Here is a 72089-nt window from a genome sequence, read left to right as displayed (position 1 = left end):
GGTGGGCAGATGAGATTAAAAATGTTGCGGGTATATATTGGCAGCAGCAAGCACAGGACCGAGTTGACTAGCGGAACACGGAAGAAGCCTTTCTCCTGCAGTTGAAGTAGTCAGGCTGGTGGTGGTGGTGGTGATGATGATGATGATGATGATGATGATGATGATGATGATGATAGAAAGAATGCCGACGTAGAACGTGGCATGATCCGTCGATGTACACAGGAGAACAGTCTTCGTAGTTAGCATAAAATCTGTTTAACTTCACTGTAATAATAGGCACATCACTCTTACTAGTTGTGATGAGCGATAGCAGACGATGCTCAATGCGTGCCTCGCTCCTTAGCGCGAGGAAAGCGAAGTAAATCGGCGCCGAGCTCGCGGGCGCTTGAGAAACGTGGAATAAGAAACAGGTCTGGCGGTCCCTTCCTGATCTTGAAAGGGTGTGGACGTCCTTTTTAGGCCGCCTCGGAACCCAGTATATCTGACGGCCACAACGGCACGTCACAATTGGCACCCAACGGCTAGAGATGAGCTAAGAAGACGTTTACATCCTCTATGCGCGGACGTCGCTCCCTACGCGCTCCTTTGGCTCATCCACTGATATTTGGACAGCGTCGGCTCCCGTGATCCCAAGATGGCGACGGCCCCATGTTCTGTCGACGTGTTCCAGAAGCTGCATGACGCCGCCCGGGTGGGAGCCTACCGGCCAGCCCGAAGCCGATATCTTAAGGACTGAGGTGGGCCAGCTCCGGAGCAATTTGGAGGAACTTAAACTGTTGATTCTCAAGGACCACGACGCCGCCCAAAATGGCGACGCACCAAAACCGCCTCTTGACTCGCAGATGAAGGCAAGTCACGGCCTCGTGTGTAACCCACTTGCTCCAATAAAAGAGCGCATCGAGCGTCTGGAGATAAAAACCCATGAAAGCCTTGACGCCGAATCAAGCATGAGTGCAAAAGAAAACGCTGCGTCGATGAATCTCAAACGCGGCTCGAGAAAGCAACAAAGACAAGCCAGAAGCGATATTCCCGTGTGCATATCAAAGTGTAGACGCTCGCGACTGATTTTAGAGTTTCGAGGCGATCTCCTTACCGCATCTCGGGAAATATCTAAACGTCTGGTTTCACCAAGTTGACTTTTGGTTTAGAACTTTCCGCGTTCTCAATGAGGTCGCCATACCATTCATTATTTCAAGGCTCGCAGCTAAAGACTTTACATGGATGCGTTACCACACGAAGATGGCTAGTATCAGTACACGGGCTGACATGAAGGCCGCGTTCCGCTGACGTTAGAGCATGGACTGCGATGTAACATCTAAGCAGCGAATGTTCAGCGCAACGCAACGCGCAGGCGAGTCATGTACAGATTTCGCATACCGAAAGCTCGACCTGATGGAGCAGTGCAACTATCCTGTACAACAACAGAAACAGTGCCAAGTTATTATGAATGCTCTGTTACCCAAGGCAAAAGAGCACTTTTAGGGGCGAAGCTCCTTGTTTAGAAAAAGTTTATTTACAGCATGTACAGAACACAAAGGCTTCATACAACTCCAGTAACAGGGCACATACACTTCTGCGCATCTATATTTCACGACTAACATCACTACGTTACAGTGAAGACATTTGCTCTAATACATGATTATGTTGGCATACATGTACACAAAAATTCAATGTGATATCACGATACAAGGGTATAAGGATACAATAGATCCAAATGAAACACAATTTGTAACAAATGAAATCATATATAACAACTCAACGGGCGCTGCTTAGAACCAAGTCGGTCGAAAAATGAGTTGTATCCTTTCGTGTTCCACCTTGACGAAAGGACACGACCAATGCCGCAGGAACTCTTGCTCCCCGAGGCAGAAAAGCTCTTCGGAGAGGAACGCGAGGATCTCTCGTCTCATTCTCCCCAGTATCGGCCACAAGGCACGCCGGCGGCATTTGGCAGCTACGGCCTCACATCGGTTTCTCCAAATGCTGAACAGCCCCGCAACTATTAAGAGAGCGGAGACGCGGCTACGCGGAAATTGGCCGTTGGACACGAAAGTTCGCACACCCTGTCCCCGAAAACCAGCATTAACCGTACGCCAAAAAAGGCGGGAAACCACACATTCAAACGTCGCATGTCGATTGGTCTCTACCATGACGCAGTTGGGGCAAGTGGAAGTGCGAACTACCTGCCATCGCTGCAACCGATCTCGCGTGGGGAGCAAGCCCCAGCCCAACCTCCAGACAAAGTCTCTGAGATGTCCTGGCAACACTGCGGCAGTTATTGGTTTCCAAGCGCGGTTCAATACAAATTGACGATGCTGGGGCACCAAGGGCCGTAGAAGGGCGGCCATTGTATCCACCACTTTAGAATCGGCCACTTCTATCTCTGGGCACGTAGCTTCCAAACGTCGGTGAAATGCCAGAAGGGCTCAATACAAAGATGGTAATTCAGTTGATTGGGGACCTTTGTTTATTTGGCTATCCGGCAAGAAGACACGTAGTGATGGCTCCAGATGGTAGCGAGCCAGTGTCTGAGCGCGCATGTGATCATTGCTTAGTATTCGCAATAGAGTGTGGAGGCACAATGTAGAAGCCGTGACGGAAACGTCGGGGAATGCAAAACCGCCTTGATCTCGCGGTTGAGCTAACGCTGGACGCGATAACAATTCTGTGCCACCAGACCAAAAAAATGAACTGATGCAGCTTTGCACTTTCCTGCAGACGTGGAGGGGTGGTTTAATAGAATGGCAAAGGTACCAAAATTTTCCTAGGTACACCGTTTGAGTTAAGTATCGGCGTTCCAAGAGGGGGAATTCGAAGTACCTGGATGCTTTGATATCATTTAGAAGAGTTTGTACAACGGATGACCAGATGCTATCCTGTATCCCAAATACAGTGAAAGTAACTCCGAGTATTGAAATCTCAGGAGACAACTGTAAAGGCGACGTGATGTTGATACGACCGCTGGGGTTGCCAATGAAAAAATACTGGCTTTTAGAAAAGTTTAACCTTGCACGGGAGATAATACCGAAATCATGGAATGTATCAAGAGCATGCTGCAGCGACTGTTCATTATGTACATATAGAGTGATATCATCTGCATATGCAGCGACCTTTACTTGAGTGTTACCGAGTAGAGGTAAGCCACGAATCTGCGGGTGATATTCAACGGCCCTTAAGAAGGGCTCTAATGCAAGGATAACTAACACTGGGGAGAGGGGACACCCTTGACGGACCCCACGCGTGACTCTAAATGCGTGACTCTCACGGGAATCTAAGTAAAGGGTACTTTCTAAATTAGTGTACATCACGTTGATAAGGTCAATGAACTTATCCGGTAATCCGTATGCATGTAAAACATTTAGTATATAGCCATGTTCTATGAAATCAAAAGCTATCTCTTGATCTAATGAAACCAACAGTCCTTGCGCACATCGGCCATTAGTGTATCGAGTGATGTCACGCGTTAACCACGTATGGGTGTGTATTTCTCAGCCCGGAGCAGAACAGACCCGGTGGGGAGCGATAAATGTTCTTGCACGAACAGCAAATAACAGTGCACTGAACGTGCAAAAGCCAATACCTCAGCCTGTTTTTGTGGATTTTGGAAACCTTGAACGTTAAAAGTAATAACTTTTAGAGTAAGAGCCATGGGGAAAATTAAAACATAGTACAGGATCACGCAAATGCAGGGGTACCTTCATCAGGTGCGGGAGCCAATGCTCCGCAAGTGGCTGAGTCATTTTTTCCGGCCAGGAGATCCACCGGAGGCTCGGGGCTTCCGGGATCGCGTCGAAGTCCGCAGGAGACTTCTGTCTCTGGTGGGGGCTTCTAAGTCACGAGTAGTTATCCGGTGGCGTTTGGTGTTCGGGTTTTTGAGCGAGGATGGTACAAAGACATCTCCACTGTCCTGGCCTATGTCACTGGGGCTGGTGTCTTCGTCAATTTGTTGGGGCGCCTCACTCGCGGTGCTGTTGGAGTCCTCGTAGATGCAGGCGTCGTCGTCTTGAGATGTAGGCTCCTCGATGACACCTAAACTTGTTGTCGACAGAGCAGCAACGCGAGGAGCCTCAGATGCAATATTCCCATCGGAGACGCCGTCCTCACGAGGCGCTTCGTCTGACGAGGGCTTGGCCTGCGATTCCTCAGAAATGGCCACGGGACGCGGGGAACTTAAGTTTTCAGTACCTGGAGGGATTACCAGGCCCGGAATCGTTGGAAACGCAGTGGACGTCTGGTGCAGCGTTGCGATTGGCCCACCTTGGTCGTGGTCGGTTACCACGGCTCGCGTTGACGAATCGTCGCACTTGTTCTTAGATGGCGTTCCTGGTTGAAGTGGGGGGAAATCCTTGGATGCCGCCTCGGAATAAGATTGCCTGATGGTGCAGGCCACGGTGGCATGCGGGTCCCCACAACGGCGACACGGCGGCGAGCAGCCTTTCCCGTCGTGGCCATAAACGCCGCACCTTCCACAAAACGGAGCTGTGCAGTTCATGCGGAAGTGCCCACTGTCTCCACATCGACGACACACTGTCTGGATGCCTTTATAGTCACAGGTCACTCGATGGCCCGCGACCTTGAGGTAGTTGGGCACCGGTGACGAAGCCTTCATTTCCATGCGGACGTATCGCGTCCCAGTGGTCACGGTTGGGCGCGATCCCTTGAGTCCTCTGGTGATGTGCAGCACCTTCCCGTAGGGAGAGAGTGCTTGTGCGAGGACTTCGCTGGGTACGCGGCACGGCAGGAACAGGACGGTCACTTGGGTCACTTGGGGTCCCAGGGGTACGATGGCGACGCGCTCTCCTCGGATGATGAGGTGCGACGCGTCTACGATTTGGGCCAGCGCGGCATCACTGTTGACGGTAACTTGGTAGTTCCGGCCTCCAAAGTGCTGAACGCAGTATACTTCTTCGATTCCTACTATTGAAGACGTCGCGTCAACGACGTCTTCGGGACTAGTCTCCTCGTGGACGACTACGTCGAAGGCTAGCGCCTTCTTCGGGGGCTGGCTTGCCATGGCGGGCGTCCGCCAGCCCAGAGACACCATGAGACGCTAACGACGACGTGAGACGCTAATACGCTCCTTGTTTAGAAAAAGTTTATTTACAGCATGTACAGAACACAAAGGCTTCATACCATTCCAGCAACAGGGCACATACACTTCTGCACATCTATATTTCACGACTAACATCACTACGTCACAGTAAAGACATTTGCTCTAATATACAAGATTATGTTGGCATACATGTACACAAAAATTCAATGTGATATCACGATACATGGGTATAACGATACAATAGATCCAAATAAACACAATTTGTAACAAATGAAATCATATATAACAACTCAACGGGCGCTACTTAGCACCAAGTCGGTCGAAAAATGAGTTGTATCCTTTCGTGTTCCACCTTGACGAAAGGGCACGACCAATGCCGCAGAAACTCTTGCTCCCCGAGGAAGAAAAGCTCTTCGGAGAGGAACGCGAGGATCTCTCGTCTCATTCTCCCCAGTATCGGCCACAAAGCACGCCGGCGGCAATTGGCAGCTACGGCCTCACATCGGTTTCTCCAAAGGCTGAAAAGCCCCGCAACTATTAAGAGAGCGGAGAAGCGGCTACGCGGAAATCGGCCGTTGGACACGAAAGTTCGCACACCCTGTCCCCGAAAACCAGCATTAACCGCACGCCAAAAAAGGCGGGAAACCACACATTCAAACGTCGCATGTCGATTGGTCTCTACCATGACGCAGTTGGGGCAAATGGAAATGCGAACCACCTGCCAACGCTGCAACCGATCTCGCGTGGGGAGCAAGCCCCAGCCCAGCCTCCAGACAAAGTCTCTGAGATGCCCTGGCAACACTGCGGCAGTTATTGGTTTCCAAGCGCGGTTCAATACAGATTGACGATGCTGGGGCACCAGGGGCCGTAGAAGGGCGGCCATTGTGTCCACCACTTTAGAATCGGCCACCTCTATCTCTGGGCACGTAGCTTCCAAACGTCGGTGAAATGCCAGAAGGGCTCGATACAAGGGTGGTAATTCAGTTGATTGGGGACCTTTGTTTGTTTGGCTATCCGGCAAGAAGACACGTAGTGATGGCCCCAGATGGTAGCGAGCCAGTGTCTGAGCGGGTATGTCATCATTGCTTAGTATTCGCAATAGAGTGCGGAGGCACAATGTAGAAGCCGCGACGGAAACGTCGGGGAATGCAAAACCACCTTGATCTCGCGGTTGAGCTAACGCTGGACGCGATAACAATTCTGTGCCACCAGACCAAAAAAATGAACTGATGCAGCTTTGCACTTTCCTGCAGACGTGGAGCGGTGGTTTAACAGAATGGCAAAGGTACCAAAATTTTCCTAGGTACACCGTTTGAGTTAAGTATCGGCGTTCCAAGAGGGGGAATTCGAAGTGCCTGGCTGCTTTGATATCATTTATAAGAGTTTGTACAACGGATGACCAGATGCTATCCTGTATACCAAATACAGTGAAAGTAACTCCGAGTATTGAAATCTCAGGAGACCACTGTAAAGGCGACGTGATGTTGATGCGACCGCTGGGGTTGCCAATGAAAAAATACTGGCTTTTAGAAAAGTTTAACCTTGCACCAGAGATAATACCGAAATCATGGAATGTATCAAGAGCATGCTGCAGCGACTGTTCATTATGTACATATAGGGTGATATCATCTGCATATGCAGCGACTTTTACTTGAGTGTTACCGGGTAGAGGTAAGCCACGAATCTGCGGGTGATGTTCAACGGCCCTTAAGAAGGGCTCTAATGCAAGGATAAATAACACTGGGGAGAGGGGACACCCTTGACGGACCCCACGCGTGACTCTAAATGCGTGACTCTCACGGGAATCTAAGTAAAGGGTACTTTCTAAATTAGTGTACATCGCGTTGATAAGGTCAATGAACTTATCCGGGAATCCGTATGCATGTAAAACATTTAGTATGTAGCCATGTTCTATGAAATCAAAAGCTTTCTCTTGATCTAATGAAACCAACAGTCCTTGCGCACATCGGCTAATGGTGTATTGAATGATGTCACGCGTTAACCACGTATGGGCGTGTATTTCTCGGCCCGGAACAGAACAGACCTGGTGGGGAGCGATTAATGTTGCAAGAAATGGACTGATTCGGCGCACCAAAATGTTAGCCAAGAGCTTGTAATCTACATTGAGCAGGGTAATAGGGCGCCAATCTTCTGGTCGCGTAGACATTGGGTCTTTCTTGGGAACTAGTGTTATACGGCCTTTGTGGAAAGAAGTTGGAAGTGTAATATCTTGGAAACACTTGCGAATGACGCGTGACATAGTTGGACCAATGATAGGCCAGAACTGTACATAAAACTCTGCAGGTAGTCCGTCAGGCCCTGGGGCCGATCCCTTTTTCATTGCGTCTAATGCACCTTTGATTTCGTCATCGGATGGCGGTGATAGGAGGACGTCATTTGACATGTTGGAATCATGAGGTAAATCTGTCAGCAGAGGATGCGAAGAAACGAATCCTGGGTAACAGACATTAGCACCAGATTTAGCCATTGACTCAAAGTGTTGAGTGAATTCCTGAAAGTCGCGCGTACCCGCAGCAGCTGGGGTGATAGAGTTCAGCGAGTGGGCAGGCGAGCCTGGTGGACGAAGCAGAGCTCTGCGTGCATACCTTAGCACCTCAGGGTGCGCACAGGATGCACGTCTACAGCGCCAAGCTGCAGCCGAGAGTGAAGAAGCGCGCATAATACGCTGGTACCGTTCAACGAGCTCCTCTTGCCATGCCCGCATTACAGTGGAAGGACTGGGATCTCGATTGGCAATGCGTATCTTCTGGATTAACAGTGACGCATCTTTCGACATACGGGTGCAAAGTCCTCTGCCCGACGCACTGCAATGATGCCGCCACTGTTCTTTGAGGCGATCCCAATCAGCTACATCGGCCCCTATAAGCGATGCGCGTAACGCTCGGGATAATTTCTCCGTAGCCTGAGAGTCCTGGAGGACGCGGCAATCGAGACGCCATGGTCTGTGAACCGTCGGCGTCCCCGCTGGCAGGCGGAGAGATAACATGACCGGCCGATGGTCGCTAATGTACACCGGTGTCGGTGGCAATGACATTACCCCGGTGTCGTGAACGTAGGTAATGAGATTGGGGGATGCATACACGCGATCAATTCGGCTGCTCGACGCTGCTCGACGCCAAGTATAGGCATAATTACTGCCATGCACAATTTGATGAATGTCACTCAATGCCAATTGCTGCACTAGACGTTCGAGTTCTCTGGCATTCCAGTTTGACCGGCCGCGACCCGGACCTCGAACGTCTGCGCGTGAGTCTAAGACACAATTGAAATCCCCTAAAAGTACCACATGTCGGGAATTTAAAAGAAACGCATCAAGAGATTGGAAGAACGCGTTTGAGTTCTCGCGTGCCGCTGGGGCATACACGGCAACGAATCTTATTCTTAACGAAAAAAAGGTGCAGTCGAACGCCAGCACGCGTCCGAAGGCATCGAAGGAAACATGATGGTCACGTAAAAGACCTCGGTTAAAAATAACGACTCCGACGCCAGTCGAATGCGTGCTGGCGTACGAAAAGAAACAATCAAAATTGAACGCGCGCTTGAAAGCGAGTACATCAGAAAGCTTGAAAAAATTTGTTTCTTGCAGGAACAGCAAATCACAGTGCACTGAACGTGCAAAAGCCAATACCTCAGCCTGTTTTTGTGGATTTCGGAAACCTTGAACGTTAAAAGTAATAATTTTTAGAGTAAGAGCCATGGGGAAAATGAAAACATAGTATAGAATCACGCAAACGCAGGGGTACCTTTATCAGGTGCGGGAGCCAATGCCCCGCAAGTAACTGAGTCATTTTTTCCGGCCAGGCGATCCACCGGAAGCTCGGGGCCTCCGGGATCGCGTCGAAGTCCGCAGGGGACTTCTGTCTCTGGTGGGGGCTTCCAAGTCACGAGTAGTTATCCGGTGGCGTTTCGTGTCCGGGTTTTTGAGCGAGGATGGTACAAAGACGTCTCCACTGTCCTGGCTTAAGTCACTGGGGCTGGTGTCTTCGTCAATTTGTAGGGGCGCCTCACTCGCCGTGCTGCTGGAGTCCTCGTTAATGCAGGCGTCGTCGTCTTGAGATGTAGACTCCTCGATGACACCTGAACTTGTTGTCGACAGAGCAGCAACGCGAGGAGCCTCAGATGCAATATTCCCATCCGAGACGCCGTCCTCACGAGGCGCTTCGTCAGACGAGGGCTTGGCCTGCGATTCCTCAGAAATGGCCACGGGACGCGGGGAACTTAAGTTTTCAGTACCTGGAGGGAGTACCAGGCCCGGAATCTTTGGGGACGCAGTGGGCGTCTGGTGCAGCGTTGCGATTGGCATACCTTGGTCGTGGTCGGTTACCGTGGCTCGCGTTGCCGAATCGTCGCACTTGTTCTTAGATGGCGTTCCTGGTTGAAGTGGAGGGAAATCCTTGGATGCCGCCTCGGAATACGATGGCCTGATGGTGCAGGCCACGGTGGCATGCGGGTCCCCACAACGGCGACAGGGCAGCGAGCAGCCTTTCCCGTCGTGGCCATAAACGCCGCACCTTCCACAAAACGGAGCTGTGCAGTTCATGCGGAAGTGCCCACTGTCTCCACATCGACGACACACTCGCTGGATGCCTTTATAGTCACAGGTTACTCGATGGCCCGCGACCTTGAGGTAGTTGGGCACCGGTGACGAAGCCTTCATTTCCATGCGGACGTATCGCGTCCCAGTGGTCACGGTTGGGCGCGATCCCATGAGTCCTCTGGTGATGTGCAACACCTTCCCGTAGGGAGAGAGTGCTTGTGCGAGGACTTCGCTGGGTACGCGGCACGGCAGGAACAGGACGGTCACTTGGGTCACTTGGGGTCCCAGGGGTACGATGGCGACGCGCTCTCCTCGGATGATAAGGTGCGACGCGTCTACGATTTGGGCCAGTGCGGCCTCACTGTTGACGGTAACTTGGTAGTTCCGGCCTCCGAAGTGCTGAACGCAGTATACTTCTTCGATTCCTACTATTGAAGACGTCGCGTCAACGACGTCTTCAGGACTAGTCCCCTCGGGGACGACTACGTCGAAGGCTAACGCCTTCTTCGGGGGCTGGCTCGCCATGACGGGCGTCCGCCAGCCCAGAGACGCCGTGAGACGCTAACACCGACGTGAGACGCTAAGACGCTCCTTATGGCGTGGCTTGTGCGTCCCTCGTGGTACGTAACCACCAGTGGCACATACCAGAAATAGGTATAACATTTGACCTCCAAGGTGGTGCTGGTGAGAGATTTGTTTTGTGCGTTGTTTAACAATAAAAAATAGTGCTCAATGTACATGCCACTGGCTCCTAACGGGGAACGAGAGACAGGAGAATTCAGCTTTTAGTCAACGCGCACGCTGCGATTCCCATTAGCAGCCATGGGCATGTACATTGAGCACTATCGGACAAGAATGGGTTGCTACATTATACTCGCTGGGTGTAACCTCCCTAGTTTTAGAAAGGTTTAGCGAGCGTTGAGCCGCAGGGCCCTGAATACAATGAACTAGTATATACCATGAATGAATTTGAGGTGGTTAATTAGGGGAAGCACATACGAAGCGCAAGCCGTAAGAAATTAAAAGCTGAATCCTCCTGTCTCTCATTTCACATTAGCAGCCACTGGCATGTACATTGAGCACTATCTGGCAGGAAAAGGTTGCTACGTTATACTCGCTGTGCGTAAGCTCCTTGGTTTTACAAAGGTTTAGCGAGCATTGGGCCGCAGTGCCATGAATACAGTGAACTAGTATATACCATGAACTCAAGGTGGTTGAAGGTGGGAAGTAGACCCGAAGCGCAAGCCGTAAGAAAGTGTGCGTGTGCCACCTCTTGTTAAGTCCTCGGAATGTCCAATGAATGGTGGTGCTTCTATATGGGGAATATATGATAAAAAATGTGAGATGGTGGGACTTGGAGTGTTGAATAGATGGACGAACGGACACACAGACAGATGCATGGATGGACGCATGAACGGACGCAGGGGCGAATGCATGAACGAACGCAGGGACGGGCGCACGAACAGACCCATGGACGGTCACACAGACGGACGCATGGACGGACGAATGCTTCGCCCCACTCTCCATCATTCACTCCGTGGATATGCTGCTATTTTTTATAAAACATTTCAGTGGCTGGAAGATATGATACGCTCTTTTCTGCGCTTGGAGCAGATCAGGTGTTCGGAGGAAACCATTTGAATTTTTTCTGCGAAAGAACGCAGAGCGCCATCCACAGCACCACCGCCGAATGCCGTGTTATGGCAAAGCGTTCACCTCGGAAGTCTATGCGCCATCGTGAATGCGCGTGCAGCATAGTCTAGCGGTTCCTCAGATTATGTAGTAGCTGAGAGAAAGGTGAAAGGGGATACGAAAGCGAAGGCATCATCGTCGCGGCAATCGACTCATTCCGCAACGCGTGTTTTTGAAAGGTCGCGAGGAAATGCTTTGGGAGTTCGTAAACTGTGCATGAACTGCTCCCGAAGTGGCCATTTTGTCACGCAGTGTCGTCTACCGCTGAGTGCAGAATTTTCGAAGAGGCAGAAAGATTTTGATTCTTCCAGCTCACAACAGCGGGGAAACGAACAGCTGGTGACGCCGATGCCCACGGGCAGTCGCCAGTAATTAATTGAGCAGGTGTCTTGAGTCTCTGAAGTGTGTAGTTTTTCTGTTCCTATCGCAATCAACGGGCAAACAATTAAAAGCATCTTGCATTCTTGAGCTGTCAAAAGCTTCATTACGGTACCAAAGTTGACAAACTCGAACTAAGCATAAGACCTTCATTCCTACGTTTCGTAGGAGCAAGCGGCCATCAGATACATAATTAAGATCAAGTCAGTGCTGTGGTGACAGAGGACGACCAAACACTTCAGCATGACTTAGTTGTTGTTCCCCAGTTACCTCCCGAAAGATGCGGGCTTCAACAGGCGTCATCGCCTGTGGCTCGGAGACCTTCGCGGTATCTGTCCCCCAAAGGCTACGCAAGGTCTGCCTGGTTAGGGAGCAACCACTGCCAGCTTTATCGCGGAAGTTAGTTTTTGTGGCCTGGCATCGCGTGTCGGAAGATGAAAATCATTTATTGGTCATCACCGGGACAAAGCTCTTGTACGACCGCTATTCAGTCATATTGGAGCCCATGGTAACAGCTGCATCGGAAAATACAATGAAGGTATTGATCACGAACTGCTCTTCTGAAGCCGTCTTGCTTCCTTATCAGATGACAATTGCCCTCATTGAAGAAGCAAGTAGAATCAACGATATTGAACTTTCTGGAAAGGACTGCCAAAAGATCCTCCGAATTCCATGCCTTCCTTCTCCTGTGGACCTTGATGCACAACCAGCTCATACAGTCGTCGATCCGCAGCACCGTTCAATTGCAATAGGAGGCGTCAGCTATAGCATTAAAATACCGTTATCTTCCAATGAGCTGCAGGTCGGGAAAGATTAGTTGGTGCAACATTAGGTTTGCTTTGCAAAGTCAAGTACAAATGTAGGCTCCAGCACAGTTGAGCGACAATGCATTCCAACAGGAAACGCAAAGCCAATACCGCAACGTCCTCCCATATTGTCACCAGCACAGCATGATCTCTTCAAAAGTATGATCAGGGACCTCATTGATGCCAATATAGTGCGACCTTCTCGGGGTCCTTGGGCATCACCCCTTGTCCTTGTAGCAAAGCAAGACGGGACAACGCGCATGTGCGTTGATTATCGACGTCTCAACGCCGTCATTGAGGACATTGTGTACCCTTTCCCAAGAATTGAAGATGCGTTGCAGGCACTCAGCGGAAGCAAGTACTTTTCTGTTATGGACTTGGTGTCTGGATTTTATCAGATCGCCATGCATCCAGATGACATACAGAAGACTGCCTTCGTCATGCCGTGGAGTATTTACAAATTCCTTCGGATGCCATTTGGCCTTAAAGGTGCCCCATTCAAATTTCAGCGAGACGTGGATGCGATGATTGACGGTAATAAATACGACAATGCCCTGGTGTATAAGGATGACTGCATTGTCTTCAGTCGGACATTTGAAGAACACGTTTCGCACCTTCAGAACACAATGTAATGGCCACTAAACACACAAAATTGAAATACACTGAAACCCGGCTTTGATCTGGCAGCCATTGCCACCAGCCTCACTGATGATGATGATGATGATGATGATTATGATGATGATGATTATGATTCCACAGCCATCGCTCGTACCCACTCAGGGGGATCGGCCAAGAATCGATGACTTAATTCAGTCAGATTTTTTTTTCAATATCGAAACCACCCACCAGAAAGAAGAAAGAAAAAAGAAGACACCCTAGGCAGAATGAAAGGAGTGTGATAGTTGTTTGTCACTCGTTCAGATAAGACAATTGTTCATTACCTTCAATAGGAATCAGCATGGTTAAACAATGCTCTTGTGTATGTTGGAATGTTTTTGTACGAATAATAATCACGCAATTAAAAGCTTAATTCTTCTACTTTCATTAAGGTACTTGCAAACTGCATATAAAACGTTCTCGTGGCTGAAGCCCAGATCGTAAGCACCGAAGGAAAGTATGTTTTCTATAGAAAAATTCAGCCCCAGACTAGCGAATAGGAGGATTAAGAGTGTTTTCCTGAGCAATTTGTATCGGCGACATGATAAAAAATAGTGCTCTATTGTTTCCGATTCTGAACAAAAGTACCATTGTGGTGATATCGCCAGACCAGCCCTATGTGAATAGAAATTTAACGGGGGGACACGACATCGAAATCTGGTTATTATGGTTTTCAACTGTCTTGTAGGACACCAATGAATTTTCCATGGAAATCTTAAGTGAGTGAATTCTGGTGTTGACAATATTGCTTCCATAGCGTCCGCACTAAGCGCAAGTTTTCTGTATCTTGTCGCAGTTATAGTGGCCACTTCGAGCAGGGCTGATAGTACTGGCCCTTCCAATGCTGCTGATGCTAGAGAGTCGGCGATTTCATTTACTTCTAAGCCGCAATGACCGGGTCACCATACTAATTTCAGTAGCTGCAGCGTAGGAGGAACTAGCATAAGGGGCGTCTTTAAGGCCATCGATTTTGTTGACGCTGTAATCAACGTACCTACTGACAGGGAATCCGTGATTATGATCGCGATAGCGGCATTAAAAGGTAGCTTTCGCAGCACTAGAACTATTGCCAACAGTTCAGCTTCAGAAACTTGGGTGAAATCCGGTAATCTTAATGAAAAAATACTAGTCAAGTGAATGGGAGTATATACCTACACCTGTATTTTCATCCATTACTGAAGCATCTGTGGCTATAATATTATTCGTTTCTGCGTGTGCAAGATAATCCTGCAGTCGGCTATTTAGGACCCTATAGAATTGTAATTTGGGCTTAGAGGGAAAAATGTCATCAAATTCTATTTAGGAATTTGATTTGTAACCTGCGCCGCAATCACATCTCGAATTTTTACATTTAACCTATCTAGTTGTTTTTGGACAAAAGCAATTAGAGGTGTTTAAAGCCGTGGCCAACGGGCAAGAAAAAAGCTGTCTGGGTCATTTATAAAATCATATTCAGATCGTCTTAGCGCATAGCTATAAAATTTCAGAAACGTCTGAACCGTTCGGATACGAAAACGGCAAGGCAACGTAGGTAATCGTGCTTCCTGATACAAAACATTGTTTGTTACAAACCTAGGAAGTCCTAGACATAAACTCAAGGCTTCTCGTTCCAGCATAATCAGAGGCTTTATTTTATAAGCAGGGCCACCTGAGAACAATACGCACCCAAATTCTAGGATTGGTCGCATATACATTTTATATATCATCACCATTGTTCTTCTGCGTAGACCATATTGGCGGCTGCTCAGTCTACGAAGAATTCCTAAGGCGCTTTAGACGCCATGGTTTCTATGTGAGGAGACCAGTTTAGGTGTTAATTATAAATTACTCCCAAATTTTCAAGAGATTCCACCTGCGGAATGGGCTCTTGTTTATAACATATTGAAATTGAGATGGGATCGGATAACGGAAATATTAATACTGCACTCTTATTTACATTTAAGGTCATGCAGACTGCATCTAGCCATCTCTACGGCACATTGACATATCTCTGTAGCCTTTCATATAAAAAATATATGTCACTATGCGCCGTAAAAAATGCAATATCATCAGTATATATAAACACCTTCACGTCCTGGCAATGCGGTATAGTGCTCATTAAGATGTTAAATAGAACTGGCGATAATACAGCGCCTTGGGGGACACCGCGTGTTTGCACTTTGACGATGCGCAACCATCCTTAAAACAATAGAACTCTCTTCCTCTCAAAAATTCCCTCACCCATGCCAATATATAATTTGGGAGATTGTGGCTCTCTAATATGTCTAATAAAACTGAATGTTCTACACTATCGTATGCCTTAGCTATATCCAATGTCACTAGTGCCGCATGTTGTCTTTTTTTGCGAGCAAGCTGAATTCGGCTTTCTAAATCTGTGGGTGCACACCAGATTGAACAATCTGTTCTGAAGCCAATTTAATTTGGATTTATTATCGTATTTTCCTCCATCCATATTAAAATTCTTTTATGAAGCACTCTTTTGATTAGCTTCACCATATTAGATGTAGGAGAAATGGGTCAAATGTTTTCTATGGCATATCCGAATCCTTGTCTTTTTTGTATCAGCACTCTTTTAGCTAATTTCCACTCATACGGAATCCAGGCATACTTTAACGAATAATTTACAGTATTTAGTAGGTCACATGGTGATCATTTGAATAATATTTTTATCATACCAGTTGTTATTCCATTCGAACCAGGAGCTGACGAGGGCAAACCTTGTATCACTTGTGCTAACTCTTCCTCTGTAACTTCAGTAACTTCAATTGTTAACGCTGGTTTTTGTGGATCGTAAGGCTTAGTTGATGTAAATCTACACTCCAGGCCTTTAGCCATGGTTTCTAAGGATTTCTTTCTTACTTCCAAGGACATAATCTCAAACACTATATTATTTAGAGATGGCATCATTTTACGTGATCTCATGAACCGGAACAGTGCCTTTTTGTTACAAGCTTTTGAAAGGTGATCATAATGTTTCCTATCATATTCTTCCTTAGCTAAAGAGACTGTGCGCTTAAAACTTGCAGCGTGATACTGGTAGTCAGACCAGTTTTTGGGGCACTGGTTATACATAAGTTTTTCTAAGCTGCCTTTTTTCGTCGGAAATCCCGGGTACAGTCCGAGTTCCACCACGGACTATGGGTTGTGCTCTTTGCGGATTCCACAACGAAATCTGCACTTTTATGTGTTCTTTTGATGAGTGCACTTAGTCTCATGGCTTTGGTATCTTCTTGCTCTTCAGAATGAGTTGCCAAAGCAGATTCTAAATCTTTGCTAAATTTGGTGTAATTAATAAACACTCGAGTCTGAGAGCCTGACATTATAACTTGGCAAGCAATCTCGAATAATATAGGCAAATGATTGCTGTTAGTTGCATAATCACACGTACTCCACGACAAACTAGTGAGTGATGAACTCACAAAGCTTAAATCTAAGGCTGAACGAGACCTATCACTAATGAAAGTGGGTGTTCTTGAATTCAGACAACACAAGTTATTATCCGCTGTCCACTCCTACAATCTCTTACCGCATTGATCAGTTCGGAAACCCCAGCATGTAAGATGAGAATTGAAAGCGCCGATTAGAATTTTACTTCGATAACTAGAAGTCACTGCAGCGTCTAAACATCAAGTATCTATTACACCTTTAGGAAAGTATGCATTCACCACCAAAAAAGGCATGCAGCCTGGTAAGGTTATTTCTCAGGCGAGAATTTCACTGTCAGGTGACATGAGCTTATACGCATTTTTTGCTTTGAGACTTATTTTATTATTATTAAAAAATGCCAAGCCTCCACCTTTCAATGGATGGTCTAGACGAAAAGATCTGAGTCTATTTAATTGAAAAGGCTGATGCATTGAAAGCCATGTTTTTTGTAGTGCAATAATATCTGGAGAAAATTTTGATGCCAAATATATTAGATCAGTTGCTGCAGAGTAAATCGATCAGCAATTCCAATGAAGGATTTTAAGTGACCCTATTGTTGCTCTAAAGTAGCCTCAGCGATGGCCTTGTTTAGAATATTTTCTTTAAGAAAATCAGCTTTAGACAGGGTGTTCTTCTGGTACTTTTTTGGTTTTTGAATTGACACGTGCGATGCCTTTTTTGTATAAAGAGATCTCGAGCGCTTTAGCGATCGGGGATCCATCTCCATTTCGTCTGAGTCCTCCACTTTCCTGGTAAGCTCGCATTGAGATACGCTACCTTTCCTTACTGAATCTGCTGCTACCGTAGGTTGCTGTGGCGTATCGGAGCCATACTCCTTTGAAATTTCAGGGGAGTCACAAATGTGAAGGGCTTCCGTAGCCTGCTGTGGCGTATCAGAGTCATACTCTTTTGCAAACTCTGAGGAGTCACTAATGTTACGTGGTGCACTGAGGTTGTTTTCCGCTGTACACAACACTTGAGCCATCTGGTGAGATATAATCTGGGCCAAGGACTCACAAAGATTTCCAGCGATGCGTTCCATTGCCTTCTCCACTGCCTTCTCAATCGCTTCCTCAATAGGGACAGGGAGAGCTTTCATTGTTGGCATATTATGAGCTGTAACACCGGCGTAGCCCTGTGTTCGTGCTTGTATTTCAAGTGCTGCTTCCTTCCGTGAACACCGTCTTCGTTCTACTATCTCTAGAATTTGCAGTTGACGTACCTTTGCCGAACAACTAGAGCTATCGGCCGCATGAGCTTCGTTACATAGGCAACATTTTTCTTTATCACTCTGACAGTCGCTAGAATTGTGACCTTCCCCGCATACCTTACACCTGACCGCTGACCTACAGCCTTTCATTGTGTGACCATAACGCCAACACTTTATGCATTGGAGCGGATGAGGAGAGAGTGGCTCTACGCTGTAAATTAAAGGCCAAGCCCTAATTTCTGATGGTCGGACTGATCCCGCAAAGGTCACAATTGCAGAATCAGTTGGTATTTTGTTCTTATCAACCACCCGTCCACACCGATAGACTGAAATAGCACCTGCTGGCGAAAACAGCTCTAGTACTTCGGAGGGTGGCATTTTGGCATCGACGCCACGCACTGGAACTCGGGTACATGCTAAATGCGAAGGTATGAACGCGCTCACCGGCTGGGATGCAAACATCGAGCACTTCAGTAGATCTAGGACACAGGACTGGTCTGGCGAAAAGCACAGTATGCCTCCTCTGCCGAACTGGCGGACCTCCGTTATGGACTGGAAATCGGCCGTCACTGACCGTAATTGCGCCTGAATGATTTTCTGGTTTTTCATCCGAATGATGCCATCATTGGTCGGGACTAGAGCCTGGAACCTGTGATATTCCGTTGCGCAAGAAAAGATCCACTGGCACCTCCTTCGGATACGTAGAAGCAGACCAAAGAAAAGTCCCTGGCCCTGGCGAATATAAGGGCATCTTGTCTTGTCTGAACTGCACAAAAAACACTCATCAAAGAACTATTGCAGCATTAGAAACGATGATAGATCAATTAACCAACAACAGGTACTTAATTCTTGGCCACACCCCGAAAGCAAGCTTAAACGTTCTCAAAGACTTTCTTTCTCGTTCTCTCTCCTGCAGCTTTCCTCTGCTAGTATCACACTGCCCGTCAGTTCACCCCATAACATTTTTTCGCCGAAGACGAGAGAGGAGATAGAAGAAGACGAGAGGGTGGGAGATACTATTGTGCCTTAGGGCGATTATACCCCGGTATTCATGGCAGAATTATTGGCCATTGTTCTTGCCCTACGCAAATTACCCTCAAGCGAATCATTAGCAGTGATCATTACAGATTCGTTATCAGTTTGTAATGCACTTTCTGCGGCAGTAAATTCAGAGCTGATGAATACGTTTCGGCATTTAGTACCGAAAAACGTAAAAAAACTGCATTTGCTATGGGTACCAGGCCACCGCGGATTATATTTGAACGAAATGGCGGACTCTTTAGCAGCAGTATCCCTGGGTGGGCCCACCATTCCAGTTTTGCCAGATACGGCTTACGTAACCGCGCTAAGGTTCCGAAATGCTTGCCTGCAATGGGGAAAAGGTAAATTGGATAACTTCAAAGATTTCGAGCATTTGAGCTATTGCTGGAATAAACAGTGGTGTTTATCTCGCCAGTTAGAGATCACTTATACCAGATTGCGCTGTGCAGTTACACAACTAAATTATTACCTTAATAAAGCTCAGCTCAAGGCGTCACCGCTATGTATTTGGTGCAACGAAATTGAAACAATTGAACATTTCTTTTTATTCTGTCGTCGTTATTCTTATCAGAGAAAAAGATTTTTAGTAGCCCCATTACAAAAGCTAGGAATACAAGTAAATTTACCAGTAATTTTATCACTTGGCGGAGCTTCATTTGGTTACTGCCACAGGGATGTATGCTCCGCTGTGTTTGACTACATCAACGCAACTAAAAGATTACCATGCTAGTGAACCACTACCTTTTCAGATCTTTAGTTTATAATTCATAGTAATGTCTTTCAAAAACAAAAGATGGTTTGACCGCTTGCTCAGCACACATTTTTGATTTTTGGTAGTATTATTTTACGCTACTTTTTCAGATTGGCTTCATTTTTAGTTTAGTTTCATTTAAGTATCCTGCCGCCCGGTTCTTGGCCCATCCCCCTTTGTGGGTAAGCGCCATCCTCAGAGGTCATCAGCATCAGCATCAGCATCAGTTCTACTAATGTTCTTGACCAAAGTGCAGTGCATAGTGCTAAACTGAACGCAATGGACGGTCTTCGCGATGACGAGGTGTATTCATTCTTGAGACACAGGCTGTTGTAGAAAACTTGCACGGGGTGATGAAAAAGCTGTTGTCGACAACCATGAGCTTGGGGAGAATGTTATGCCGCACGGTACGCTACTTCGCCTGCCGGATCATGAAAAACGCACTGTCCCGTTGTGCTGCTTTTAAACCTTCAAAGCAAAAACTTTGGTCTGTCTGTCTGTCGGTACATTTGTCTGCTTGTCAACAAATAACAGTACCTGGTACTTTTTTCTTATTTTTTATTTCGTAATACCCTCCGGGCCAAAGGCATTACGGAGGGGAGTGAAACACGAGTTTTTACTCATACAATGTTAGCTAATAATAAAAATAAACAAAAACAAAAAAGAACAAAATATAAGGGTTGTGTACAAACAGAACAAGTAAGTAAGTATGGGCGTTTATACAATGCTAGTTAGCGCAGAACGAAACAAGTGACGATCGGTCAAGATGGCCACAGATCCGGGAAGGTGGTTCTAGTCTACTGATGTTCTGGGAATAAATGAATCGCTGCACGTCTTGGTTAGACATGACATAAGGCCAACTTTATTAGGATGATCAATTCTATATGATTCGTAAGAAGGCTGTAAAATAAGTGCCTCACGAAGAGTTGAAATATTATGATAAATTTTGTAAAATAGACAGAGGCGGAAGAGCCTACGACGAGAGGCAAGATACAGCAGTTCGAGTGAATTTTTCATGGCAGAAATGCTAGAGTGACGACTGTAGTTGTGAAGAAGGAAACGAACAGATTGTTTTGGATTAGCTCAAGAGCAATGATTAAATTAGTTGAACTCGGATTCCACACTGCAGCGACATATACAATCTTGCTACGAATGAGCGTCTTGTACATTAGTAGTTTAAGAGAGACAGGTGCGGAAGAGAAGTTGCGATGAATGTACCCAAGCATGCGGTTTGCGTGATTAATAATGGACTGGATATGGAGTGACCAGCTTAAGTAAGTGGCGATGTGTACGCCTAGATAACGGTAAGAGATGACTAATTCGAGTGGGATACTATTAAGTAAGTGAGAAGCAGCAGAAGATGATATTCGAGAAATGTGCAATACCTTGCATTTGGAAACATTTAGTTCCATTTGCCAAGTCGTGCACCAGTTAAAAATGGAGCCAATGTAATTTTGAAGGGCAGTGATGTCATTCGGGCTGTTAATTTCACGGAGAACCGCACAGTCATCTGCAAACAGTTTTATGTTAGAAGAAACACATAAAGGAAAATCATTATTGTAAACTAGAAATAAAAGGGGTCCTAAGACGGAACCCTGTGGTACTCCAGAATGAACAGCACGAGATGGAGAATAGCACCCGTTGGCAGTTACAAACTGCGTGCGGTTAAGCAGGAAATTTTATATCCATCTGATGACGTTACTACCAAGGTTTAGTTGTTTGAGCTTTAAGAGAAGTAAATTATGACTTAGTTTGTCGAAAGCCTTAGAGAAGTCGAGAAAAATAGAATCAGTTAATGACCTACGATCTAAAGTAACATCAAGTTGGTGAATGAAGGACGCCACTTGTGTTTCGCAAGATTGATTTAAAGGAAACCATGTTGCCCGTCTGAGAAAAAAAAAAGAATGTGTTTCCAAAATTAAGGCGACGTTAGTGTAAATAACGAGTTCTAATATTTTGCAAGGAATACTGGTTAATGATATGGGGCGGTAGTTTAAGGGTGAACTTTTACTACCTGACTTGTGTATGGGAACCACCTTCCCGACCTGCCAGTCCTGCGAGGGAGCGCCGTTATCGATGGATTGCTGAAAAATCTGTGCAAGAAACAATGACAAATGGCACTGGTGCTTTTTTAAAAATTTGGGAGTAACTGAGTCTGAGCCAGGGCTTGATGATGCCTTTAGTAAATCAATAAGCTTAGAGATACCAGAGGGTGAAATGATAATAGGATCCATGATTGAGTAGTTATAACCGGGATGATAAGTAGGTGTCACGTCATTATACCTTGCGAAGTTATTGCAGAAGACGTTCTTCAATATTTCGACGCATGAGATTCGGCTATAGGCATGCCGTTTCTACCGATTAGATGAAACATGCTGTTATGGTTAGGAATAATGACGCACCAAAACTTTCTTGGGTTGTCTTTTAACAAGGATGGTAAAATATGTTGCTGGAAGTTCGCCTTCGCTTGTTTGAAGGCCGTTACGTAGACGATGTCTGCTCCTTTATAGTTATTCCACCGGGTGCTCGATGACGAATTCTTTGCAAGGCGATAGAGTCGCTTTTTTAATTGGATAATCTTTTTAGATGGTTGGTGTACCATTGCGAGCCAGAACTACTAGAAATTTTACACAGTGGAATATGCTTCTCCGTTAGTTCATGCATTTTACCCAGAAAAAGGTTCCAATTTAACATTACGCTTCGGGTTTCGAAACCAATCATGAAATAGTCGAAATGATAGATTATGTCGGCGTTAATCGCATCAAAACTAGCTCAATTATAATTCTTAATGCACTTTGTCAGTTTTATTTTTTGCTTAGTGGGGATACAAAGAGCAAATGAAATAGCTAAATGATCACCTACTCCAGGTAAGTATGATAAATAAGGAAAGAGATCAGATTGAGTAGAAATAGTAAGGACTAGTGTATTTGCACTCTCATTAGTTATGCGAGTAGGCTGAAGGACAAGTTGCGATGAGAAAAAAAGATAACACAAGTCAAAAATTTTTTGACTTTGCGAGGAATATGGTGACAAGGCACCAGCGGATATACCAAACGGCTGACCCCATCCGCAGCGCCCACCAATGTTGCTCAAGTTTCAGCGTTCATACTTGTGAAAATGTCAATTAAAAAGCAACTATTGCGCATATCTGAGGCACCATAACAACACATATATATTCTGTATGTGCATATTTTATTTGAAATGGCATACATAAATAATTTTCAGCACCGAAGCGTTTATCACACGGCGCTGTCCATGCAACGCTTGCTCGAAAAGACAAATATTTCCAACGCTTTGCTAAGACGACACCGTGGTGGCACCTACCCGTCGCCTCGCGTACTACACTTTATCACCTCTGAGACGGGCGCGCGCGCCCGTCTCAGAGCCTCACGCTTTGTTTTCTAAAGTAACTGCCAGATAGTGCCCATGTCTCACGTGTCACGTGACTTGATGCGCTCGTTCGCCTCCATCGCACTCTCGAGGCACTCTAACGTAGCGCCTCCAGAATACCATTCACTAATTTTCTTCCGCAGAACATCAAATAAAGATTTTGTTCACTCTCTCTACACGCAAGACTATCGTCTTTAAAAGACATTTGCAGATTAACATGCAGATACGTGGCTAATTTTTTCAATAGTGTTCTCCGAAGTGCGAACCTGGTCCTCGAAACTTGTCTCTTCGCTCGGCAGTCTCTAGACAATCATTTTACTTGTCATCAGTTGTTGAAGAGCAGGTGCCTGCTCGATGTTGTTCAGCTCACAATGAGAGTGATGTATGTCTTTCGCCTCTTTACCGTTCCCTGATATTCAAACATTAAACACAGAGGTCCCATAGCCATCTGTGTTCGGTGATTCCGGGAAAGCTGTTCGAAGTGAGCGAAATAGACGCTTGGGCTGTTGGTATGATTTACATGGTTGACGCCATAGCTCAGAGCACTGGTTGTTTGATGTGTTTTGCACAATCATTGTGGTTGGTCCCGGCTGTGATCGAAAGTCACGAGAAGCAAATGCCAGACTCTGGAAATGTCCATCAGCAAGGTCGTCAAATTTTCTTTTCTTCTTTCTTCAGCATCTGCGTCGTGCTTCTCCACTTGTGCCATTCGCATTCGCCAGATTCTCAGAACTGCTGCTCTGAACAAAGCTGAGAGGGGCAATTTCGCATACGGCCATCTCCTCCGTTTTTTCCTCTCGTTGCGTTCGTTTCGACATCGTTCTCCACATGCGTCCTCCTCATCATTACACACACCACCGAAACAACACATCGGTTCATCTTGGCGCACGCTTGGCGTATTCTTGAAACAAACATGGCTTTGTTTCTGAGCAACCACACGTTCGTCTCTGACGTCCTGTGTGCCCACCACTACAACTGAGTGAAGGGCGAGAGCAGTATACTTACTTCCATGTCTATTGGTCAAGTCAAAGCGCACCTGTTCAATAAAGGTGACCCAATTTCTGTCATACATTGACAAGATATTCTGAAGTGCGTCCCTCGACAAGTCCTTCTTCGGGCGTTCCATTCTGCCATATCCCACCGCTGCCACCAAATGTAACGGCCACTAAACACACAAAAACGAAATACATTTTAACACGGCTTTATCTGGCAGCCATTGCCACCAGCCTCGGCCACCCATTCAAGGTTGTCAGCTTGACCACCATTCGTTGAGTTGGTTAACAAGTCTGAAAGATCCTTCCAGGTGATCGGCACGCTGGAGCCTTAGACTACATGAATTTGATATAACGATGGTGTATAAGGCGGGAAAACAACACAAGGACGCTGACTTTCTGTCCCGATCATCATTAGAGTCGGCTGCTTTCTTTAATGAAGAGACAGCGTACCTCGGAATCCTCGACACGCCAACCACCGCAGATCACCAGCATGGTGATCCAGCTACTACGCTTGAATAATTATTTAGAAGGACAAAGCCAGAACGCTCCCAAAGCATTTGCAGGAGGACTATCGCCGTTATGTCAGCGAAACAGTGTCCTTTACAAAATGAACTTCTCGTCAGACGGGTCCACCTACCTGCTTTTCGTCCCTACCACTCTTCATTCTGTGGTATTGCAAGCGTGCCACGATGAGGTCACACCTGGACATTTAGGCTACACGCACACACTGGGCAGAGTATGAGGCAGGAATTGCTGAGCTAGATGCACCGCTGCTGTGAAGCATCATGTTCGGACTTGCCTCGACTGTCAGCGGCGCAAGTTACCTCCGACGAAATCAGCCGGTTTGCTACACCCTGTCCAGATCCCGACAACGCCATTTGACCAGATCACAATAGAACGTTTGGGCCTACTTTCCACCTCTAGTGCTGGCAACCACTGTGTTATAGTGGCGACCGACTATTTTACTCGGTACGCCGAGACAAAAGTTATCCATAGAGGCACAGCTCAGGAGGTGGACCGATTCTTCATAGAGACATTGTGCTGAGACACGGTGCGCCATCGATTGTTATACCAGATCGTGGAACCACAATCACAGCAGCGCTTTTAGATCATGCTTTGCAGCTCTGCGGTAGTATTCATCGCAAGTCGACCGCTTACCATCCACAAACCAACGGGCTGACCGAGCGGCTCAACAAAACTCTGGAAGACATGCTTTCAATGTATGTGGACATGGAACACAACAACTGGAACGAGATTCTCTCTTACATGACGTTTGCATACAGTACTGCTAAACACGGAATCACACAGATGACCCCATTCAGCCTTGTTCACGGACGAGAAGTAAGGACGATGTCGGACGTGATGCTGCCACACAAATGCAATGAAGACAAAACGAGTGCTGACGCGTTTACTCAACGCACAGGGGAAGCCAGGCAGTTTGCACGTCTGCGAATATACCAACAGCAAAAGTACGACGCAGGTCACTATTCGCAAGTTTCGTAGAGTGTCACGCCGCCCCGCGGAAACCGGCGGAATTTTTTCAAAGAGCATTGGTCCGTGGGGCGGTGGCGTCCCGGGGGCGCATTTGTAATCTGCAGTAGGTTCAACGCATGGCAACCGCAGCGGCGCGCTATTGGTCACACTCTCGCAGGGACGCCGCCACGACGTGCGCCTAGCAACGGCCTCCGCGCCGTACTCTCGTTTCCAGGTTGCGCCGTCGCCCTGTTGCGCCCGCGAAACACGCCGGCCAAACATGGAGGAATAAACAACTCAGTGCGCGCCACGGAGGAACTTCCTCTGTGGTGCGCGCCGACTGCGCATTTTTACGTGCGGCATGTTCGGCGCCTGCGCGTTGTCGCCACTTCAAGGAAGCCAATATGGGAAAACACCACGCTCCGTGCACCTTTGTTTCTGGTAGGAGCAGCTCGGAAAGAGTTGCAAGTTTAGTTTGACTGTGATGCTACTAAGGTACTGTACCACCGAACATTAGGGCTTATGATCTGCCCTGCCCGTCCGTCGAGATGTCTAAGCGCGTTTAGACGCCATCGAGGAACGACGAGGTACCGCACATCACGAAGTGAAAGTATTGTAGGAAAAAGGAAAATGAAAAAGAAATACTGTGTTGTGGGCGCCTTCTGCACGCAAACTTCTGCCTTGTCGTGAGCACTTGGGTTTCGCGTACGTGCTCGTCAACTACAAGCAACCGCATGCGAGTGCCCGCGCGATCTGCAGAAACTCGCATTTATCTGGCGAGTTCAAGCTACGTTTGCGTAACGCGCTTGTGCTCTCTTGCTGTGAACTTTTTTTTTTCTTTTTGAAGTGAACGCCCGGCGTCATAATTCAGGCCAGCGTTCTTTTCTTCTCTAGGAATGAACTTTTCTTATGTATGCGCTGGTGTGAAGCCAATAAAACAAGCGCGAGAGAGGCGGCAAGCCGCTTGAAGAGCTCTGTTCAAAGGATCCTTCACAGGATGGTCGACATTCTCCTCGCCATGAGTCTATCTGACAGAACCACTGTCCAGTGAATTAAGGATGGTAGGTGCGCAAAGTATTCTTTTTTAAAAACAATTTGTACCCCAGGAAGTTTTGCACTAAAAGTGTATTCTGCATGTATGCATTAAAGTGCAAACTGCATGAACTGAAACTCCTTCCAACGAAAGCTTTAAATTTTAAGCGATCTGTAGCTATGAAGGCAATTATTCAGCATCTGTATTAGAAGATTAAGCAAAAATATTTATCCTATAATATTCAAAATAACATCACTTTCAATAAAACTTCCAAAAGTATGTCAACAAAGCTGAGCCATTTGCTTCACGATATGCAGCACATCCTTCTATGTTCCTTCTTACTCAGACTTTTAAAGATCGCGCGGTGTTGCGAAATACACACATTGGTTTTAGCAAGCGGTTTTCAGCAATGAGCGTCCTAATATAAAACAGTTTTGGCAGCTTAAAGGAAACAATATGCCAGCTTGTTTGCCTTAAGTGCCACACCGTATTATGGCTGTTTTCTATTGCCTCTGATGCTTCATAACTTATGCATTAATTTTGCTGACTAGGAGTACACCCAGGTGGAATGGTAATAGCGCACTAAAAATGAAGACACACAGAAGGCATACACACACACACACTTTTGGAGTAGGAAGACCTAGATAATGGTGGTCCAGCACGGGGTGCCCAATGGAACCAATAATCTTGTACCAGTGATATGCCTAACAATGTTGAAGATTTTATGAGCGGCTTGGGAGAAATAGAGCAGAAAGGTGCTGAAAGCTAACACTAATGAAAATAGCAGATGTAATTAAAATAAATACTTTCATTTGTAACTGGCTATTTTTTTACATATGGTGCATATTTATTCACTTCAAACAGTAAATATCATTGACAATAAGCAAAACAGTGTGCCACAAACAGATATTTCTTCATATACAAAACCTGTGCTTTTAGTAACTCACTCAATGCATCTTCCAGTCTCTCAGATGTTTGATTGCTTTTTGCTCACCTTGGGTAAGTCAGTGGCATGCTTGAGCAGCTTTTCTTTTTATGTTAGAAAGCCTTTTAAAAGCAAAGCATTTCTTTAAAGAACAAAGGCACTTAAAGCATTTATATCTATCTAGAGGCCTGCATCTGGCTGTTATCAGGCTCACCTCCTTAACTTGGTACAACTGAAAAAGGCACAGTGGGGAATGACAATATGACGAACATGACTGTCTGGTTATGACATGTATACAATGAGTGTCCTGTTGTGTACGTCATGAAGCCCTTTTTTCCAGTCACAGGCAGCATAAGCCGGTACACTGTGGTTTGCGTTGCACGTGATGACAGTTTATAAATATTGGCAAGTTAAATTTGAGCAATTTAAATAAAATCTGGCTTTGGCAGCATTGACCAAAATAATACAAAGAATGACAATTGGGCTACTAGCAGGAATCAAAATCCGGTATTCTGCACAGCAGTCAAGTATTTTACCACAGAGCCACGGCATGTCTTGAGACGGCTTTTGAAAAAAGGTTCTATGCAGGCATCATATCAGTGTAATGTTAACTATGGCTGTAGGGCCGGCACTGTAGTCTGATTAAAAGGTAGTAAACTTGACATATGTGTACTTAAAATACAGCTGTCATGTTGGGTTAATGCCAATTGTGGTTCCGGGGTGGCCTCCACTTTTGCAAGTCATAATAAACATTTCATATGACTCGGTAAGCTACATTCAAGTGTTGCTCGACCACGTAGGAATATGCTAATGAACAATCTTCACATTGTCGTACCATAGCATGCACTTTGTTGTGATGAAACTGGCAGCTGTGCTGTAAGATTAGTGCCGATGTGTCAGACCATAAGTTACTTTCTGAACTCCTGTGTAGTTAACGTTTTTGGTAAGTCCTTGATGAGCACGAAACTGCTAGATTTATCAAAACACATTCATTCATGCAATGACACTTGGCTCAATGCCAAATATTGTATCATAGGCATCATCATTATGGACTACTTTGCATGAAATAGATTGCCACAATGTGTGAAATCTTAATTTTCCTTCCCGAGTTCCTTTCTGCATTTTTTTTTCTTCGTGCTTAACCACCTCTGTTTCTCATGTGCAGTTCTTGATTATTTTTTTAACTTTCGAAAGAGCTCCAGTCAACGAAAAACAATCTCATTTTATTGTACTCTTACAATTGATACAGTGTTGGCTTTAACAGTTAGTAGAAGGAAACAACAGCCTTGTTATATACATTGCTATATCTTTCACTACACTAGCCTGTTCATTGTTAGTGTTTTCTCATCATTGCAGACAAAAGACATCAGTAATAGAAGGCATATTTAAGACAACGCATAGCACTGTGATGTCTTGAATGTGGCTTCTTTTGTTGATGTCCTTTGTTTGCACTACCATCAATTGTCATGCTACCATGCCAACTAGCCCAAATCACCATCCTCACAAATCATAGTATATGCATAGTGAACCACAATTCCCATTTCAGAACACTTGAAATAATGTAGCACAAGATTTATCAAAGCACTCGCTGCATGTGTATGCGCTTCATTTAGATGTAGAGTGCATCAGATCTTGTACTGGCATCAATGTCTTTTCTTGTCACCTGCAGTATCATCCCTCTCGTTTGGGTCGGCCTAATATGCTCCACGAAGGAGGGCACTTTATGCTAATGAGCTCCAACTTCTTAGCACTACCTTGCTTTGTGCATTGTTTCAAGTCATGGATTTATATAACAGGGTAGCAACAATCACAACTGTGCATATTTTTGATAGTTGACAGTACTCATAACAAACAATCAAAGCCCTCAAAAGCTTCTACCTAACAAGTTACAAATTTGTGAGGAGGGAATGCAACTAGCACTTCCAATATTGCATTAATAATGGTACTATTGACAACAAATGAAGAAAACAAAGCACAAAGCCATCAAAAGTGTTTACAAGATTCATATTACATCCTTTAAAAAATTAACCATGAAATAATGCGGCAACTTGGCATGCTATTGTGCTGCTATCATTTGGGAATCCCATACTGGAACTCTTTGACAGGAATATACACATTTCTGTGGAAACATCCCTACGTCGATCACTTGAATTTCATGCTTTATAAATTGCTCATGGTTTTGAAGGAAAAGTTATGAGAGTATGATAACAGCTGATAGTTTTTGCATAGCTGTCTACCGCTGGCATGCACAATAAGGAAAGAAATGTTTAAGATTGTGTGGGATTTTAATCTGGGCAATCCACGTGGCAGTCAAGTGTTTTACTACAGGGCCATGCTTGTGCTTGAAGCTACTTTTCAAAAATATCCAAATCAGGTGTCGTATAAGGTAAGGAACCACATCAACACAGGTTATATAGTGTGCTAGAGGAATAAGACAACAAGGTGCCATACATGGCAAGTTACTTAACAAGTGGGTGATTAAAGCTGCCCAACCATTAGAAATGGCTCAGCCATAATTTTGTCATCAGCTAGAGCATCAACAAAGTGCATATAATCCCTCTTCAGTGTGTATTGTACCTCGCTTCTCCTTAAAATCATTACGTAGAACGTATTTCTTACGTTGCAAAACACAGATTTATTGCATGCGTTTTTCTGTTTCTTGGTGACTAATAAAAGTGGACAATTTAATAATTAAGAATAACTGTTCATTCTACCAGATGCCATAATTTCTAGTATGAATCCAGGTACTCAAGATCAAATCATCTGCCCGAGTCTTGGCTAATTCCCCTGGGTGGCTTGGTTCCAATCATCTAAGGAGCATAATTATCAAGATTAACATATGTTTTATTTCAAGTAACACATATTTTGCTACACCCTTGTAACTTCTTGCCACAGTCACATTTTTCTGAACCAAGTGCGTCAGAAAATTGGGAGACTTCAACTCGTTTTTCTGACCCAAGGTAGCTGCCATTTTGTTTATCCCCACATGTGTACGAGCACTCATGAAACTTGAAACGACTCCCACAAGTTGCATACATATACGAAATGTGTTAAAAAAATAATGTTTTTCACACTTTCACTGCTTGTGGTACAACATTTGAAGCATTGCTTCCCTCAAACTACTCCCCTCTACTGGCAATACAGTGTCGCAATCATTTCTTTCATTTTTGGTAAGCTTCCTGGAACGCACTAATGGCCTGGAAGTATCTTCTTGTATTGTCCAGGACCTTCTGTATTGTTTGGAAATGGCATCTGTCAATGTAGTTTATGTTTGGAATAAAGAAAATAAAGTGAAATTTCATGACATTAACCTATTCTAACACCCACTTCGTCAGCAATTTCTCCAACAGTCAATAGAGATATCCTCAAATCACTGCACGAACTCTTAACGTGGTTATTATCTGTTTATGTACAATGTCGTCCAGGCTTGACATCGTTATCGATCTACATTATGTCATTATCAGAATGCTTGAACCACTCATAGCACTGAGTACAACTTCTATAATGCTCCCCGTATGCTTCATGAAGCAATTAAATCTTTATGTGAACGTTTTCCCAAATTTTAGCTGTACTTCACACACACACACATCATTCTTCCAGCTCTTTGCCATTTGGGCACTAATTCAAAGAAAATCTAGTCCATGTGCTCACTTTAGCGGCTGTAGCGTGCAAACCAAAGGTCAGAGTGAAACAGGGCTAATGACAGTTCTGATTGAAACTTGCCACTATGTGGAATTAGTAGCTGCAGCCCGCTCCTTCTGGTAGTTGGCGAGCTATCAGAAAAGTTCAATACTTTTTACAGCGAAAGCTGTTATGTCATCACAACTCGGGTCACGTGCAGTTGTCCGCCACGGCCATCGGTGTCCTTAACCACATCGCTCGAAATTAAACCTACCACCAATGATACAGTAGGGCTCGAACCTGGGTCCGCTGGGTGCCAGCCCAGTATTCCACCACTGAGCCACACCGGTGCTTAGGACTTGTTGGCAAACTTGCCTTAGGAAGGCTTAATGTCGGAAAAGCAATCCCGTTAATACGACTTACAAAGCGTTTTAAAACAGCAAAAGAACAACCAGTCGCCGCACAATGCGAATAGTGTAACGAGGGATCATCCAATACTACAACCAATTACAAAAGTTTGTTCTTGTTCCCCTATTAACTGTGGCACAGACCCACTTCAGCTATTATTCCTCATCGTACTCAGCCACTGCATGAACAATTGGCTCAAAATTCTCTGCAAGTGTTTAGCAGATACACGCTTCTCAGAAAAATGACGAAAAATAGCATAGTGAATGTCGACTTACTACCCAAGAAATTTTATTATTAGTACCCTAGTGGATATCATGCATCTTTGCTTGCAGTAGTTACCCAATGAGTGTTTGGAAGGCTTTGAAAGGCCGCTCTTCTAGTTTTTGCTGTGACTGTGCTCCGTCTTCTGCGCAGGCCTGGCATTTTTTTTAACACAATTCATACATCCTGTTGTATCCCTCCATATTAGCTTTAGATACCAGCAAATCATCACCATTCATAATTTTTGAGTTATTATTTTATATGCACGCTAGGTCAAAGGCTTCTGCCAATAATATGCAACTAACCCTATTCTGTGGGATCTGGTTTCACTTTATGTGAGTGAACTTTCAAATTTTGTGACTTTATCGATCCACTGCCATCCTTGCCTATGGCATTCATCCCTTGGTATCTATACTGTAGCTCTAACTGACCTGTGGTTATCTGTCCTGCACAATGTTGAACACAAGTACCTTCTCAAGTGCAGTTAGATTAGCAGAGTTATTTCAAGATTTGGAAAACTTCGAGTGGAATATAATTGACCTTAGAGATATTAGAACTGGAAAGGCACATACAGCACTAATGGGCACACTGCTACTGAGGGCTTTTCGATAAAAGAGTGCAGCTTAGGGCTTCTAGTTCACAAAAACATTGCCGGAAACATTCAAGAATTGCATATTGTCTGTGAAGGGCCAGCAATCCTAGTCATCCAGCTAAATAAGATATAAACTTAAAGTGGTGCAGGCGTTCGCTCCTCTGTTTGCCCTTTACTGTGAAGAAGCAGTAATAGGCAAGTATATTGAATATGCAATGCAAGAGAACTATACTCAGTGCACCATAGTCATGAAACACTTCAGTGTGAAGATAGGAAACAGAAAGGTGAGATGATGAGCTACAATATTAACTTTAGGGTTGAAACTAGAACTTTATCTTGGATCAAGTAGTGCCATATAGCGGCGAAAAATATCAAATAGAATACTAAAGGTTTTATTGACAATTAAAAGAAATAACTAAGAAAATCAAATTTGCTCATGTCCTCGAGCACACACCATGGTGAGAAACTGCTGTCGAACACATTGTCATGAAGAAACAAAAGTCATGCCTCATTACAAGTCTTCAGGCTCTCGTCGTGATCTCATGATGTTTCCAGCAGCCAAAAAACCTGCGGTCGCTGGCCACCTCAGTAGATGAGAACGTATCAGAAAGCAATTTTTGTAATACCTGTATAAAGTGCAGTTCAAAACTCTTTCCAGTATTTCAAACCTTTCTTTTGTTCACAAGCTCAGTGCAGTAATTTTTAGTTTCTTGACTAGATCTGACTTTTTTTTTGCTTGCAATACAACAGTCTTCCATTACATTCCCTGCCTTTTTTTGCTGGAGCCACGACATGCAGGAATGGCATAATCTCAAGGGAAATATGTGCTGGCTTTAAAACCAGGGTATCAGTGAGAGTTTTAAAGCCTATAGTTTTTTGGACACCACGCTAACAGAGTTGCGCAATTAGGCTGTGTTTAGACACTTTAGATATTTTCCTGTATTTGAAAGTTGAACCAAAGCACTCAATTATAATTCTAAACATGAATATTCACACCCTTAAATAATACACATGTTAGAAGAATGAAATGAACTCCACATAATGAACACCTTTTTCTGAAATTAAATAAACAGGAAGAGGATATGGAAAGTCCTCACAGAGAAACAGAGTGTTAGATTTTATATAATCCTGGGACCCAGGCAATGCACATGAGAGAAGTTAGGGGCAAGGTAGAATGTAATTATCATAGGCTGGTGAGGGTAGCCCTCAATGTGAGAAGACCAAGAGCCAGTTGATTTATTCATTCAAAATACCTTACACGCCAATAGGAGGACATCAGTAACTGAAAGACAGATAAAAAATACAAGGAAAAAACAGTAAAACAAAAACTACAAATGGCAAGGGGCAATAATGTTACACAATACCAACATGTAACGAATCAGATTATCACTGAAAGCCTACTAAAAATTTTATAATTATAGTTAGATGCAATGTGATACAAAAGACTGATTCGAATATGCAAGTGCCTAGGTTGTAATGACAACTTAAATGCCTGCGTGTAACCATGAGTGCACATGAAACTAATTGTGCTGTGAATGTGCCAAGACGAGTACACAGAGGGATAAAGCAGGACTAAAATTCATCACAATACTCTACCAGTGAAAGAGACACATAAGAGCAGTGATGTGGCTGGGCCATGTCATGCATAGTTTACTAAAATTAACTAGAGGGGACTTTGGCACAGTGATCGTTCAGCGACCCTGAGAATGATGGGTAGTACACAGATTTGCCTACTCTTCGTACTTGCGGGTGGCGAACCCCACTTGTGGCCTCATTTATTGCTGTTTTCGGTTTTGTTTCAAAGAAAAGGAACTTTTTTGAACTCCGTGACCTGATTTGAAAGGGTAAGCCTAGAAGAATAACGTGGTGAAGTGCCATCACTGAATATTTGCTGATTTTCGTTTTGTGAGAAAACAGCTCCAAGCCACACGAATACACACAAATCCAGATGTATGAAGATTGGACGAATCCGTGTACTACGCACCATTCCTTGCTCGCTGATTTGCCATGCATGGTAGTTGCCATAAACACTATCGCCAGAGTTCTCTCTAGTGTATATTTAGGAAACTCTATGGTTTCATGTTTTATTGTAGGTGAATCTGCCTGCCCTATTTGTAATGGCTTCCAACATATGGACTAGATAATCTCGTTATGGTGATCATCTAGATGAAGCTTACTCTAAATGTGGGTAAAGATAAGATATGATAATGCATATACATTAGAAGATGCATTGCACAAGTTTCTGTGGAGGTAACCTGCAGATTGAGCTTTTGCTGAGATAGCTGCTACACGCCGTAGTATAGGATAAATCTGATGAAAGGTAAACACAAAGATATTTATTTGTATAAAGGGGCAGCTGAAATAATGGTATTGTTAATCGTACAATGAGTGAGTTCTGCCGAGTTGCACTCTACCTGAACATCAAGTTAAGGTCATTTGAGAAATGAAATGATCATCAAAAAAAGAGAAAGAAAAACTAGCCCATAAATTAATACTGCAATAGGTGATAGACGTGTTGTCAAGTAACTAAATCAAGGATGAAAGGTCAGCGGGTAAGTCCTTAAAGGGGCCCTGCAACACTTTCTTTTTTAGCATTGTCAGAAAATGCTGCTGATTGGTAGTCGCAGCTCCCGAAAGCACATGAGCCAAACATTAGAGTGCAGCATGCAGTCTAAAATTCACAATTAATTTTCAAAGTCGGCCAGCAATTGCTCCCCCGTCTCTCTACAGGTGATGCCTTATACCTGGATTACTGTGTCATACCCGAGTCCACAGCCATTGACTGATTTGAGCATCATAGGCTATGCAAATACTGTGGCCACTGCAACTGCTGCCATGTGCCAGCGCTTGTGCTCACCCTGAAAGTAGCCATGCATTCTAAGAAAAAAAAGGAAAGTGCTCAAGGTCATGATGTGCGCTGACAAAAGGGTGCATCTTTTTGCCCCCTTGTGTCCCTACCCAAGTTGCCTTCAGTGCACTTGCTTGTACGAAAAGAGAAACCGCTTGAAGTATTCAGCAAATTACTCGAACTCCGCTTGTAATTGGCATATTCAAAAAAATATTTCGGTATGTGATTTGTGAGGCATCATGAGCCAACAGTGACATCCATTTCAAAAGTGTTGCCGAGCCCCTTTAATGTATATTGGAAAGAGTAACCGACTTAGCACACTGCCTTGGGCAACACTGCAGGTGATGTCGAAAACATTAGACGAGATGTAGCTGACCACAAAGAATGAAAGTTTTTGTAGCCAAGATGGTGGTAATGAAGGAATACAAAGGACAGACAATGTAGAAATCAAATGGTAATTAGTTTGAGTATTGAACGCACAGCGAAATCAAAGAAGGGGAAATTGGTTCTATCGTTTGTGTCTAGATTACAGTGTATATTAGTCATGAACCTAAATAACTCAGTGTAACATGAGTAACCTTTTCTGAAGCCATGCCGACTAAGATAAAAGTTATTAGTTATAACCATTAAGAAACTGGCCCACTTAGGTAAAATTAGGGCAAGAAATATTTGCCGAGATCGACTAGCGTGAATCCAGGATAGCCCTTAAAAAATAGGACGATGTACTAGAAAACGGAAATTATAACGACATAGAGAGAACGAACGAAATGAAATGGTTTCTGTAGCAGCAATGGTGCACAGAGGTAAGAAGCGAACTAAATTCTTCCCAACTAGAAAAAGCTTAATAGGGGCAACACATGAAGTTGACAAAATGAATGCATAAAATAAAATTTGTTGAACTAACAACGTTGGTCAATAAGAAAAAGAGAGTTACATAACCACAATGCAAAAATGGCGAAGCAGCATCAAAAAAGAAAAAAAAAACATGGCAGCATCAAAGCAGCTAGAAGAAAAATGTTAAGGCAGAACCAAAATGCATGCATAAAATATACTAAGGGCAGTGACAGTGAAAGTGGCTGAAGACATACTCCACTGAGCTGCAGACGACCTGACTACAGTAACCTGATTGAGCCGCTATTTCGCAGGACGTCTTTATCAATGCTAGAGCCTTTTCGTCGTTAGTCGTGGCAGAGCAAGAAAACACAAGTTGTCAATGGCAGAGACATTACGAAACACGGAGGTCTGTAAAACAAGCAACCACGCACTGCGAACGCACCGTTTCAAGGCGCCCATGTTGCTTGTGTGTTGGTTTATCTTGACTCGGATTTTGTCTCCGAAGCTTGTGTAAATGTAAAAAATTTTTTTATGTTGCGTATACATTTTTGAAATGCCACACAAAATTATGAATAGTAGTAAGTAATAAAATAAGAGTTATAATTTTAAAGATTATTGTGAACGTTAGCAGGTAAAAGTTTGAAAGTCTGAAAATAAAAGCATTTGCATCATCATCGACATCAACAGCAAAGTGCTGAAAATGATGGCAGTATGTAAATACGGCATCTGCGTACACTCGCGGATGACTCATGTGGCGTTTGCACATACAAATTTGCAGTCATTTCGTGATTTATGGTGCAGAAATACGCTTCTGATAACCAGGTAATGTTTAGCATGAGTGTGAAAATAAACAAGTATTTGTACAAGCTGATTTTGGAGCATGGAGAGAGTCCCAACCAGTCACGAAACCAGGAGTACAGGTTTGTGCTTGTTTTGCTACCAGTAGCCGACTACTGCCCTGTTTCTCGAATAATGACAAAGGCGGCAGACTGCAGAATCCTCGGGCACGCTGCAGACGTATTTAATGTGCAGAATTTACTCCGCTTCTGATAAAACAAGTTACACGATATACGTCAGTCTTGTGCCACACGAAAGCTGTTAGGGGTGACAAAAACATCGGAACGCTTTTCCACAAAAATTGAATTGACCATTAAAAACGTGTTGGCTGACCCTGTTGCGTTACCTAAAAATAGCGCTGCTAACTGATTCCTTCAGGAAAGCACGATTAATTCTCATCAATAATGTGTTTGAAATAAGTGCGGCTACTACTGTCTGTTGCAAAACTAGATGAAAAACCCGATTTTGGTACTGCGTAACATGTTACCTTGATGTGTTTGCAGTTCAGTAGTAGCTGTTTTCTCAAGGAACTCGTGCAGGTGCTTTCGTAAGTTGCATCTTGTACCAGTTGACCATATTTCACTCGCAACAGCATCAGGGAAGCTTTCTGATGGGTGCGCTGTATTAGTTCCCGCAGTTTTTGGCGCCTATTGGTCGAGCAGCATGATCACAAACACACACACACACACAAAAACTTATGCAAAGACATGCTGTTCACACATAGCAAAAAAAAAAAAAAAAAAAGAGTCCGCAGTAATGGTGCTTGCGCTGCTGTGAATACTGTCGCTCGTATCATTTAAGCTAGTTAAAAAGGGCTGGGGGCAAGTGGTGTTTCAAAATGTACCGAATTCGGTGGCGTTATGAATTAATTACCAAGCGTGCTAGTAACTTTTTTTTCGGTGAAAATGCGAAGTTCTACACGATGTGCGAGATGGGGAAAGCCACATTACAAAGTTGTATGAAACGTGAGAAATTATAACCAAGACTGAAAAGGCTTCAGATGTCTCGGTACTTTATTTTGTAATGCGAGGGAGCTATTACACAAATTAGATCAACTGGTTTAGACAAAGGAACAGCAAAAGTATCACAAGTATTTATTCTCCATGCCAAAGGCAAACATGTAATGAGCTGCAACCCTCAGTCAATTATAATCTGATGGAAATAGCAAGCCCACTTTAAAACACTTGTCACCTTTTTGGAAATTATTGCTATTAGGCATCAGAGATGCACAAGATATGGAAGAAGATGGCGCTCAGTGATCTTTCATGCAGTCTCTGACTGCAGTACATGTATTCTGAAAGTTGCACGAGATTGTCATGCTCAAACTGGTCCTGTGTGTTATGGGAATGACAAAATGGCCAAGCCATTCAACATAAAAACATAAAGTGCTTATTTTGATCAGATTTTTATTGTTAAATTACATCATATATACAATATTGTGAAGAGAATTCAGTCTGTGATTGTGGTAATGATGTGGGCTTGTGCCTTTTACACACAAGAAAAATTTCTCCAAAAGATAGAGGCTTCGATGTGGACGCAGGATAGAACTGACAGGCACGTTGCACATGCAGAAACATATAAAACACGCTCCAGTCTAGTGTCTGTTCACGCACCGACAGCACACTCACTAACTCACGGCACATCAGCTGTGCAGCGACGCTGTCACCATAGATCCCGGTGTATATCGGGACAGAGCCCCAGTGCTAAGATGAACGTGCCTTAGATTAACCACACAGATGCCTTCAAGGAACATGGTTCCTATCTAGGCAACTCAAGCTGGAGCTATTGCAGACAGTCTAGCACATGCACTGCTCATCGGCACCTAGTATGTTCAGCTGTGGACATATAGGGAAGCTCGGTGAGATTGCTTCTAAGCAAGTGTCCAGGCATAGCAGTAACACAGTCAGGCTCTTCAAGTCTGAAAAAGCAGTGGTATGGAGTGCACTGATGGAGCACAGTGTCAACACAGTCTTCATTCAATGATGGTTTGTGTGATTAATAATTTTTGGCATTAAGAAACCATGTTATTCTTTCACTTCATAAATCAAGTCAAATACAGACATAATAGAATGCGTCGTGTTCTTCATCAGCATCATCAAGGTTATTGACGGTGTTCGAGTAAGCAATCTACAGATAGAATATATAAGTGAGTACGGAAATGTTTGCATGCGCAGCTCATTGACCGAACTGTCCGAATACGTTTTTCAAAAGTGTCAGACAGCATGGCACGTGGCCAGTGACTGCAGTGAAGTGTCTTCCATATAAAAGTGGTTAGCCTTTCACAACCGACCAAATAGGATCACTGTTTGTCTTGATGTTTCTTTGTCCTCTTGTTAATGAATTGAAACCAATTTGCCCAAATATCCTTGTTGCCCACGCTCTGTAATAACAAAATGGTTGACAAAGTGTGGGTGCTGTAACAGATTCCCTTAGCACTTATGTGTGTACGCTTCATTCCCTCTCCTGCAATCCAAGCTAAGCAGGAGGAGAGGGCAACTGCAAAAAAGTGGGGAAGGGGTACAAGGAGACGATGACAGACTACAATGATGAATTGAGTTGGTCATAACTGTTTTTATTGCCAGGTAGTATGGTGTGACCTGTGGCAGGCCGATGGAGAGGCCTGGCAACACGACGGTGTGTGGAGGGGCAAAACGCAGACGAAACTCTGGCGATACTAGAGAATGTTGTCCAACATTTATTTTACCACATTTTTAAAGGAGGGGAAAAAGGGGTTATTGGCAAGCATTTCATGAGTCACATGACTTGTGTGGCCACACAGTTTGGCTACAGAAAACGGACATCATTGGACACCTCGCTCCATCCAGTGGCATAGACAGGCATCGTGAATACACTGGTGAATTGAAATGACACCCGAGGTTGCACGACACAATAGGAAAGAGGCTATTCCATGAAAAGGGGGGGGGGGGTTGTACACGTGTCTTTGAATTATGGTTGTCAGAGTGTATTAAACTTTTTAATATGGTGTGACTGCACAGTTTCTATATCTTGGGGACTGGTAGTTTGTAGGATGTAAAGTTTGAGGTATACAGTTGAAGTCGTGAACTGCTACAATAAAATGTTGTGCCAGTGCTTTTGGTTATTTTTTCCCTGTGTCCATGCGATGCCTATTCAATCTAACATTAACAGCTTGTCCTGTTTTGCCAACGTACCACTTGTGACAATGAACTATCGATCTTCAACATTTCAACTAGTAACAGTAAAGCTGTATTTTATGTGATGTGTATCAATCAATCGTTTTATTTCCTTTTGATTAGGAGGAGTACAGGACTAAAAGTTTAAGAGCTTGGCGAGGTCCCAATTCCGTTCACACGTTGGCAAAGCAGCAGGAATGGACGACAATCATGCATGAATAATATCAAGTAAACTTATACGAATAACACTGCAAAAACTATTACAAAAATAATTCATTTCATTTTTTGGTACCTTCAGGACCGGGAGGTATTACAGAAGGGAGTGGTATTAGCACAAAAAGAAAAAAAAAAGAAAAAAAGGAATACTGAAATGCAGCAATGGATATGCAGTTATTACAGTGGTGCGGCTCCTACTCACACAGTCTTAGCTAATGGCGTTTTTAAACAATTCATGATCTTGGATAGTTGCTATTGATGGGGGAAGGTGATTCCATTCGATGCTCGTGCGTGGTAGGAATGATGTGTGGCAGCCATTTGTTCTGCATAATGGAACTCCGACCTTGTGACGATGATCTAGACGAGGTGATACATAATCTGGTAGTGAAATAAGTTCATTATGTAATTGGGGATGGTGATATATTTTGTGAAAAAGACACAAACGAAGAAACTGACGGCGAGATGCTAAAGATGGTAGGTTCAAGCTAGATTTCATTGCCGATATGCTTGCGGTGCGGTTATAGTTGGAAAAAATAAAGCGCGTAGAATTATTTTGAACCGTTTCAACTGAGTGTAATAGATTGGCAGGTACAGGATCCCAAATCGAGGCAGCATATTCTAATTTAGGGCGAACCAATGTTTTGTAGAGGGTGAGTTTTAAGGAAAAAGGAGCTTTAGCAAAGTTGCGACGTAGGTACCCAAGCATTCTGTTTGCTTTTCCAATTATGTGTTTTATTTATTTATTTATTTTATTTATCTCTCTGTCATCTCTCATGTGTTCAGTGTGGATTGGCCAATTTAAAGGGCTGGTTATGTGTAAGCCTAGATATTTATAGCTAGAAACGGTATCCAATGCAAGATCATTGAGAGAGTAGGTAGGAGGTGAATTAGTTGTTCTAGACACTCTCATAACCTTGCACTTGTTGACGTTGAGTTGCATTAACCATTTTTGACACCAAATTGAGACAGCAGTAAGGTCAGTTTGAAGAGCAGTTACGTCGGCATCGGAGCTTAATTCACGGAATATTACACAGTCATCAGCAAATAGGTGCACATGAGAGTAAAGACACGTAGGTAAGTCGTTAACATAAATAAGAAAAAGAGGACCAAGCACTGACCCTTGCGGTACTCCAGATTGAACAGCGGTGTGGCGGCTATTCACCGCGTTAGCAGCAACATACTGAGAACGATTGTTAAGAAAGAATTCAATCCAAGTTAGTAATTTCCTGTCAAGGTTTAGCTGATGTAATTTGTGCATTAATAAACTGTGGGAAACCTTGTCGAACGCTTTAGAAAAATCCAAAAATATGCAGTCGGCCTGAGAAGAGTGATCCAGTATAACGTTCAGTTTATGTGTGAAAGATGCCAGTTGGGTCTCGCAGGAGTATGTTTTTCGGAAACCATGTGTGCTAGGGTAAAGAATGAATTAGATTCGAGAAGTTTTACAAGGTTCGAAAATAAGATGTGTTCCAATATTTTGCACGGTATACTGGTAAGTGATATAGGTCAGTAATTAAGTGGGGAATGGCGGTTACCAGCTTTGTAAAATGGAGTCACCTTCCCGATCTTCCATTCAGCGGGCAAGCAACTTTGGTTGAGTGACTGCTGAAAGATCATTGTTAGTATGACCGATGAAGAAGCACACGTACTCTTTAAGAATTTCGGGTCAATTTGGTCACAAGCAGGAGCGGAAGACAATCTTAAGGACCTAATTATCGCTTCAACACCACTGCAATCAATACATATTGGAGGCATAGTGGGATGGGGAAAGGGTTCTGCGTTAGGTAAAACATCATTTGCATCAAGGGAAAAGTGAGAGGAAAAAACATCGTTTAAAATGTTTGCACATAAGTCAAAAGGAATTTGATTTCTGCTAGCATCTTCTAGGGTGATTGCGTCGTCGCGTTTAGGGTTTATTGTGCGCCAGAATTTTTTAATATCGTTGGTTAGCATGGATGGTAACACGTTTTGTAAGTAATAACTTTTGGCCTTTTTTAGTGCTGTTACATAATTTTTAGACGCGAGCTTGTAGGCATTCCAGCGTTCTTCATTCCCGCATTTCTTGGCGTCATCAAATTAAACGTCATCTCTCATTTTCTCCTTTCAATGGATGCCATCTTGTCTAGGAAGTTAATTTCACTGGAAGAACATGAATAGTGAATTTAATACTAGAGTGAAACTTGTTATAGTGGTCAAGGAATGTGTTTAGTGCTCTTGTGCCATGTCCCTATATAATAAATATGTAGAATACGTGATAGAGATAGGCAACTCTGAATCAGCAGGCATTACGAATGGTAATTGGCAAGCCTGATGAGCCATCTAGAGGAGTCACTCTAAGCAGTGGGAAGCAACCAGAAATTGCGCATAAAACACCATGCTGCCATTGAGCTGCCGTCAGGGCATCTGTTACAGCTCTCCAGAGAAGACACATCCATTGCTAATCCTGTGGGCATCGATCACAAGGCGGCAGAACTCCTTTACCAGGACAGCAACTTAGGGAAGAAATTTCTCAACTGTTTTGGCAAAATACACCTGCAGGTGGAATAGTTGAAAAAAAAAAAAGAAGACTGTTGAAGTAGTTGAAAAACAGGACCGAGTGGCTTGCCGATTTGATCGGCTTCTTCCGTAACCTGGTGAGAAAGATGTTGCACTTGTACTATGGTTGCCTTCATGCCTGATTTTCTGTCTTTTCTAGCATACAGTAGACTCTCAGTAAATGGAAATCTGTAAAACTGAACTGCTGCTTGAATGGAACAACTTTCTCTGTTATGATTGGTTTCATACTGGAATGCTGCAACCCACTTCACCTCTCAGTAAACAGAACTCCTGTTAAATGAAACACATTTTCCCGGTCCCTTCAGGTTCCATTCAATGAGAGTCTACTGTATATGATCTGCAAGATGTAACATCCCTGCAAGCTTGTACCATGGGCAGCTGTCCTGTCAAAGCATGATCGTGACCATATGCATCCATGGGAACATCGTGCCTCAGCCAGGAATGCCACGCGCACGCACCATTGTACACACACACACACTCAATCTTCTGCCCCGAGTAGTCACTAGGTTGTCACTAGAACATCACTTCAATGGCCATAGCCATGCAGCTTCACATGAGGAATGTTCTGGCTCACACTTTGCTGCAGCACATGGCGCCTCTTCTTTGCCCGTTTGGGTGAAGGGCCACTCGCTGGTCGTCCTGCAGCTACTCGCTTGGAGCCTCTAGTTAGTCCTGGACGTCGTCTTGAAATTGCTGTTGGCTGCACTTTAATACATAACCCAGACCTAAAGCAGCGTTCATTGCCATCATGGCACCAACACCGCGCTTCTGCTCTTGGAGTCTTCAGAGGCGTTTAGTGCCGCTGAGGAGGTGCCTTCTGTAGACTGCATTGCTCTTCTCCTCTGCATGAACTCGCTGTAACTGCTCAATCAGCGCTTCAAGGCTGTTGTCTGCATCCTATAACAATCGTCACTTTATTAGGTATAGCTTCAAACATTAGGTTTTCAAATACTGGAAGCACAGTATTTTCTCAATAGTCTCCCAGTACACACTTCGGTACTTTTTAAGAACACTGAAGATACCTTTTTTTATCAAGATAGACCTCATAATTTAAGAAGCAATAACACATATTTATTTACAATGGCATGCCATAAAGGAGTACCAACACGATTTTCAGACACCGAAAAGAAACATTCTTCATTTCTATGGTGTGCGCTATTAACACTCTCTGCACACCAGGCAACATGAATGAAATATTTAAATTTGAATTCAAAGTATTTATTGCCCAGCATCTCTAAGCCAATCTCTCTGCAGTGGACATTATCACAGTACAACACAGTTACTAAGTTTGCGAAACCTGCGTCCTGCATGCAGCTTAAATAGCAGAAATCGCTGTCAGTCTTTGGATGACATCTTACTCATCCTTTAGGTGAACATGTGCATATGACAGCAGAATGACAGCTGCTGCTACTAAGTTGCGAGCCGCAGTTTTTTTTTACGACTTCTGTTGACAAGTCAGAGCAGGCAAGTCACTAAGTATCTGTTGATGTAACCTGTGGATGATGCAATCGCACTTTTTACGGTGTGCCGCAGCTTCGTAGTGTAATCGAAATGGTTACCACAGTGGCTTATAAAAGAGCTGTATCAGGGAATCGCACACTGTGAAATGCTAGCGGGCGACTTCCAGAACAATTGTTTTTAAGGCTTTGGGGTGTAAGCATAGGCCAACCACCAAGTGTTAAAAAAAACAAGGAAAGTGAGATGCAGTAGTCAAATGACTGAATGGATCAGTCTTGTGAGTAACCATCTGCAAAAGTATCAGATTCCGCCTTTTGCTAAGATACAAATGTGGTTACAGAATACTGACTTTTTCTCCAGATACCATGCCTAGTACAGCTAAACCCCTTAATAAGTGGCATTCTCCGGGCAGCAATTCTTGTCTCTTAATACAGATTACCACGTATGCATTTTTCCTATCAATCCGTATTTTACTCTAAGCACACTGGTGTTTCTTATATCCATTTGTCTCTTATATCAGTGTCTCTTATAAAAGGTTTCAACTATAGTACTCTTTATCTACTAAAACACTATCTTATTCTTACATAATGGAGGTAATCACATAACGTCATATGCAAGAGGCCCTAGCATGGAAGTCGCCATATTTGTGCTTTCGCGCATAAACATCATCATTCCACAACCAAAGTTCTCGGCAGTGTGTGTTTTGCTAATATTTTCATAAGAAAATGGGTTAGTGATGTGCAGCGCCACCAAATAACACGCTGTCATAACCCAGATCACTGACCGACCAGGGCTATGGCAGCGCACGCACTGGTGCTGCCTGGCAGGAAGAGCTCATTGAATACCTCTTATCAAAACTAGGTAGTTGAGAATGCTGTCTGCAGAGTAATTTTGCAGAAGATGGTCCACACTCTAAGGTTGCCTGCACAACAATTACAGATACTAATGACTTATGGGTCAATAGCAGGTCATTTGCTTCATGGGCGTTAGACCTGTGCATGTTGCCTCAATGCTTCCGACGAAAAATTGGGCAGAAAGAAGTAATGACCGCATGAAGAGGTACAGCAACTGGTACATGACTGAAGCACATTAATGTAAAGAATTCTTTTTACATTGGTATTCAAGCAAGCATCTGAAAAAAGGTTGAGTGAGGGAGAATACAGGAAGACATATTTTTTGAAGACTTGAATCGGCTGAATAAATAACTAGTTATGAAAATATTGATTTGTATGACCTTTGTATTTATTTCAATGAAAAATTGTGTGTTACATTGGGCTGCAGGGGCTCCACATCCACTTATTTGACGACAGCTTTTATGGTATCATTTTGAAAAGTTTTATGCCGATGCGAGCTAGAATCTCATCCACACCATGTAAATGCTGGAATTAAGCACCCCAGGGTGTAGCTGTAGTGTGCTGTGACCATTGAGCTGTTGTTGACCCAAATGTTTGGTGACAAGCCATTAATAGCCCACATATAGTTCCAAATGCTAACTGTACAGCATTGATGAGTAATAGTCAGAGGAGCACCACCTGCAACTATGTAACCTGAGGTGCAGTTAGCCCAAGAGATAGTTGGAAAAGCTTGTATGGTACTCAGTTGTTTTGTGAAAATGAAGCTCTGGGATGTGGTACTCATTTTCTGTTTTGCCACAAATTTATTATCCAGTGTTCTTAGCAATTTACAAATTAGTAATTTAAGCTGGAAGTGAATATTATAGAGCAAAATAAACAGTCAGAACTTGTTCCACTTTTTTCATCTATTCGTCACTTGAAACTTTCATAAACAGGCAAACATATTTACTAAGTGACACCTAGTATGCAATTAATATAGAGGCATGTTGGAGTATTCAAACCGTTTTCACTGTGGGACTGAATGATAGTTTTTTCATAAAGAGATCTCTGTGCACTGATTTTATGTGCTTCTCAATTTCGTTACAAGCAAAATTATGGCATGTCATCCTGCATCGGCTACACATGTTACAGCACCCTGGTGATGACATTATGACCCTTTACGAAAGAAAGTAGCTCTGTTCGGCATTACTCTATGCTGAACTTTTTTGCTAGCATTGGGTGTCATCTATAGCTTGTGAGTAGTGGCAATAATGTTGCTTCTACTATATGCAACTGCGTGATGTATGACTTTTCATTCTAGGAACTTGTATGGATTCCCTTTGAAACATTGGCCACAATATTACATGAATGTCTCATGTTAATATTGTAAACTTTACTGAACTGTTATAAGATTGGATGTATTATCTTTTGTGGCTGAAAACGCTAAGTGTGGTACATCTACAGCTCTCTTAGTGCTTTAGCAGTGTCCAAAATCTGTGAATTAAGTGCTGCACTGACAGAACATTTTAGAAAATTGGTTTCAAGATCTGTTGTAACTAAAAGTCTTCTAAAAATGCATGCAAATTAGGGCTTAGGATTTTAATAGCCTTTAATAATGCAAATATAATAATAATAATAATAATAATGTTTTATGTCTCAAAACCACGATATCATGACACTATATACAGAGACAACCATAATTTTGCCCACCTGGCATTCTTAAACACACCTAAATCTAAGCAGACAGGTTTCTAGCATCTTGGCTCCATTGAAATGCAACTGCCCCAGCCAGGATTCAATTCTGCGACCTTTGGGTTGGCAGTCAAGCACCATAACCACTAGACAGCTGTAGCAAGTATGGAACGTATGGTGTAAGTGCAGTGCTGTAATAGTCAACTCACCATGTTTAGCATAAAGTGGCATCTCAGCTATCTTTAAGAGGGGGTCTACATCCTTTCCAAAGTTTTTTTCTCTGCAGAGCCTGTGCCTGTAGTATATGGCAGGAGGCAATGGGTTCACTGCAGAGTTGGCAACGAGGGCATACCCATCTTCTTGCACAAGCAATTTGCTCTCGTGAAGCCTGGTGGCTTCAGCTGGTGACATGCCGCTGTCAAAGTATGCCAAAAAGGTCTCTCTAGTCTGCATTGTTGGAGTAAGACGAGAAAGTGCGTCTGCTGCTGCAGTGCTGTGGCTGTGGTTTTTGTGATGAAAGAGCTTTATCACAGCTGGCAGTGGCTTTTCCCCACGTAAAAAGGCATCATTACGTTTTGTATTTCTGTTGACCTTCTTGATTTGGAGGTCAATCTTTGCTGGACAGTGTGCTGCAGCCTCACCACATGATTTTTCCCGCTTTGCCTCTTTGCAGCGCCATACTTTGTGGAACACCATCCTGCAAAGCAGTACGAATTTAGAATTTCAGTGACAGCAACGAAAGGGGTCTGCTTTGCCTGCAAATGCCATTTGATCAAAGGAAAAATACACCAGTTACTTGAGCACTTACTAGGTACCTGCACAAATCTCCTTGCAGTGCGTTTAACCCTTTTAGACGCTTTGTACACAATTGTGTACATCACTTGTTTTTGCTAGTTGTGTCAACTAGGGGCTAAAAAAGTGCAAGATACAATGAAGTTTAGATGAAATAATCAACCTCCTCCCTAATAAACATGTCTTTAACTTCAGTTTTCACACTACTGTTGCATATAATCACTTTTCCAGAAGCACTACCATTGTCGACGAGTCATTCAATGCAGCGCTTCGCTGGAGCCACTTCGAAATATCTTTTTTTCTTTTCTCAATATACTTAAAATGAGAAACCAATATCCAGTATATATCTAGTCTGAGATTTCATTCTATATATACAAGAATCAAATATGAATGTCTTTAGAATAAGTAGATGTTTCATAAAAGCTCAATTTCAATTAACTGCTATGAAATGCCTAATCAATCTATTATAAAATTATTTTTGTTGCAATAGAATATAGACAGCCTTGAAATCATGTGTCAATTTGACGCATTTACAGGCAGTTCTTCACAGGTGGCATCTGAAAGGATGAACTCAACAAACCTGCCAAAAACACAATCATTAATTTTACTTCTTGCATTACCGAAGCACATTTAAGACATTTTCAGCTTGTAGGTTAGAGTTTGACGACAGTTCAGATGGTGAGGAAACATGATAATAAAGTTACAGTCACTCAACAAGTTTAGGCGAAAACAAATGAGAGACGTTTCGGGACTAGTACAGGTTCCAAGTAGTAATCAAGGGGCTCTTACAGATCTCAGGGTGTCTCTCGTGAGTTTTCATTTTCACTTGTTCAGTGACTGCATTGTCATCATTAGGATAAATAAATCACGGAAAATGCCAATCCTGCTGCAAAGCTACCAGCTACCGTGGACACATCTTAGAGGCTTGCCACAACACTTGAAATTTGAACAAGAGATCAAAGTTGTAAAGCCTGCACAAACTCTGCATTTGAATTTATCGTGACCATCAGCTCTTATTTGTGCAAGCTGGAACTTTATGGCATTTGATGCTCTCACAATTCCAAGAAAAGGGGATTCAGTCAATTAGTTTTCTGGCACAGTAATTGTTGAGTGAGACAATTTTACTAAATATTTTGCTAATGAATTGCTTTTGTATTAGCCAAACCGGGGGGGAGTCGAGAGACACTCTCACAATAGCTTCCTGGAATCGGCACAAAGTTAAAAGTTGGTATTGGGGATCTAAGCTAGTCACTGCAGTCTCTACTGGGCCTGTAGTTCATCTGGTAAGTGCAGGGGGGGGAGGGGGGGGTAATACAACTTTTTTCTTAACTATTTCACAGTCCCAGAATACATGCTTTGAGGTGGTTCCTCTATTAATATAGAAGATACGTTTTGCCTCGCGGATGTAATTGCGAAAACTTACGGCCATGTTGTACCAGGTTTGTTTAAGTTTTCGTTCTTTTTTGTAGTGTTTCTGAGAAAAAGAAAAATGCACTCTATTCTGCCCCCCATGCGAGGACACTAGTAAGCGCATTAAGTTTCGGTTTGAAGGCAACTCCGGTGAATCACCTTAAGGGTGTCCAGTTTGCGGCTAGGCGGTGGGAATGCGCGTTTCGTTATTTCTATATATTTGAGAAATGTCACTGAATGAGCGGAGTCTAGCCCTCTCGTACCGATCATCTCCTCGTTGTCCACAACCATTGAGACGGCGCATCGTTGGACATTATCCGCAAAACATGAAGTTTTATCACCAGAGACGACGTAAGTTATTTTTGGAGTTATAAGATCATTTTTTGCATTACCTTTCACACTTTGCTGTTGGCTTGACGAAGTCTACAACCCATGACGTATTCGTCTTCAAGCCGTAGTCTTCTACCCAGCTGCAGGCGTGACGTTCATCGGTGATGTTTGCTCGAAGCACGTCGACGTCAGGTGATGAGCTCTCATTGTCTTTGACGCATTCGATCGCGCTGTGCGCCGATGTTTCACATGCGCTGCTTTCACTAGCCATAGCCGTACAACACACTGCGATCGCGGCGATCACGTCTTGAAACACGTGGTCACCAGAGTATTCCGCGCCGCTAAGTTAAAAAAAAAGGGGGGGGGGAGGCGAGTAGTTCAACACAAAGGTGATCGCGTCGAGCGACAAGGCGAGGGCTCAAGACACTGGCGGCACCAAATATACTTGAAAGCCAAGCGTGTTCACTGTAAAAAAAAAAAAATCGCACAGTAGGACACAACGGCTGAAGGGCCAAGGCCGCAAAAAGGCGCAGGCGTCAACACAAATGTTCACTGAATTAAAAAAAAAAAATCGCGCGCACGAAAAATGCACCACAAATTAGTCCAACGCCACGCCGAGCGCCTCTTCCTCGGTCAACGCGAGAGCAGTCCATGGTGCACAGGCGGAGACGAAAATGCCACGGGCATTGAACGAAACAGCGCAAACCTTTTCTTCCCATCTGCGCTGAAAGGAACGGCCATTAGGGACTCCTTCAGGGCGCACTCCGAGAACGAGAGTATTTCGTCATGAGGCGCGGCGGCCGTTGCTAGGCGCACGTCGCAGCGGCGTCTCTGCGAGAGTGTGACCAATAGCGCGCCGCTGCGGTTGCCATGCGTTGAACCTACTGCAGATTACAAATGCGCGTCCCGGGGTGCATTCGCTTTGTGTTGTTCGAGTCGTCATCGTGGCAACAAAATGCTTAAATTTACAGGCTTCAAAAGCAATCGCATCTGCTGCGTGCCACAGCATACAAACAGAGAATCGACGACAGTCAGCCTCAATACCTTCCCTAGAGATGAAGCGAGGAAAAAAGAATGAATAGAGAAGCTGAGAATTCGCAGGTCGGTCACATCACTAATGATAGTGTGCTGCACACCCGTTATCAGCCCCGAATACATCTGCAGCAACGTAGGCAAGAAAACGAGAATATCTAATTTTTGTTTGCGTCAAGCCCCAGTTTATGGTCGCCGTTACAACTCGTCTCGTTAGAAACGCATATGTTTACACCTTGGGCTGCACCCAGTATGCCAGCACTAGGTATAGCTGCGCAGGTGTAGACAGCGCAGCGGGGATGAGCAGCTTAGGCCATCCCATGTGCTTTAGAAAGACGTAACTGTTTCTGAAGAACGCACTCAGCGTCTTGTGAAAGACGCTGTGTGCAAAGACGTAGCAGTTTGGGAAACCGATATAAAGACGTAACTGTTTGTGGAATACGCACTTGGCGTTTTGTGAAAGATGCACTCTGATGCTCTCTGTAGACGCCATATCGAATCACCCACTGCGCCCCCTATAGGCGAAGAAACTTGCGAATAACCTACGTCATACACTTGTAACGTACACAACCGAAGACAGGGTATGGGTGTGGACGCCTGTATGAAGACGGAGACAATCCGAAAAGTTGCTCAGATTATACTTCGGACCTTTTCAAGTGCTGCGACGACTGCCTGACGTTACCTGCGAAGTTGTCCAGGATAGCCCAAACCGTACAAGTCATCGCCAGCACTGACCTGAACTTGAGAAAGTAGTGCGCACTAAGCCATATGTCAACGAGTGAATCTGCGAAGCATGGTCACTTGTACAAATTGACTTCATGCGCCAATGACTGGCTCAGCTATAGCATCGGGGCGATGCTCTTTTAAGGGGAGGCAAATGCCGCGCTCGAAATAGACAGAGAACACAGACGATGTTCGCGCTAGTAGTCTAGTGAAGAGGGACATTGAAGAGGATGACGTAATTTTGTTCATGTCTCTTGCTCTTGGCTCCTGCATAAAAATACACGCAGTCAGTTCTCGGACTCAAGGTCTCGGTGATCTGCTTACGTTGAACCACGACAATATTAATACCCCACAAAACCATCACTTTGGTATTCGAATATAACAAATAGTTATCATGCATTAAAACGCACCGCGCACAATGCCACAGAGATTAACGTGGCAAAGACAAGCTTAGTAGAGCTCTTTTTCACGCACGCAGCATAACGAAAAGCTCAAGGTGCACCGCTTTGTCTGTCTGCACAGCCTCAGAGGAAAAATTTGAGAAAGTGCACTCAACAGTGACAGCAGGTTTCGCCCATAAATTGTAGATAAGCAGTGGTATGCGCGCGCTTGTCATTATGGGTAAAGTACGTATATATGTACATAAAGCAACCAAATAAATCCGTCGTCTCCGATATCTTGCACCGCTAAGTTGCGCTCACGAGGCGCATACAAGAGGTGATTAGGAGATTGTGTCGTCGACTCTCTGCCTAGGGGCCAACGCGCTATACTCTATGAGATGGGACGGCACCTGGTGTTAGCCGTCTACGCTTGTAGACTTTGTTCAATAAATGGTTGAAGCGCTGGCGAGGCACTGAAACACAGTTGCGAGCTTACAAAAGAGTGGCGCGTACGGCGGGTAGAGCAAAAGTCACTGTCAGCGAAGCGCTTGCTGCACATGGCCGATGAAGGCAGGAGCACTTTTCTATATTGAGCTGGACTATGTACTTCTTTATCAGCTTTGATCCCCTCCAGGTCAGCCTTACAGTCACTACGGTTTGTTCTGCAGCACGGGCTACATGAACAATCAGTATATCAGATAAGGCACGACTACCACGAAGCGCTCGCGGAAGGTCACGATATTGTATTTCAGTGGTTGCCGAGTCATTGCGGAATCGTTGGCAATGACCGCGCAGATGAAGCTGCTCGATCGGCTCATGACCAAGACCAGCGCACGCCCATACCACTCTTTAGAACGGACGCTGCAAGGCTACTACAATCACTTGCTCGCCGTATAGCTCTTCTACAATGGAATACGCAGGGTTTCTCCAACACGCACCTGTATTCGATCGACCCAAACTTGCAAATTCGTTTGCCATCCGGGTTCCCACGATGCGCTGAAACTTTACTGTGTCGTATGAGGTTGGGCGTGGCATTTACGAAATCGTACTCTCGTCTCCTTGGAATGGCGAGCACTTCGGCATGCAACATCTGCGCCTGCGAGGAAACGCTTGAGCACATTCTATGTCATTGCCCGGCATACCAGACCGAACGACGTATTATGGAAGCCAAGCTCTGTCAGCTGGATTCACGGCCGCTTACAGAAGAGAAGATCCTGGGACCTTGGCCAACAGCTTCCCATACGCGCAAAGCCACGAAAGCCCTCTTGTACTTTTTAAGGAACACCAAACTTCACGACCGCTTGTGAAAGAACTGTGCGAAGCCGCGCTGTGTAGTTTCGAGCTGACTATTTATGCTTCTCTTTCTTACTCCTCTTCTTTCCTGTCTCTTTTCGTTCTATTATTCCCCTTTTCCCCCACCCCAAGTGTAGGGTAGACAACGGAGCCAAGCTTGGTTAACCTCCCTGCCTTTCCTCTCTATTTATATCTCTCTCTTGATCCCCTAAAATTGTTGCAAAACCTAACACCCTTTTTATGGTCGCATGATTGTACATAGGCACAGAGCAGCACTTCATCACTGTGCAGAACTCACCACAGAGACAAGTGGCAAGTGGCTGCAGTTCTAAGAAACGAAGCGTTTCGATTTAAAGATGAACGTTTAAAGCGGAGGATTACGGTTGTTCGAACAGTTTCAGTAGCCACCACACACAAGATAACCATCTGAACTGTGTCATTGTTGGCTTTTACCATGATGGCGGCTCCTATAGACCGTTTTCGCAGCGATGAACGGGCACTGCCACGTTTGAACACGTGATCTAATGGCCTCCTTTCCACGGTGGCTGACGGCCAGCCGATTCGCCACTGCCACTCCTTGATTGAAAACCAGCAAAGCGGGTGCAGCGCTTATAGAATCAGATGTCGACGTGGCACACAGTGCAATGAGCGCCGGTGTTTCACATATACTCTCGCATCGTCACGCGGTCACGCACCGGGCTCGGCAAACTGCTAAGGGCGAACGAGTAGGCGCTTAGCTGTGTCCCCAATATGGGAGACGGAAAGAAGCGTCTCCTCTTATTTCTTTTCTTCACCTTCTAAAAAAGAGCCACCGTTATAACTAGACATATCTTCTTGCTACGCACGCCCGCGCCCACATGGTCTGCGCCCCCAGTTTCTCGCCATCTGCAGGGTAATGACCGCCACACCAAGGAGAAGGCCATGGGGCTTTGCTGCGGTAGCGCCGACTAGTTTCATTGAGAAAACTAGCTGCGGAAAAGCGTCTATATGGCACCGCAATCCCCGTTCTGATGCCATACAGGCATGGTTTGCAGTGCAGCTATCGGTCACACACCACGCCAATAACACGCTGGGTCTATCGCGCAAGAATGTTGTCTGCTAGCGTTTGTTATCTCCTACGATGGGAGCGTGATGTTTGAACTTTGTCTCGGCTACGTGAATATTTCTAAGCCAAACTTCATTATTATCCCCAAATTATTTTCAGTAAATCAAACCACCTTCATTTGACGTTCTGATATCTTGTTATAGTCAAAGAGGCTTGAATACGGCAATAGTTCGCCTATACTCAAGTATCACTAGTTTTACGACATACTTCTGGTGTCAATTTTAATTACTAGAGTGATTTATCTCTGGCAGCTTCCCACATCAACAGGTTTGTATCGGTAACCGAACATTGGAGGTAAGAAAGCTCGACGTAATTGTGATCATATGCAGAATCTTTGAAATGTCTGGTTTCCAGCGATATTCTTGTGTATGAGAAACCCCACCCCTCGTTTTTTTCCCTCCTAACTAATCCACGGTAGCATAGGACGTGCCTATTCTTCAGCACTGTAAAAGCCTCGCTTGTCGTCCTGATTTCGCCGAGCTCTGTTCTAAGTCCACGAATAGCGCAGCTGGGCTAGCTTCACTCGATATCATCGAGTGTTGGACGCAGCGAAGTTCAGATTTCAATGGTAGCCTGTCCAGACCTAGACATTCTTAGCACCCTCCGCTGCGTAGCAGGTATGACGGCCGCCTTGAACAGTTGCTGCTCAGCCACTGAGAACTGAGGGCTCAGGGTTGATTGGTACTTTCATAAGGAAGGTAGTGCCCAGGTACTGCACAAAAGTGGTCAACCCTTCTCTGGTGAAGAAGTGGATTACCGGCACATAGTCGCCAGTTAAGCCGCACCCCAGACTTCTTTTTTACGGTTACTTTATCACTTGTTATAAGTTAAATATATGAATCGAAATGGTTCGGCATCTGCATTCAATCCAAATTTTGTCATTACGTTCTAGGCTGTACTGCCATCCCTAAGTACTGGATTCTGTTGCACTTTATTAGCACTGTAGAATTATACTTCACCATCAATCAGTTCTCAACTTCACAAGACTAGTAGTTAACCTGGCCTTTTCTGAGCTGCTTTAAAGTTCACATTCCGATTATCAAAAATCAAACACGGTTCGGTTTCGAACTTCCGACCTCTGCGAGCTTGAACCAGATTGGTGCCCTGGATAACAAATCTTTTCAGGCGTTTCTTCCCTCCTAACTCCTTCTTCCTGTCTCACTCAATTTTGACATTGTTGGCTTCAAAGTGTCCGCAATGTCAGAGTTTTGCAGATTTCGAGAGATCGCACTCTCACTTAAACGTTTCTTGTCAACTGACGAGATGCGTGCTCCTGGTTTGCGAGCTAATCGGCTGCTTCGGCGTGATTGTTACGTTAAGCGTATATGTCGCGGGTGGTTGGAGTGCATGAAAAGTAAACGCGAAAAATTTTTCATTACTAAAAGCAATCAGGCGTTGCTTTCAAGACTGAATCGTATTTTGTTGGTGTTTCAGAGCAATAAAGAAAACACTGGTATATAGATATAGTAATGATCCTGAGTCGGGAGTCAGATATGCATACTAGTAATTACATACGCGGCTAGCCTAGTTACGTAGAACAGTGGATGAAAATATATGGAGCAAATTATTTCTAATTCCAGAGAGCTGCGAAAGGCAATAAAACTTCCTACGAAAACAATGAAGTGTTTGCATCACTCACCTCATCGCGTCAGCTTGAATCGATAGGGTCCGATGACTCTCGGCACAACGATAGGCCCACGCGACAAGTTCAGCTTGTAAGTGCTTCTAGGAGCGCTCACAGCCATACGTTTTGTGAACGCAAGTGGTGCCAGTGGGCGGCTATGCTTCAGGATAAATATTTCAAATTTCCCTCTTTGGTTAGACAGTTTACAATTATATTAGGTTATAGAGATAACGCAGCGCACGACTATAATAACTAAATATTATTACGAAAAAAGGGTATGCCTATATTACGTATTACCTCCTCAACATGCTCTATATATTATACAAGACCCGTGCTTGTAATAACTTGTCAGATGCTCGTATAATGACACCTAAAATTTGTCAGACAAATTTGTTGAACAAGTACACCATTATTACGTAATAGTGAAGATTGCGATGTTAAAGCTTGTGGTGTACACGTATCCCGAAGGAGTACGGGTGGGTCCGGTCTTAGCGAGCCGCAGGGCACGCGTTAACCGTCGCCGTGGCGAGAACACGATACTGCTCAAAGTCGCAACACTTTATTGTGGCAACACCAAACGCAGTACAGCCCGTTGCAAAAAGGCGCGGCGGGAAAGCAAGTAGGCTTATCCACGCCACGGGCGCAAAGTACTACACAGGGTGCCACGAACACGTCTCCGCGGTAAAGGTGATCCACGGAGACACCGGGACCAGGGCCCGGTTGCTCGAGCGAGGGCAAAGGCGCTCGCGTTGGCTTCGGAGGGAGACGGGTCGGCGTAGCCAGGCCACGCACTAGGACACCGTACCGCCCTTCGGCCGTGAGTACGCAGTGGGGGCAACACAAGGTGAGCGTTCGTATCGGGCGCGAGGCGCCGTCAGCGAAGTCCGACTAGCCCCGGGTGTCGGGAGTCGACGGACAGAAAAGATTGCGTGGCTCACCGTTTGCTGTCCCGGAGAGTACTGACCGCTCCCGACGCGGCGCGCGTAAACCTCTCAGGAGTCCCCGCGCGCGGCGCCACAGTACCCATCCGCTTTCGGGTGAGGGAGTTAAACGTCACTCCGCTCTCTCACCACGGCAGACAGCAAAGGAGAACAGACATGTCGGAACATGAGAACGGCAGAAAAGGCGGCAAAGCCCGCGCAAAGGCAGCGGGCTAGCCTCAATTCCCACAAGCTGAACAATGAAGGCGACTTCCGATGAACGTTAGAATTCGTCTTAAGCTCACAAGGTATACTGGCAGCGTTTTCCGTGCAATATGGGGTAACAATACGTAAACTATCGAGAACCTGCTCGCCTAATTGCGCGCATGCTTACGCAAACGCACACACCGCTCAAAGTGAAGCACCAGGTTGCGTAAGATACGTAAACGTTTGGTGGAATATGCAGATCTTAAGCGATTTATCTGGTAAGATATATAAGACTGTTGCTAATTAGAATGGTATGATCTACAAAGCTTACACGGCTTTCTGTAGTCTATCTATACGAAAGTGAAATGGACGGTTTCATTTCAGTAAATATCCAGAAAAAAATTACTGACTTGAAAATTGTTACTCTAGCACTAAAACTTACGCAAGCGCTGTTTAGATAGTCAACCACCGTCGTTCCGAAACAAGTCAAACTACAATAGTCTTCTGAGTTTCAGGCGGAGCGTCTGCGGCTGCCTCGTGGACTGTGTTATGAACATGTGAAGGTAAGAAATTTATTTTATATGAAATTGTGGAGAGTTACTGCTATAAGTACAAGGACACGCGTTGTATGAAGGCTGTGTATATGCGAGATAACCTTTATGGTGACTTGCGAACTTTCGGAAACTCAGTCTTAATTACCAACGTGAAAGAATTCACGTTTGCAGTACTGATAAGCTACCATGTATATTAGAAGCATCAACCCAGCCTTGTTGTGTTTCACTATTAAAATGAGCTACTTCTTGATAATCATTCATGTTTAGCTTTTATTGAAACCTTTTGTTTTATGTGAATCTTACTGTAGCAAATACCTGCAGGGAAGACGTTTTGGATGAATCATTAGACAGAAAGGTGATCAAAGAAATGTCATGAGCAACCATCTCAGGCGTTATATTGTAGTCCCAATAAATCTGCATTGAACTTTTAGAAGCGCTCTCAACATTCCATACAACCTATAATCATTCCAGTTAATAAGAAAACAACTGCACTCTTATTCGCTGTTGGCATTGGCTGCTAGATAGCTTAAACTCATAAATCAATGATTCCAATACGTTAGCTAAAATTTAGGTAGTCTCTGCACCTACCTGGTCCCTACTTATTGACTTCTGTTTTTTTCCATCAATTAGCCATTTTATTTCTTTCGTTATTTACTTACCAAGCATGTTCACTACGGTATCTTTCTTGTTGGCATGGCTTTACGCGTGAAGTGACGCACCAGTGGGTCATTGGGTATATCTTCCATGTGTGTCGTGACCCACTGGTGGATCACGCAGTTATGCCTTCATCTTTTGCTACAAAGTGCTTGCCCCAGAAGAACAGATGAGGTTATTTTCTGCGATATAAATATTTATTAAGTATAAAAACATAGAAATATAAATAATGACCACCACCTTTGCAACGGGCGTTTGGGGCGTTTATTGCACGATACAAAACTTTCTCATAAATATATGTTTAAATATACTTTCGCTGAAAACTCACATGAGGTCAATTTTTGTGGTAAGTTGGTTTTTTTTTCTTAAAGACTGCACTTCCTTTTTAAGAGTCACAAGCCTTCATTAGGCCCCCTTAATTATGTTTGTAGCAGCGGCGAGAATTTTTACACTTCGTCCAACGGCATTCACTTCACAATGGCGGTAAATGTCTGCAAGCAACACAATGAAGGAACGTGCCGCTGCTGGGCTGCTTAGACACAATCGCACCAATTTGTGTACAGCGCGCTAGACAATATATATTATTTGCAATTTTGGACTTCCTGGGGAGCACAAGATGGAAAACTCTATAGCACGTGGACCACCGGTTAGTCACGCCGCACAGGGTACAAAACAATTTGATTGGGTGCATTCGTGGGTCACCGGCGAGTCTTAGCCTTTCAGATCGGATAATTTTTTATCTGAGCGTGTGCATCCTCCTGCAACAAAGTCATACATCTGCGTTCAAGGGTAAAAAATTATCACAGCTGCAAGCAGACAAATACACGTAAATTTGCAATCACATACAAGGAGTACAAGCCGTGGCCAACTGTTGACCTACACCGCAGTTAACGGGTTTATGAATGATTTAAACATTTATGTAGTTATTTGTTTACTGAATTGTTTATGCATTTCTACAAACTGCGAGCCAACGTGTTAGCGCATGCAAGGACTATACAGTCACAAGTCACAACGTGATGAAACAATACCGAATTTTCAAGAAAAATATATATAAACAGAACATAAAATTGATGCAACTCATTGCGATAGTGCGGGAAACAGATTTTTTCAGAAAAACATAAGGGAAATCATGCCTTAGATAAAAACATCCCGCAAGGACAAAAGAAAACTTGGAACTTGCCGCAATAAATAAAACGTAAAAAACACAGATACAATAATGACACTAACTGTAACTTCTAGCAATAACAGGGCATACATCACACTGAAAATGAACAGCAAAGTGACAAGAAGAGTTGCAAGTTCTATTTATGGTTTACGACACATTTTAGGGAAAACAGTTTTTCATCTGTTTTGCAGAATCCCTATGTTGACAGATATAAAAGAGCAAAGGGGAATTTCGTTCGATGATGTTGTCAAGATACAAGCTGTTTATGGAAGATTTAGTCTCAACGAACGTTGGCATATCAGAAAGCTTGGGTCTCTGTCTACTTGTGTAGGTTTGCTAAACAGATCGGCTATTTGACAAATTTTTCCCACCAGTTGAACCTGAACACTGGTGAAATCAGTAACTGGCATGCGCCATAAAAACTAGCTTCATCCCACTACTCCACACTGAACTACCGATTATGCAGAACACAAGAGTTAGATCAGAAAATGGCTGCGAAGTGATGGCAGTGAGCTGAAGACCCGTACATTCAACGAGAGAATACTAGGGCACGCAAAAGTCACTGGCAGCTGTGAGAAGACCGAGAAGTGATGGCACGCCCATCTTATCACCACGAGCCCGCATATGTATGAGAGATGTGAGCGCTCTGTGCCAGTACAAGTATATGTGTCTGGATTTTGGACAGTCTTGACATGTCTGTAACCGCATGCTGTTTTACTCGAACTTTCTGCGCTCCCTAAATATAACCGTGAGCAGAACTTAGTTCTCCTCGCTGTTATTTTTAGTAAACGCAGAGAAGTTGCTCAGAAGAGTGGAGAGATGTTGCAAACTATGCAATTGTATAGCATTGCACAGTTGAAGGCTACCGTTCACCTAGAAACAAGCTTTGAAGCCCCGTTAAAGGCTATAAATAACGTAGAAATAACTTATCTAGTCGTCACGTTTTGCTGTTTGAATCATTTCATGGCATAGAGCAAGCTTTGCCTGTTTTGTTTGCTTTTATTTCTGAAAGGTGTGCCACTTCTCATCCTTCCTGTTGTCACCTGATGTACCCGCGTTCTCTTAATACTTGCAGGCTTATGCGCATTCATTCATGCAAACGGAATGTACGCTGCACCAGAAAGTACAGAATACGTAAATCGCGTGCCAATGCCAGTGTTACTAATTTTGCTAAATGCGCTGCTAGCATTTATTTATTTTTTTCTTTATTTATGTATTTATTTCTTTGTTTATTTATTTGATTTGCATACACAAATACACAAGGACACGGAGGAAAGAGAGAGAGGGCAAGCTGGCAACTGCCGCCTGGACGGGCACAACGCCTGCTCACTCTTTCGGGAGGAGGAAAGAAACAGAGGAAACAAAGATTAGAGGGGAGAAAGAGGAAAGAAGATGACGAAGAGAAAAAAATAACGAAAACTTCGATGAGTATGAGTAAAAAAACAACTAAAAATAATAATCAATTGTCTATAAACGGGTGGCCAGGTACGTTTGGTTCATAAATGCAAGGAGAGGTCGGTGGGCCTAGTCACGTCCGGAGGCACAACTGCTCGGAACGCTGTTTGCGGTAATCACCCACTACCTTCATGCTACGCATCAGTTCCTTAATTTGACGTGCCGTGTGTGTTTTCGTAAAGATTTGACAAAAACACACGCGAAAAGCAGAAGCAGTGCTTTTTCTTTAGTCCAAATTCAGGAACTTTGGTAAAAAAAATTCAAATTTGACGTATGACTAACTTCCACTTAACTGGCATGAACTCAGTCTACTTTGCATACGTAATATGTTAGGACGCTGACTTTATCTCTACTTGTTGAATCATTAGCGACTTACCTTTCGCTTTTAAACTGAACGAGAAAAAAAATAATGGTCTCTTACATCTATATTCTTTCCTTTTCGATTCTGTAACATTTACACTTTACTACAGAAAACACTACCTAGATTATCACTTCTGGTCTATTTGGCTTCGTAATGGGGAGTAAAATAAATGAAGTGGTTACTTATACTTAGAGTTCTTGCTTTTTATTAGGGCTAGTATATGTCAACCTTGTACCTAAGCAGTCATTTCACAGCGCGACATTGACGGTTGGGCATAATTTCAGCGAAAAGGCTATAACACTACAGGTATTCATTGTACGTGAGATGCTGTCGAATGTTGGTTCCGTGATAGCCATTTTGTAAATGGGGTGCTTGAGATAACTCGTGCAAAATACGCTTTATGGATTTCGTGATGATTTCGTGCTATGCAAACTTAACACAATTTTGAAAGTGGCACTATTACGTATTTTTTTCTTATAAATTGTCTTGGCACGAATATCTTTTTGAAAACAGGCACATACTGTAGCAAGCGCAGTACGTTCACTTTTAATTTGCTTTGAAGCGTTCCTCTTATTCCAGAATAGCTTGTAAGATGTCAAAGCACGAAAAAAAGTATTGTATAAAGTGAAGCAATTTATTGTATCGTGATGCATCGAATACTATGTGCATTAGACCTCATAAGATTTATTTTCCTAAACTATAGGTCAGTTGTGCTAGTTAAGGAAGCGTAGTACGTGACAATATCCAGGGTCTGAAAAAAAGGTCATGCTTCTACTGAAGTGATGTACTGAAGCCTAATTATGTGACGTTGTCGCCTACATATAAGAGCCTCGTTCCATGTATGGTAAGGTATGCAATGTGGAAACAAGGAGAATAATTTCAGAAAAATATTCGGCCTTGTTATAATAAAACGTCTATCTCTGTTCAGTAAAGTTCTTGATCTTTTTAATGCAATTGCGTCAAAGAGCTTGTTTCGCGAAAATTCTGGCGTCAGCGTTCATGTCGGCATGTGCGTCGTTGGTTGCCAGCGAGAAATAATCTTGTTCGTGACCGAAAAATTGAGAAAGATGCAAATATAATACAATAAATTTTGCAGGTCAGAGTGAGAATCAAACCCTGGTAATTTGCGTGTGTTCAGCTGTTTAGCCACGCAGCCACGTCTCCTCTTGAAGTTACCGTAATACCGTGTAACAAGAACTTCCTATGCATAGAAATCCACAGAAACTAGGTGTAGTGCGTGAAAATTACACTCCTCTAATGTAAAGGCTTCAGAATACAACCGGTGGTACGCAATAATGTTGAGCTTTTAAAGCAGTACATTGCCGCCAGGCGTTAGCAAATGTGACGATAATAAAGAATTTATGGTTTAAAGCAGCCGACTCATTACAATGGCACACACGTTACTGCGCATGTTTCGATAATCTTTTGGGGATCGGTCCTTTTATGACTACCATAAAAACAGACGTGATTTTTATTGTACCTCTGTCAGCATAGATCACACTGCAAATTTCATCGTGAACGAGCGCCTAGTTTAAAAGATGTGACCCATGATCGATGGTCAGGCCAAACTTATTATTATTAGAATTATTAGTTATTAGAATATAACAAAGTGGTTTATTATATTTTGGGCCTTGACATATCGCAAAAAAACAAATTTACAGATTTGTTGGGCACCTAATGTGAAATGGTACGAAATATGCAATCCCTATGCGAACATAACAATTACTGCACTACGTGGGCATCGTGCTGTGCCAGTTTTTTCTATTGCACCTGCGTCTTTTTCGTTAGGCGCAATTCCAACGAAGTGCAATGTTTGCTCAGCCAGAATTTTGAACAAAAGACGCACTGTCAGTAAGCATTGACGTTGTTCAACGGCCAGTTCCATTCGGCTTGTTATCCCACTTTTTCTTATAGCTTTGGGGGGTTAACCTTCAGAATTTAATTTCAGTGACGTTGAATCATGTGCTTTGAATAAGCAACGAACGTTGCTTATCACTTCCTAGCAAAGTATAAGTCACTCGCCACCATTTTGTTGGACGCTTTGCAAACCTATAAGCTGCCTATGTTTGAATTCGTCTTGCCAGCACCTCCCATGAAACAGTTATACCGAGTAACTGCATAAAGGCGAGTTACCTGTGTCTTGTGCGCACTTTAAGTAACTTCGCGTCTAGCCTTTTATCTCTTACACCATAGCAGATAATAGAATTGCTCATCTGTCGTTTTGTTTTTCGTAGTCTGTTTTATTGTCACCACAGTCGCATCCATAATATCGACGGCCGTAAGCAAGAACCGGCTGAGCACCTGCTCTAAACTGTAAACTAAGGCTGTGTATACTGTAGGAGCACAGTTGTAGGCCCATGTGCTCAGATTTGGGTGCACGTTAAGGAACCCCAGGTGATCGAAATTTCCGAAGCCCTCCACCACGGCGTCTCTCATAATCATATAGTGGTTTTGGGACGTTAAACCCCACATATCATCATCAATTTAGGAGTACAGAACGCCAGGTTTTGAAATTCCCAGAGCCCTCCACTACAGCGTCCCTCATAATAATATTGTGATTTCGAGATGTTAAAATTCATTAACAACGGTGAATTTTCCTTAACCATCACACGACCATAATTCTCATCTCTGTCATCCTCGTCTAACTGGGTAATATCCTCCGATAGCGGAACTTAGATAGGCGATGCATCTTCATCGTTATTACAGGACATTGTAACTAATAAATGCGAAGTATTCCTAGCGAAGTTTGGCGACTTTGAGCGTATCTATCAAACTATCTATCTAGCCGCTTACGTTTGGGTGCTCTCGTGGTCACCCCCCTAAAATGGCGTGAACCAAAATTAGCATGGGAGGATAAGATCTTTTATAAGACATGAAGACATGATAAGACATGATGAGACAAGAATAACGTCACAATCCCGTCGTGTACGTCGTAAAACACTTCCAGCCAGATAGTGGCACATACATCAAGAAGTGTGAGATGCATTTTGTAGATGGTAAAGAATATTTAAACTACCAGCAAATTGAAAAAGCCTTCAACACAGCACTTATCTGCAAGCATTATCCAGCTTATAAGTTATTTGTAGTGCTCTTTAACACGTTCAAATAAATTGCCAAACACTGGAATGATCTACTGAGTTTGCTTCCTGATACCAATGTGTCTGACTTTTAGGAGGCACTTGTATCATATTATAGTTTTATTTCTCTCATTTTTTACCAGGCTGCCGTCAGGAGGTAGTAATACTTGTTTACGTTTGCACACCTATTGTGCTATTACTGTTCAAAAGCTTTCATTTTGCATTTATGTACACCACTCCAGTATTAGCCACGCATTGGGATGCAGCATTTGAAAATAAATAATTATGCCAACCGAAATCGTTCCACGCACTGCTCTGTTTAAAAGTTATAACTGATATCTGTTGCATGATAAAGTGTCTTGTGTGTTTTATTGGCTTGGAAAACATTGCGGCTACAGGCGCGATTTTGGGCGCGATTTGTGGCTTTAGAAAATATTTTTACTGCAGACAACGTCGAGAAGTCCTACACGCAGGATTTAGTTGCAGTCATAAGACCAATATTTGTCACATTATGAAGCGTCAGGCACAGTTAGTTGCGTTAGAGCATATTTCGACAACCGGCAATGCCCTAAAGCATTCTACGCAGTGTTGGTTCCTTTCTTATGACCAATATCGGTTGCATCAATGGGAGCAAGGTGGCTTTTTTCGCATTAGAGGAAATTTATATTACAATCATCATCAAAAGCCTTCCACAAAGGGTTCAGTTGTAATTCTATGATCGGATCGATATTTGTGACATCACGAAGTGTTGAGTGCAGTTTGTCGCTTCAGAGAATATTTTGACTACAGACGGCGTCCAAATGTCTTCCATACAGAACTCATTTGCAGTCTTATGAGCAGTATCTGTCGCATTATGAAGTGGCAGGCACAGTTAGTAGCGTTAGGGCGTACTAGAAACAATGTTCAAAAGCCTTCTATGCTGTGCTTGGTTCTTATCGTATGTCGTTATCGGTTAGATCAATGGGAGCTAGGTGTGCTTTCTTGCATTAGGGGATATTTCTAAAACACACATCATCAAAAGCCTTCTAAGTAGGGCACAACTATAGCCTTATGACTTAAATCTATCACATCATAAAGTGTAGGGCGTAGTTCGTTGCACATAGGAACATTTCGGTTGCAGACAACGTTGAAAAGCCTTTCGTACAGGGTCCAGTTTCAATGTTATGACCAATATCTGTGGCTTTATAAAGTATTGGGTTCGTTTTGTCGCTTCAGAGAATATTTTACCTGAAGAGAACGTTCAGAAATCTCTCATAAAGGCTTCAGTTGCAGGTTTTTGAGCAATAACTGTGACATCACGAAGTGTTGGGCACAGTTAGTGCGTTAAAGCATATTTAAACTACAGACTATACCCAAACAAATTCAACGCAGTGCTTGGTTTTTCTCTTATGACCAAAATCTCTTGCACCATTAGGAGCCAGGTGTGCTTTCTTTCATTCGAGGATATTTTCATTACAGTCAAGAGTCCGACGGAGTCCCGTCTGGTCGGGGACACACATAGTGCAAAATAACAAAAACGCCGACCAAGGTGAAATACACAAAAGTTGGCCGGGTCGCTGTGAACAAGGCTCCCGTGTGGAGAGCAGAAACGTCTTTTTAACTTTTTCTGTATTTCACCTTGATCGGCGTTTTTGTTATTTCGCACTATATTTCCAATACACACATCCACTATAGCATTCCATACAGGGTTCCATTGCAATCTTATGATTGATATCTGTGACATCACGAAGTGTCGGATGCGGTTTGTCGCTGTAGAGAATGTTTTCACTGCAGACAATGTCCTGAAATCTCCCATACAGAATCCAGTTACAGTATTGGGACCAATATTTCTTTTATGACACCATCACCCTCTAAAAAATGATCTCGTCCTCAGCAAAGTACACCGATCACCAAAGCATCGCATACTGCTCTCATATACACATTTCACGACTTTTGGAATAATTCTAAAATAAAATGACAAAATATGGAAAATCAAAGCTGACATCTTGCATCTTATGGAGAGTAGCTTCTCTACAAAATGCAAACTTTCTAGAAAAAATAAGGCCTATATGATAGAATGCCATAAAACAAGTGACAGTTTCTAGCCTTTAGATTTATTTCATCGCAAGTTTTTTCCACATCATTCAGAATGGCAAGAAGACCTCTTTGAGTATTTGCGTTTTTTGTGCCACCTATGCAAGTTTTATTACGGCTAACAAAACTCTGTTCTGAGGATAAGTAGGTGGTGGCTGTTGTGGTCCAAAAACGTCCTCTTCAATTGGTATAAAAAAAGCGGGCTCAAATTATGATACCTTCACATCCACTTTACCATTGACAATCCTCGGTACATTAGTCTTGTGTTTCTGGTGCTTGACGGCTGACACGAGGCTCGTGCGAGTGAATCCCAGTAGCAGTAGCTACATTTTAGATGGAGGTGGCAATACTAGATATTCGTGTGTTACTTTTATAAACACAATAAAAACGCCAGGTGGTCAAAATTTCAGGAGCCCTCTGATACGGTGTACCCCATGATCATATCAGGACCAACTCATCAACAGAGCTCATGTGCTGGATGCACCATTTGGTAAATGCAATATTGATTTTCAAGGCTGCTATAAAAAGACAAGTACAGTTTTTAAAACGTCGCCCCCAGAACACACCCTCTACTTACTACTTTCTCATCGGAAGACTAATATACCCACCCTGCCTTTCTTTTGGATGACCGTGTCATGCTAATTGGCCGTTTAGCTGCAACAATCACTATAAGTTACAGCACCATTTTGAAATGTTCACCGTTTAACCCATATACTGGTTGCTTTGGACCAGATTGGTTGCTAAATGCCTTTTTGAATAGTATGTGCAGTCAATCCATAGGCATCTGTGCCTACTGTTTTAAAAATTGTCCTTCAATTCACAACTTCTTCCAAACGGGCCATCGTAAAATAACTCTTTTCCGTGAACCTGGCCATAACGCCATCGAATAAAACTGATCGATAATGGGTTTTATTACCCAGACGCACGCAGGTTGAGGAGAGGGCTATCTATTATAATGCAAATGTTAAAGATAACAAACTTCCTTTTTCCTTCTATGTTTGTGCACTCTCAAACTTACACAAAGTCTACTGCGGAATTTTCTCAGGCGTTCGATTAACGTCTATGATTATGCCATAGGGTCTTTGTGTTTCTCGTGAAACAAATGTTATGCCACTGCTTTGCGAATTTCTTATTGGGTAGTGACTCGTCATGTACCTAGCTGTATGTCCGACCACCAACAATTGTGCTAGGTTGTTATTTTATTGATTATATCCTAAGTGTCACAACTTAGGCTTGTGTCGTGACTTGAGTGTGATTTCAGTTTATTTCATTTAGTATCTGGCACACTACTCTGAAACAAATTTTATGCAAATTGCAGGGAATTGTATCTTGCACTACGAAGTCAAAAGCTATTTTTACAAAACTGAGCCCACTGGTTCACTATAGGAAGTAGAAAGGTAGTGTTGAACGGCTGTGGCGTAAATATTTCGTACAAAACTTCGCGGCGAATTGATAATAAATAAAGCTAGCCGCTTAACCTTGACCTATAGTATTTTACAAGTACGCTTCAGAGCGTAAGACTGTACAGTTTTCACAGTGCCGTAATATCATTTATTTACAGATGTGAAAAGCACTCAGTAACTATATATGCAAAGTCATTAAAAATGATTTGGTCTAGCTGGTGTTGCGGCCAAGAAACGTGTCACTATCCTAAAAATTGGTCGTGCAAATTCATTACCTACAGGCATCCAATCTCCATAAAAATTGCTACTTCGCTCTGGATAACCCGCATTACACCTAGAACTACGTTTTCTTTAGCTCCAAGGTGCTTCGGTGCGTTTTATGAGTCTTCCACTTTTTTTGGAGGGATACAGAAATTTACCCCTAAATCAAATCAATTGATTCGATGAGTGGCAGGGGCAGGGCAGCTCAACGCAGATTCTCCTATTTGCCCACCTGTCATATTTTGTCCGCAGCCGCTATCCCTCTCCTCCCAACAAAGAAAGAGGCAACTGGTGCTTCGAAAGCAATGCCTCAATCTACACATACGAACACTCTTACCACCGCCTAGTTGCGTTGCTTAATGTTTGACTTACCCGCTTAGTGGAGGTGGCGCTTCACAGACTTCCCGACGGTATATCGCTAACCTCGGCAGTAACCACCCACGTACCGTAACAATACCGTGCACTGTACAGAACAACATAGCCCTTTACTGAAAATTATAAAACTAAAGCAACGAGAAACACTTGCCGCACGGTTATTCAAGCACCAACAGCAAGTTGCGCTTTCAACTCAGACTAACCAGATTTTTCCGGCCACTCTTTGGACTCCGATATTAGATACTGAGGTTAACTTGCATTCAACCGTCTGTAACATAACAACCGTCTGTAAAGTCAGAGCATGAGTTTCTGGGCCTAATAATGTACACGCTTCGAACCTTCATACCGTACATTGAGCAGTTCGAAAACAGATGCTTAAAAATCGTGAGTATTTTCAAAGTGTTGTCACGCACAACACAGCGTAATGACAGGAAATGTCTGATAAATTTGTTCCGAAGCCTCGTCCGCACTCGGTAAGACTACGGGGTCATTGTTTCTCATGTGATTTTCACACTAGCCTCGTGAAAAGCTTCTCCGTAGAGTCGAATAAGCAGTAGCTTCATCTCCAGAGATGTTAGATATATTTTGTGCACTACCCCACGGTGAGCGCAGACAAACAACCTCCTCTCATTTCGTAATGAATGGTTTGTCTAATTATACCTTGTTACACAACATTCTTAGGCTCTTATGTAACTCTGATCTCTTTGCGACTGTCACGTTTGAAGTCCGAAAACTCGGTACCCATATTCAAGGACATGTTTACACTAATTAGACACTGTTTAAAACAATAAGTAAAAACTTAGCAACAGTGACAGCAGCATAAAATTGAAAAAAATAAGCCTCTAAAACTAAGCCATTGATAACCTTGAAGTGAGAAGCTCTGTGCTTGTGTCTGGGGCTCCCTAGATCGGCAGCATTTTATGCTGTGGATGAGGAACCACGTCTCCCTTCACTGCCCTATCGATTCCACCTATTAATCGTGCAAATATTTTTAAAATTATATAGCTTGCCAGTAAGGAGATGAATACGTTTTTATCAGTGACAAAGACTCCTTCTTTCTCACCCAATGGCTGCGTTTTCATACACCTCAGATAATCTACATACAAAAGAAACTTGAATGTATAAGTGTCAACATCGTAGAAGTATTGATAAGTAACGAACCAAATCTGTCTCTCAAGATAGACTAGGATGAGCATTTTCTTCCAAAATATAAATTTCAATCCCAATATTTCCTGTAGAGAACAGGTTAGAATATTTGCTAGGACATGCTTCTGTTAATGACCGAAGAGCAGCTGTGCGAATAGTACGCGAGTCGCTCGGCTGGTTGGGTGTGTTGCTGCGAGGCTACGCGACTTCACTCTGTTTTCTGAAGCTGAGCTAATGGTGGTCGTCATGGCGCATCGAAAACTTCCGACGCACAATAGCCGGGAAATCATAGTCAAAGATTCGCTTTCGTTCTGCACAGCCCTTTCAGCTTTGCATAACTCATGAGCATTCAAAAAGTAACAGTGTTTTATTTATTTTTCATTTACTTATGATACTTCAAACACCTCTAAAGGAAGGGGTTCTACATGAGGGGTGAGCATGTCTACAATATAAGTTCTATGACCCGTTTGAACAAGTTTGGGTCAGATTGAATCATTGCGCAGGTCTTCTTTTACGACATAAACTTTTTTGGGTCCTACGTGTATATCCAAACTTCGATAGATTGCTTTGGAAGCCGGTGCGAACACCACAGTTTTGGATTTTATTATGTTTGGTTAAACAATTTGTGATATTTTACACGCAAATATCCTGAAGATTGTTATTGGCTGTATATACAAGTTTACCCAAACCATTACCGTAAAAAATATACTAGTGTCATCTGCATAAATTTTGAGATCCACAATATTGCTGATCCTTCTTATGCCGTTGATATAAATATTGAAGAGTAGAGGCTCTAATATGCTGCCCTGAGGTACTGCTCACGTTATGGTTTGTAAAAAGAATGGGCTGTCATTCATGACTACCAATCACTTTCTTTGCAATAGGTATGATTAAAGAAGTCAAGAGGCGTTCCGCAAAAACCATAATGAGGCAACTTAGCATATAGTATTTCATGGGTAATTATGGGTAGGGCTTTGGTATAGTATATAAAAACACCCAATGTTAACACTTTGTTTTCCAATAAAATAAGTATGAGGTCTTCTTGTGTATGTAGAGCCAGTTCTGTGGACATAGCCTGTCGAAAGCTAAATTAATGTGAAGATAATATAGAGTACTTCTCACAAAAAGTCATGAAAGGTTTGTATATATTTTCCCTAACCGTTTACATATACCAAGAAGTATCGAGATGGGACGATAGTTAGCAAAAACATTTAGGTCACAAAATTACTATGATACACCTACTCTCACGTATTTCATTCTTCCTTCAAAAAACTCAGGCAGGCAGGCGTTAAATAGTTGGGAAAAAAGCAGGTAACAGAAGATCAGTGCTGCTTTATTAGGGACAACTTGTAGGTTATCTATAGTTCCAGGAGTAGTACTTTTTATTGACTTGAAGGCCGAGAATACTTCTTCAGGAGCTGCGCGTAAAAAGTATGAAGTGCACAAGAGTGACACACCCAAAAAGCTGCTGTAAATATTATTGTGCACACGACAAGGGTCACACAAATTGATTGGCACTAGTGTTGTGAAGTACATGTCAAAGTTACCAGCACGTTTTTCGTCTTTTATCGTCTTATCATCTAAGTTTAATTCGATTGCGTGTTTTCGAGAAGAACCACTATTTAAACTTTAAAACCTTACTGATTTCTCGCCAAGGCATGTAACCACGATAGCTAACTCTAGCAAAGAGAGCTTGATAGTATGGATTTTCAGTTTTGTTCAAGTGCTTGGTTACAAGAACTTGATACCACTTGAATTTCCAAAGATTATTAAGCGCTCTTGTTTCCACGAATTTTGCGCAGCGTAGGTATCTCTTGCCAATCATTTTCAGACATTTTCACGTTATTCATTGCTTTCGACCTTTTCTGAGGGCTTAGACAATTTTACACATAAATCACTTATTTAGAGTTTTTGTTAACAGGCACATTATTATTTCATAATCCCTTTTGTGTTATCTGATTTATCTATAGATGGAAATACTTAATATTAGCAACTTCGCACCTAAAGTTGTCTAATGCTTTTTTAATAATGTTTTGCATTTTGTATGACTCTGGAGCTGTCACTTTTATAGCATTAAGAAATTCGTTGCGATTCTGATATATGCATATAGGGTAGTCATCACTAATATTGATTGATTGATTTGTGGGGTTTAACGTCCCAAAACCACCATATGATTATGAGAGACGCCGTAGTGGAGGGCTCCGAAAATTTCGACCACCTGGGGTTCTTTAACGTGCACCCAAATCTGAGCACACGGGCCTACAACATTTCCGCCTCCATCGGAAATGCAGCCGCCACAGCCGGGATTTGATCCCGCGACCTGCGGGTCAGCAGCCGAGTACCTTAACCACTAGACCACCGTGGCGGGGCTCATCACTAATATCGGCAATAACAGTACTATAATCTGTTGTATCACTTATGTCGTTTGTGATAAGTAAATAGATGAGTCTTCAGTATCTGAAGTGACTCGTGTAGGCTCAGTAATATTATTATCACACGCACATGAATCAAGCAGCCGTTTAATATTGCGAGTTGTATCACCTTGCTGCAAAAGGTAATGCTGCATTGCCCCCTATGATTACGTGTAACATGTTAGTGCTCGCATATGTAAGCAGCTTATCTAGAAATTAAAAAAAATACTTCCAGTTTTCCATTAGGTAGACAATAAAATAGCACATATACATATTTATCGCGCATTAACGATAGGGCTTTGCAGTCCATTGTAACCACCGAAAATTTGAGAGAATGCTACAAGCTTTATGATATACGCTCCATTAAAATTATTCAGCACGCGTTCATTGGTAAGGCATTCCCACCACGGGATATGAAAAGATGCCTCCAGCTGGACTCAACAGATGTATTTCGCTTATTCCTAGAAAAGCTATTTCAGTTGAGGTTTGCAACCGCATTGATAAATCTAAACTTTAAAAAAGTGATTCCTAAAGCTGAGGTTACTGTATTCTTTCGCCGAAAAATATTTGAAGGTTGAAAAAGTCACGTTAATTTTTTGCAGTGCAGTCATACATCCCAAAAAGGTGAAAGTTTTCTCTGGT

The 72089-nt window shown here is 43.5% G+C and overlaps 1 protein-coding gene and 1 long non-coding RNA gene across 3 annotated transcripts; one reads left to right on the top strand and one right to left on the bottom strand.

Annotated features, from left to right (window-relative positions):
* Positions 1-36494: 36494 nt before the first annotated feature.
* On the top strand, positions 36495-47691 carry LOC119163639 (uncharacterized). The gene is made up of 2 exons (XR_012884905.1): positions 36495-36872; positions 47370-47691. It is a non-coding gene; the product is annotated as an uncharacterized LOC119163639 (long non-coding RNA).
* Positions 38351-56332, bottom strand: LOC142767471 (uncharacterized). 2 transcript variants are annotated; one of them, XM_075869205.1, is made up of 3 exons: positions 49291-56332; positions 46906-47393; positions 38351-43610 (listed from the first exon to the last, which is right to left on the bottom strand). In XM_075869205.1, the coding sequence occupies exons 1-3, from the start codon at positions 49497-49499 to the stop codon at positions 43591-43593; spliced, it is 717 nt and encodes a 238-aa protein (XP_075725320.1). In that variant the 5' UTR covers positions 49500-56332; the 3' UTR covers positions 38351-43590. The 2 variants fall into 2 exon arrangements, with proteins under 2 accessions (XP_075725320.1, XP_075725319.1); XM_075869204.1 differs by lacking the exon at positions 38351-43610 and having other exon boundaries at positions 45719-47393.
* Positions 56333-72089: the final 15757 nt, after the last annotated feature.

Source organism: Rhipicephalus microplus, chromosome 7 (genome assembly GCF_043290135.1).
Source record: "Rhipicephalus microplus isolate Deutch F79 chromosome 7, USDA_Rmic, whole genome shotgun sequence".
Lineage (NCBI taxonomy): Eukaryota > Metazoa > Arthropoda > Arachnida > Ixodida > Ixodidae > Rhipicephalus > Rhipicephalus microplus.
This window is presented reverse-complemented; position numbering and strand designations above follow the sequence as displayed.

Bases quoted from the DNA above. Each gene is read 5' to 3' on its own strand.
- LOC142767471 (XM_075869204.1), bottom strand. From the start codon at position 49,499: ATGGCTAGTGAAAGCAGCGCATGTGAAACATCGGCGCACAGCGCGATC. The intron at 47,394-49,290 runs GTAATGCAAAAA...ACTGCTTTGCAG, and splicing joins CCAACAGCAAAGTGTGAAAG to GATGGTGTTCCACAAAGTAT.